The sequence below is a fragment of the Zonotrichia leucophrys genome, chromosome 1 (assembly GCF_028769735.1).
Source record: "Zonotrichia leucophrys gambelii isolate GWCS_2022_RI chromosome 1, RI_Zleu_2.0, whole genome shotgun sequence".
Lineage (NCBI taxonomy): Eukaryota > Metazoa > Chordata > Aves > Passeriformes > Passerellidae > Zonotrichia > Zonotrichia leucophrys.
This window is the reverse complement of record NC_088169.1, coordinates 6,579,827-6,651,915: the sequence shown is the minus strand read 5'-3', so window position 1 is coordinate 6,651,915 and position 72,089 is coordinate 6,579,827. Positions and strand designations below refer to the sequence as shown.

General features: G+C 41.8%; 1 protein-coding gene across 1 annotated transcript; it reads left to right on the top strand.

The window, feature by feature from the left end:
* Nucleotides 1–54,704: 54,704 nt before the first annotated feature.
* ICOSLG (inducible T cell costimulator ligand) lies at nt 54,705–68,953 on the top strand. Its single transcript, XM_064706240.1, is given in 9 exon segments — nt 54,705–54,824; nt 54,826–54,896; nt 54,898–54,978; nt 58,516–58,556; nt 60,450–60,821; nt 61,300–61,584; nt 62,883–63,059; nt 64,480–64,515; nt 66,884–68,953. Coding segments are annotated over 9 exon segments (1,194 nt in total). The 3' UTR covers nt 66,895–68,953.
* Nucleotides 68,954–72,089: the final 3,136 nt, after the last annotated feature.

Below are 72,089 nucleotides of genomic sequence, written 5' to 3'. Positions count from 1 at the left end.
GACCTTTACAAAAGTAAGAGGAACTTTCATTTTTACAAGTCTCCCATTAACATTCAAAATGTCTGTGCCACATTTCCTCCAGCCAGGTAAATGCAGCTGAGAAGATTAAATGGTCTACTTAACTTGCTGATTCCAGCACAATCATTCAGACTCACTTAAGGTACCCACATTTAAACCAAATGATTCATACAGTGACTTTGGAAACCAGAGGAATTCCTAATTATTAGCAAAAGTGTTAGTGGTAATGTAAAAAGACTGTGGATGGTATCTCAAGGAATTTCAGCTGGTTGGGGTCAGCCTTTTTTGGGGGGTTAAAGCATCATAGCAAACCACAGCTAATAACTGTGCTTTATTAGCTACTTCTGGTTTTCAGCAGCGGTAGGTTTCAATTCTCAGCATCCTTCCTTGCCCCACAGATTGAGGCTGACTAGGTTGGATATTCCTGTCAGGAATTTACTTTTCTCTGCAGTTTTAAAATAGCTGCTATATCCTTTCATTTTTGTTTGCTCTATTCTGAAGTCCTTTCCTGGTGGTTCAGTGTTTTTAAATGCTTAAAAGAGGGTGCCTAAGTCTCCTTTTCATTTAATGGGATGTGAAACCTAGAAACAGACAAATTGTTTCTGTATCTCTCGCAGTATCTCTGAGAATATAAAATACTCTTCAATTTCTGTAGCACTTTTTACAGGCATCACAAAAATGAGCACACTTTACTGCAATGTTAAATAAAATTACCATTAAACAGAGAACTGACTTCACCCTCTCCTGAATTTATAAGGAGCAACCACATTTAACTGCTCATTCTTGATGCCACACCAATCTCTGGAGGATCAGAAAACCCTTTGGAGAACTATTTTTCTTTCCTGGAATGCTTTAAGCAAAGTTTCCAGGAGAAGGAGGCAGACCATGGCCCAAGGTGAATTTCAAGCCTCACACCCACATCTCACACAAACAAACATTTCTGAGCTGCAGATTTGGCTGAAGTGACTCACAAAGCCCTGTCAATAACCAAACAAAGATCCCTGGGCCAGTGCAAAGGGCAGCTGGGGCTCTGTTTGTGCCTTGTGTGGAGTCTCAGGTGCTCTGATGGTTCAGATGCTCGTGAGGGGGCTCTTTGTGTCCTCAGAGCCATTTGAAGGCACACAGCAACTTTCTAGTCCTGGCCTGAGCCGCCTTCCAGACAGAGAAACACATTTGTAGCACATTTGTAGGCTGGAGTTCTGCTCAAACAAATAGTGGTGAATGCAGGGACCCAGCAGCAGCCCAATATCCATGAAATCAAACCTATAGGCAGAAAAAAAAATCTCATTAATATGAAATCCTACCAGGAGGATTATGAAGACATCTGCAGCAAGACAGCTGTCACAATATTTACTTTTCATATGACAGGAGAAAAAAAACCCAAAACGTTTTAGACACTCTTAAATTGTAACATCTTAATTTGATAATAGCAATTTGTATTAAACATGCTGATAGAAGTTTGAGAATAGGGGATAATTTAGAAAGGATCAGGTTGCATCCAACATTACAATTTCAATAGAAGCAAAATGTTATTTAACAAATCTAGAGTAAATCAAGTTGATTTATCACTGATGCCACATATTGTGAGTTTCAGCAGAAAAAAATTTCATAACTTCTTGGGAAAAGGGATTTTAGTAGATGCCTAAAGAGAACTCTCACTTCTCCAGCACAGCCATTTCTGGTTTAGTTGTGCTAAACACATGCATATATTTACAAAATAATCCAGTGGCAAATACAGATACATCAAAGAGAAGGCTGGGGTGGGGGAGGTCCTGGAAATAAAGTGCTTTAATTGCAATTACTTTTGGCAGGAGATAAGCAGGAAGCTTAATAGTTTAATATATACTACACAAGTCACATTCAAGAAATTCCCCAAGTCTGGTAGGCAAGTCTCAGTCAGTTGAAAACATCAGCTGAGACAGACTCAGTTTGTTTCCTTCCACTAAGATTTGATGCAAAAACAAAAGGACAAAGCTTTTCCTTACAAAAAAATTATCATATTGGTGTATCTATACAAAGACCAATTACTCTCTGCTGGAAGAGAGTGTTACCACAAAATCAGCCCCTTCTGTTTGGACTCATCAGAAAAACAGGCAGAAATCATAATAAGCATCAGCCAAATAAACCATGTAAAATTACAGTTGCAGAGGAGTTTGTCATGTACGGCTCCACTTTGCCTGAGGCTCAGGAAGTTTCAGGTTTTCTGCTCTGAAGTAACTTCTCAGCCAGGAAATATGAGGGTCTATAAAAAATAACACTTTTGAATATATATCTGTTACATGCATTTTAAAAACCGTGACAGAGAAACAAAGACAAAAGGAAGTGTGAGTTCCAAGTCAGCAGCAAGTATCTCCCATTTATTCATGATTTTTAACTTGTGTTTGGGGAAATGTCCTTCTGAGACAAAACAGCCCCTTCCATCCTTCCCCTGCTTTTCTACTCTCTAGAAGAATCTTCCACTGCATTTTGCCATTACCAGTGTTATTTCCAGGTATCTGAAAGTTCAAATGGTCTCATGCCATGAGAGATATTTTCTTCTTTCATCCCATCCTGAATAAGCATATCCTCTGTCTGGTCTATAATGTTCATTTTGGCTGAAGTTCTTCCTTCCTATCTCCCCCTTAAGCACAGACACAATTTTTCTACATTTCAGGTCTTAAAATCTGTCACTTAACAAAGAGCTGAGAACAGGAGAAAGGAAAGAATAAAAGCTGGTTTGTTCCATTGTGGAAATCCTTCATTCTCTGTCCTAAGAGGGTCTCCCAGCTCAGACATTTACCAGTTCCAGATGTTTCCGTGAGAGGATTAATCCTGGCCCCCCAGCCCCAATGAACCTAATTGTTCTATAGCATCCTGCAGGATATGGAGAGGGGAAAAAGAGGGTATTTTCTTCTTGACCCTTAGCTGCAAAACAATTTGTACCCTGAATTTGGGAACAGACAGTTTCTCCAATGCTCCCACAGTGTAAACACGAGCTGTTCTCTGCCCTCAGACTGTCTCATTTCATTAAAGATACAAAATTGGGTTTTATTCAAAGATATAACAGGAGCAAACTCCTAAACTACCCAGTGGTGTTTGTTTTTATCCTAAATTTTCTCAACAGGCATTTGGGAGGTTTTTGATCTTCAGATATCTGCAATTCACTCTGTAAATAAAGTCCCAAATAAGATAAACAGAGCAGTATATGAACAGCTTAAATCTGGTTGGTAGAGCTGGCTGGTGGCACAGACATCTTTTATGAAAAATCCTTTCCTTAGGATTTTTCTCCTGGGAGGCTTCAAGAACAAAATGTAAACAATGATTATCTGCTGCTGTGGAATGCAACAGGTGCATCTGTGATTGGGCCATGTTGGATGTTTGTAATTAATGGCCAATCACAGTCAGCTGGCTCGGACAGAGAGTCAAGCCACAAACCTTTGTTATCATTCTTTCTTTTTCTATTCTTAGCTAGCCTTCTGATGAAATCCTTTCTTCTATTCTTTTAGTATAGTTTTAATGTTATATATATCATAAAATAATAAATCAGCCTTCTGAAACACGGAGTCAGATCCTCGTCTCTTCCCTCATCCTCAGATCCCTGTGAACACAGTCACAGGCTGGCAGTACACACTGCATTTTTTCAGCAGGTAATCTCCAGAAACTTGCTTCAAGTTTACTTCAAATTCACTTCAAATTTACTTTCAAATTTACTTCAAGAATTCACTGTGAACTTAGAATGCAGCACACCCCTGGAGCCCGAATACACTTCAGGGATGGCTTAATTACCTGTGCTGTTCACACACACAGCACAATTCATCAGAACCTCATGAAAAAACCCAGTAGTGAAATTTAAAACACTAAAGGAAGGTGGAGTGGGCTTGGTGTTGATATTTTTTCTTGTAACACCCAAAGAGCATCGTGTGCTGTGGTGATAGAGCTGCTCAGGACCAGGTTACAGCTGAGGTACTTGGGATACACCCAGGATTTTTAAAAACCTAACATGACTCCTCTGCCTACAATCTATGAAAGTGCTTAGCTGCATACCTACATTTTTGAGCTCTTTTGGGATGCAGCTGCTCTGTATCCCCCCATCAGGAATCACACAGCCCATGGGAAGCACCTGGACTCCACAGGAATCCCCCTAACACCACAAATTATTACCACCCATTTGGAAAACACCTCAGAAAATCAGCCAAACTTTGAAGACTAAAAGGTGGGCTGTCACAAAACAGGGATGTAAGATCAGGCTTCAACCTCTTCAGTACAGACTTTTCCTTTCAAAATTTTCTACTTCCCAAATAAATAACCTGTAAGAAGCATATATGGGGTTATAGGACATGGCTTCTGGGAAAGCAGCTGCCCCACCAGCCCAATTTTCAGTATTTCAGTTCTCTCTCTTTGTCTCTCTCATCTGGCCTCCATTACTTCCAGGACTCTTTCTCAATGAATGCTGAACAGTAAGAGTTATTTGCCATAATTTCTTCTTAATTAAGTGCAGAACTATAATTAAGTTAGAACCAGTAAAGCACAGCATACTTGAGTTATTTTATGTTCTCTTCCAAAAAAAAGGCCAATAAAAATAAAGAAATAAAGAGGCAGGATTGAAGAGTAATTAGGAATTTTGAGTTCCCAAAAGAAAAAAGCTTAAAGTCTGTTGTCAATATATTTTCTCTGTAAATCAGGTTCTTAGAAAAATCCATCCAATTAGAAATATACATCCGGGTATAAACCCTCCTCTCTTCCAGATTTATAAATAAATGTGCAAAGCTAGATTTATATCTCTTTACCTTGCCCTAGTAGAAAAGGCTGTTAGAAACAATTAAATTATTAACTAATTAACATAGCAGCTCACCAATAACAGAAATTTTTGTCTTACATTGAGAAGTAGCAGAGTGGAAAATTATCATTCTGTTGCCAGCAGAGCACCAGGAAGCTCTTCAGAAGCAGTGTAAAAGGAAAAATTCACTTTCTTACCTGAGGGGTGCTTTCTCCCCTCACATTATCACCCAAGTCAGTGCTGCAGAAGAGATAAATGTCTAAGAAACAGAATTGCTTTATGGATTAACTACAAGCAATCAGGCTGCAACTTCCTCAGCGTGTTGCCATTTTACAGCTGGATACTGCTCTGATCTCAGTGGTCAGGAGAAGGAGAAATGCCATAAAAACAAGAGAAATTGTCTCAGCAAAGCAGAGAGAGGAGCATCCCTACCTTGGCACCTAGATCTGTGCTGGGTGATGGAGATCAGCTTGCCCTAAACTGGAGCAAGACATTTTGGTGGAGAGTGTGGGCTGCTTTTATTTGGATCTTTTATTAAATTTGGAGCCATTATTTTAAAGATTTTGTCTTTTTCTTGTGGAAATGCAGGTTAAAATACACAATTGCATGACACCAAGATGCTGACATCATTCTCATCACATGATGTCATGAGTGCTGTCAACACTGTGCCATATTTATAAAGTAAAAAATAGCCTTTTACAGAAGCAGCTCACATTTTCACTGCTGCACAGCTCTTCTCCTTTGCTTTTATGCATATAACATGCATAATTTACTTTCCTATGCAAATAAATCCTAGCCTTTATTCAACCCCTCTGATTGCACCTATTTATAAAGGATTAATTCAAAGGCATACAACTTCCTTTTTCACAATTTCCTGTTCAAGACCTCCCTGTAACACCTTCTAAAGACAGCAAACAAGTTCCCAAATACCTTCTTTTAATCTTACCCAAATTAAGTAGAAACAACACCACCCCACCACAAACTAAACAGAAATTAAACACCACCTCCACATCCCCACATATTTTTATTTTTTCCTCATGTAAGGCAAACCCATTCAGCCTGTGAGCTGTCAAACACACTGTGTTCCTTGGTTAAGGAAGGGAAAAAATAAAGATGCATTGTGTTTGGCCAGGATGGCAAAGCAATGTGCTTCTCACCAGTTGTAAAACTGCACTTCAAAAATCTATGTTACCACTCTTTTTGATAATTTTTTCAGCATTTTATGATCAGCCAGTGATCAAAGGTGGAAATCACCTATTCTTTTGCATAATCATATTCAGCTACATTTTCTCCCTGGGGCTGGACCATCTTTGCAGGAAGTTCAGCAGAAGTTCTACTGGAAGATTCCCTATATTGGCACTTTAAAAGAGCTTTGTTTTCATTATGTTATTTAAATCACCCTTTTATCCCCTACTCAGGCATGTGGCAATAATAATTAGCAGCAAAATAGAGAAATTTGAGTAAAATCAAACAAATACATTCTTTAGCAAAATACCTGACAACTTTCTTCTTCATTACATCTAGAAATTATAAGCATTAAGGCTTGAAGTCAAAAGATGTGGTGAGATGATTTACTTAATTCAGTTGTGACTCCTTGGATTTTGCACCCATAATGACATTCACCCAATTAAAATGGGTCTCATAATGTAGACAATGGGTCTCAGTTGTAGATAAAATGTTGTTAAGTCCATTTTGTACCACTGCAAAAAGACCATTGCTAAGGAACCCTGAACTGCATTTCTCTGAGCCATCCTCTACGTGACACCAAGCACAGGCTTCTTGGTGAAAAATCAGACCATGGGAGTAACACTTGAAAAAATACTGATATTATTATAAAAACTAATATTACAGAGGGTATCACCTTTGCAGCAGGGTGCTCCTCACATAAATGAAATAACCCAAGATCATTACTAACACTTACATTCCTTCTTTCAGAAATTTCTCAAGCTGTATAGATTGTGTGACATTGTTTCTTAAATTTGAAGAAGTTGAAATTCACCTGCCAACACCTCTGAATTCACAAGGATCATGAAGAGCCATTATCTGTGATGTAGAAGATCTTTATAATGTTGTATTTGATTTGGAGCTCCACTTCTGCTTTTGCTTGGTTTGACTCACTACTACTCTAGTGCTCCTCTGCTTTCTAAGTTGATTAAATCACCCTGACTGATGGCAAAGGGGCTGGGACAGCAACACAGACGTTAGTTAGACAGAGTAAAATTCACTAAAAGAATATTTTGTGACACACCAAACACTGCTGACACTGAATGCATATTCTGTTGTGGTGTCAGTTAAAGCTTAAGTTGTAGTTCTCAAAATTACACATAGAACAGCTCTATTTCCTGTTGAAGAAAGAACCTGGGTGTTATACAAATCCATTATAGGAATGATAAGAAGTGCAAGAAAAATATATTACTTAGAAAATAAAGGAACCTACTCAGATCTGAACTTACTTAATAGAAGCACTGGAAGGGCATACTGGGAGGAAGGACAGCACTGCAGGGCCAGAATTTGTAGCATTCCTTTACTGCAGCTGATTTAATGGCAGTCCCTGCTTTGCTATGCTGCAAATATGGATTTTGTGCATCTACTGAAGATCAGGATCACACCCACACTGCACCCAGCACATCCCAGTGGAGCTGGGAAATTCTGCTTCCCAGGCTTTTCAGCCAGGAATACAAGTGTGCATCCCATTGCAAAACAGAAATTCCATTGCAAATGCCAGTTCCAGCTAGCATTTACCTAAATTGCAGGAGATAAAGCATCCAAGCTCCTGTGTAACTCCATTCCCTTTCCAGGAGCTGTGAGCAGTAACCTCCCTCCCAGCACCCCAGGCACACTGACACTTGCAAATGCTGCTGCTCTCCCTGTTTTTCTAACCTGCCCTATGGATTTTACAGCCCACTCACAGCCACCAGCACTTGAGCTGTGCTTGGGCTAACCCACAGGTGATTTTCCTGTGGTTTGTGCTCTAGTCAGCCTCACCCCAGCTCCAGGAGGGAATCTGCTGGAGAACAGAAACCACTGGCAGCGGATGCTGCCACAGAGCAGGTATCCAGGAGAAACCTCTGCATCCAGGGGGAACATCCTGGGGGAGAGGGCAGGAGCAGGCCTGGAGCAATATTCCAGAATAGTGATGAAGGATTGGTATGAAAGGCCATGTTTCCAACAAAAACCTGGCAATACAGCACTGGAAATAACCCACACCCAGCCAAACTCAGCTGCAGGCACCCCAGAATTGTGACAATGTTCACAGGGGTCTCAGGATGAGGGAAGAGACAAGGATCTGACTCCATGTTTCAGAAGGCTTGATTTATTATTTTATTATATATATTATAATAAAACTATACTAAAAGAATAGAAGAAAGGATTTCATCAGAAGGCTAGTTAAGAATAGAAAAAGAAAGAATGATAACAAAAGCTTGTCGCTCGGGCTCTCTCTCTGAGCCAGCTGGGCTGTGATTGGCCATTAATTAGAAACAACCAACATAAGCTAATCAAAGATCTACCTGTTGCATTCCACAGCAGCAGATAATCATTGTTTACATTTTGTTCCTGAGGCCTTTCAGCTTCTCAGGAGGAAAAATCCTAAGGAAAGGATTTTTCATAAAAGATGTCTGTGACACAGAACAACACAGGCGAGATGTCCCAGATCCCCCCTTGCTGTGACACCTGGGATGGGACATAAAAGCAGAATATTCACAGTTCATTTACTGTCCTCTCCCTCCGTCTAGCAGGGATCCCCTGCACTCAGAACACATCTGGCAGATGTTTCTGAAACCTTTCAAGACTGCCATGAAGGAGATGCATGGCAGGAGCAGCTGAGAGGGCCCTAAATCCGCTGGGATTGCAGGATCCCCACACAAACACCCTCTCTCTCAAAGTAGGATTTTGACTTGGGTGTCACAATCTCCCTCTGCCCCAAAGAGACCCCACCAAAAATTCTGGGCTCCAAACACGACCAGGGGGATGAACACTGAGTGATACCTCCAAGGATGTTCCAACTCCCATTGATAGGATTTTCCGTTTTTTTTTCAGCCAGACAAGAATTCTCTTATTAGTGCCCAGAGATTTCAGGACTCAGGTCCCAGGAGTTTCCAGCAGAAAATTCTCCATCAGGGAACTAAACATTTTTGTGACTGCCCTTCAAACTCTGAGCTAAAGTTTCTCAAAATCTAGCATTTATTTTGTATGAAATTCCACCTTTTTCAATGAAGTTTTACTTTCAAAGGAAAAGATGATTTCCAAAGTTTCCCACGGAATAAAACCCCTGAAATTTGTTTCTTTCAAAAAGACTAACTAGGAATTTTCAATTATTTTAAATAAATGGTTTTGCTGCTTAATTTAGATACACTGTTCTTATATTATTTAACAAATTTAACTATAGGAAATTGGTGATTCAGAAATTAAATGTAACTACTCCCATTAATTCATAAAACATTATTTTTTTCTTCCATTTTGAAAATCATTAATGACAGTAGCAATTCAACACACACGGAAGGCTTTGCTCTTCTTTCTGCTTAAAACTTCTTTCTCTATGCTGAAAGTTTTATCATATTTTTACTAACAGAATAGTTATTAAAGATTAAATCAAATTTCAAGCAAAATATGCAGGCTTTTGCACCATCTCATTATTTTGAAACATTTTCCAAAATGGAAACAACTTCTTCTACTACTACTTCTTCTTCTTCTTCTTCTTCTTCTTCTTCTCCTTCATTTTATTTTATTTTATTTTATTTTATTTTATTTTATTTTATTTTATTTTATTTTATTTTATTCTTTGGGAAATTGCTTGGAAATGATACTACATGGGCATATTTCCACATAAAAAATTCATGAGATTTTTCTGACAATCTCTTTTCTGACCAATTGCACCAGGATTTCCATAAGGAGGGCCCCTAAAAACCTCACTCAGTGGAATGCAGAATTTTGTTTCCTCTGTATATTTCCTTTTGGGATCTTGAGTGCACATACTTTCCCAGCATGGACTTTTCCTTTCAAAATTAACCTGTTCTCCATTTCTCAGATAAACAGACCATTAAGAGACATCTATTAGGTTGCAGAAAGTGGTTGCTTTTATTGAAAATACACATCCAGGAAAGTTGGTGCCCCACCACGTCCCTTTATGGCAGTTTCAATTCTGCTCTCATTTGTTACATCCATGCTTTTGCTCCTGTGAATGCTGATAAAACTTGTGCTGAGCCTGGGGAAGGGGCGGGAAGGATTTTTACCGAAGTGTTTGTTTGATTTGTTTTATCCTTCTTTTTTTCAACATCAGAACTGAGATGACCAGAAGTTTGTGTTAATTTGTGTTGTTACTTCACAAATACTTGTGTTATTTGTGTAAAATTGTGTTAAGTTACTCCCAGTGTTAATTGGGAGTAAATTAGATTAAATAAAATTTCCCCAAGTAGTTTTGCCTGACACAACTGCCTCAGTCACTTGTGCTTCTCTGCCTGCACTGGAATTTGTGACAAAATAAAACCAGCCTTATAAGCACAATGACAAAGCAAACAATAATTTCACCAAGGAAACACTCACCACTCTAAAACACTAATGTGCAGGTGTTAAAATGCAGACCCCAGAGCTTTTACAGAAATATATTTCACATCCACCTACTGTAAACAACATCAGGCTCCTCACACTATGACAAACCAAGGGGCACAGGATGCTTATTCTGAGAACAAACAGGTACAGAACATTCCTATCACAGAAGAATACATAAAATAATAGATCTAAACCTGACATATAATCACAATAAACTATTTATAAGATTTAAGCAGTCTTTTCTTACAGAGTTAATTTTCCTACCTTTCTGCTTCCTTGCTTGGTAATAGTTCATATTAATGCAGCAACACAATTTGTCTGATTGCAGGCACATAACACCACTGAAGTCCAAACTTCCTAAATCCTGTCTTTCATTTGAGGGTTCCTGATGGCCTGAAGTGCTCATTTGGAATGTCAGAACATCAGAGAGCCTCACAATGTCATATTTTCTGTTGCCTCAGATTATTTGTCACATAAGGCTGTCAGGGTCATTAGAGCCTCCAGGACTGACCCCCTGCCATTGATTTCTTCTCACAGGGATGGGGAAGACATGAGGGGAGTGAAGGGTCAAAATCTCAACCTATGGGTTAGCAAAACCCCATGCATTTTATGAAGTTACAAAGTAATAATCCAGGAAGGATCCTAATGGATGAGTAGCATTCCCACCTTCCTCCTGGTGCCCAAAGATGTTGTGGATGCCCCATCCATGGAAATGTTCAAGGCCAGGCTGGATGGGGCTCTGAGCAACCTGGGACAGTGGGTGGCAGTTTGAAACCAGATGGATTTTAATGTCCTTTCCACCCCCAAACCATTCTATGACACTTTAAAAAAGCAGAATTTGCATGAGGGAACGCTTTAGTTGAAATTTAAAATCACAGAGGTTCCAGGTCTGGATCAAAACAGGATATCTGTACTGCCTGAGGAGGGGCTGTGCTTCAATCCACCAGCAGCACAAAACCAAACCTCCACCCTGAACGTCCTCCCAACATGAGCTCATCCAAAAGGAAAAAGCTTTAAATTTCAGCTGTCTGTATCTAGGGAGAAAAGAGCAAGTAGCAAAGAAAAGAAAGAAGGTATTATTAATCAGAGAAAACTCTTCTACTTTCATACAAACTCCTTTATACATTTCTTGAAAGAATATTTTGTTAGTTAACTCAGGGGTTTTCCCACCTCTTTTTTCTGTGTTCTCATGTTTGTTTCTTCTTGATGTTTGGACTGTACAAAACAAAACTCTGCCTCCCCACCCATTAAGGAATTACCAGACACTGTAAACTGAATCATGACGTTTGAACTTGCTCATTCTCGTTATCAACTTGATATTCCCTCTTCCTCCTCCCATCCTCCAGGTTTCTGAAGGAGGCCACTGTGTGGCAGCCCAGTACCAAAAACAGATGGCAGACAGGGTCAGCAGTGTCCCAGGGAAAATTTATCATGACAGCAAATAAATAGGGAGCAAAAATTCAACTCTTTGTGCTGCAGTCACAGATGGCAGGTAAGAGAGGGACAGGATTACTTGTTCTGCTGCTGAAGGAGCCCACTCCATGCAGGGTTAGTCAAACACTGTGTTAAGGATCTTCTCCCATTCACCTTTGCAGGGAAATACTTTGTAGAATAACAGATCTGACAAAATTACTTCATGAAGTTTCAATTTAAAATTACCTTTTTCGGTATCATTACATTTAATTAATTTTACAACTTTTATTTTTGAAAGGTGAGTAATATACCAGCTCTTACATAGTCATAAAGTAACTTTTAGCTTCTCTCACTGCTCCCTATGAGAAGCACTGCAGCTGATATAATGATGAGTTAAAAAAATAAACAAGTCCACAAAACTCAAACCCCACCATTGTGAAGGCGACTCATGCAGGGAAAATAGAATCTGCATCACACAAATATTAACATAATATTTCAGTTCAAAGACCCCAAAGAGTACCTGTGTCTTCTCATTTCTGAAGTGTGAATGATGATTTCCCTTTAGAAAATTCTAAAATAAGCATCCAGACAGCTCCAAATCTGGGTGTCCTGCATCACACCTCCTTCTACATCCTGGACAAACAACCAAGTCTGTGAAAATCTCTTTTTTTTTCTCATTACAAATATGTTCTGATGTAACTTCAGCCTCTCGAGCTGTGACCTCATCCCACCCAGCAAGCTGAGCAGATCTGCAGGTCTGATCTCAGTTTGGATGGACAGAGCCAAGGAAAACCTCGCCTTGTCCCTCAGCTCTGTGGCTGATTCAGTGGTAGAACCTTCTCTTCTGAGTCAGCACTGAGTCACAGCTGGGGCTCAGTGCTATGGGACAAGGTATTACCAAATTGAAAAAACACAAACCAAATTCAACAAAGTGAAAAAACCAAACCAAGCACAGCTTTCTTCAGCCAGGACAATGAGGGCAACAGCTTTACACAGGTAAAAATTCACAAAGTCAAGCAGTCTTTTATTTCCTGCATCTAGAAACTGAATGATTTCATCTAATTGTTAAATAGTAAAGCTTTCACATCCGGTAGTGACCCTGCTCTGCCTGAGGGGATCAGACTCCTCATCACTTCAACACACAGGGAATTGGAGCTCGAAGTCCTGCTCCTCCCATCCACATTGCCTTACAAACAGAGCCATGGACAGGCTCCATCCTCCACCACCACAGCTCCTCCTCCCTGTGAAATGGAGCTGCAGCACTGGATGTGCGCTCCATGTAAATCCAGTTTTCCTCTAGGGAAGCCTACAGCCACAGCAACAGGGCAAGATTTTGAGGGTAAGGGTAGGAAATGCTGCAGGATCTCCAGAGCTCGCTTGGGACTTAAACCCTTTCCTTCCTCACCTACAGAGCTTTCTGAGCAAGCACAGGGTAGAAAGGTGTCCATATGCAAACCCTTCCAAGAGTTCATTTCTGTTTAACAGCCTGTGTGAAAAAATTCTGGTTTTGGTGGTGTTTAGATCCTCAGACACTGAGCAGCACATGGGACACAGAGCTTTGTCCATTAAACCTGCCAGGACAGGAGAAATTGCTTCAGCTCTTGTCTGGTGCCTGGAGCCAGACACTTTGTTCCTGTCCTGATTTCACTGAAGCCCTTCCATGTGCCATCCTCTGGAATACCCAGTGGGAATTCCTGAGGGGCTGAACATGGGCCACACTACCCCACTCAGCCCCAAACCCTCCTTCTTTTCAGCCCCACTCTGTCCCTCCTGTGATGGCACCACAGCAGCTTGGCCACTGCTCTCCAAACCATTGTCAGCAGTCTGGGGACAGCACAGCCCTTAGGCTGCTGGAAAAGCAGCCAGTGCTCAGGGCTCTGTCAGCTGGTACCAAAAACTGATGCTTAAATCCAGAGTAGACACCCAGGTCCTCAAGTCTTCCAACTGTTGGCACCATGGGATCAAACCCACAATAAGAAAGTTGGTTAAAAAGAATAAATTCTACAGGGAAATGCACAGGGCTCTCATACACTGAATATGCAAAGTTGAAGAGAGTACACATGTTCTCACCATAACTGCCTTGGGCTTCTTCTTTTGCTTTCTCTGGGGTCTCATTTCCACACAGCCTCTCCCTGCAAGGTAGAAAAATATCCCAATAGCTGTATCAGGATCTCTCGCTGCTCAGAGTGACCCCAAGATACATTAGAGAGTCTCTTTTCCCAGCCCAGCACTCGAAGGAGTCAGATCTCTTCAGTTCTTGGTCTCAAGGTTGTTTATTGTTCCTTATCTATAAAATTCTTTCTCCTGACCTGCTGAGGTCCATCCAGCAGGACAGTTCCAGGCACTCTATCTGCCCCTGGGGCAGTGTTATGTCTTTTTACTAAAAACTACGTGTACAACGTTTACAATTACTTTCCAATACCTATCACCTATGTTAGACAGTGAGCTTCTACTCTAAACCAATCTAAAAGTGCCAACATCACAGCAGAAGATGGAGGCCAAGAAGAAGAAGGAGGAGAAAGGCTGGACATGCCCAGATTCCTCCATCTTGCCTCCTGAATCTCCATTCTAAAAACCCCAAAATCTACTTTTTCACCCCATGATAAATTCGCTATCATTCTACTTAAACTGTCATGGCCTGCAGACCTTCATCTAAGGTTGGTAACTTGCTCCATGGGTCATAATCAAACCCACAGGTGTTTTGGGCTCTGTGCCAGGGTCTCTGAGCCCCCTGGCAGGGGTCTTGGCCATCCTGGACAGTCAGAGGGATGTCCTGGATTCTGACAAATAGTCTGCTCACTCCAGCGCTAGCTTTAGGTGGACAGATAAGAGTAAAAAATCCTTAAAGATAATTTTAGGTCATCCATAGGCTGCATTTTAGAGGTCTGGTACAGCTGCCTAACTGTACGTTAGATTGTCATATATTCACATACATTTACAAAGTACACATGGCTTTATCACCAATGCAGCTAGAAAAGCATGCTCACTAATCTCCAATTTTAACTCAGCAAGACTTTTTTCTTTTTTTCCATAGGAAAATGCCAGTTCCTGGAAAATATGCATATATATTCTGCAGGAACAGATTGATTGAATCAAATCTTCTAACAGTGAGCAAACACACTTCCTAGGGAAACCTGGCTAGTTTCCTGCTAGCTCCTGGCCTCCCTGGGAGCTTCCCTGGTGAGCAGCATGTCTGGGCTCACAGGCTCCCTGCTGCAACCATCACAGGCAGCCCTGTCCTCTTCTGCTTAAAATTGCAAAATAAAAATCTTTCTTTTATTAATTAAATGAAACTTCATGTTCCTGCTCTGTGGGAAGTGAAAATCTCCAAGATACTTAATTTTAATACAGAAAGAACGCAAGAATGGTGATAAACTTGCCCACTTCTCCCTCTACAGAAATTTGATGTTCTGATGATCCCTTTCTACACATCATTGCTTATTCCATTGCCCACCTCTGGCTGGGTAAAGACAACTGGTGGAAACCCAAACCTGACAAACTAACATTTGAAAAAAGCTAAACTAACCAACTGTTATGAGTTTAACAACAAACAGGAGCCTACATTCCCCAGAGACCAACCATGGAGAGCAGCTGGCAATAAAACCTGATTGCATGTGGAAGTGGTTAGGAAAACAAAACAAAACAAATAATACAACTTCTGCATGCAAACTCAAGCTTCTAATCTCACCCAGGCCTTGGGAAAAACAATAATCAAGTAGCAGAAAGAACAACTCAATTTTTAAGCAACACTTTCCAACCACGTATCTCAGAAAGTTTAACAAAGTTTTATAAATGGAAAAATACACATAAAAAATTAAAAATAGTAAGGAAGATGAGCAGGCCAGTGGTAGGTGAGCAGAGCACGTTTCACAGCCCAGCACCCAACCTCCAAGAATTTATCAAGGTGAGTGAAACACTCAGATTCTTAGGGCAAAACCTTTGTGCTCTTCAGTTGTTGCCTGTGAGCCCTGGGCTGTCCTGCTCCCACTGCCAACAGGCAGAGCAGCCCCAAAGGCGGCAGGATTTCCAAACAGCTGCACTGATAGCAACATGATCATCTTCTCCCTCCTGTAAGCCACTTAAATGAAGTCTTCCTCTTCAGGGACATCTTTTGTGGCTGATATCTGTATTCCTCTGAGTGAAGGTGCAACCAAGAAATGCATTGCTGTTCTTACAGTAGCCTCCATTCCCACAACACATTTCCTACATGGGGAAATGGCTGAGGCTTGACTTTGCCCATCCCAGAGAAGAGTCAGAAAGCCCAGAGACATCTGCCCAGGATCCTGAGGGAGCATTTCAGCACTGTAGCATCCAGGCCAGCATGAGATAATGTTTTGGCTATCTGCTTGGGGTAATTTGCATGACGAGGACACGATCCATTTGTGGCCGGTGTTAAAAACATTTCGAATTAGGGCTGTAAAGGGTGTGAGAGAAACCAAGCAGACATCTGGTCATACTCTTGGAATTTATGTGGGAAGCAAGAGATGTATCTGCAAACCACCAAAAAACAAGATTTAAACATAGAAATGGGGTAAAAAATCATATTTCATCAGGCCAGGATGGCAGGTATGAGGAGCTGCTCCTCCTGCTGAGTTTTCCACCATGCACTGCTAGGCAGTGTGAGTGCAAGGAGAATTTCCATGGTGAAAGATACAGAGGATTCTCTAAACCACTTGTGCAGAGAACAGTGTGATTAGATTTTCTGTGGAAAGAAACAGGCTTCCAGAACAGATTAAAACAGCTCTTAAAAAATCCCCACAAGCTTTGCCTTGACATAGCCTTGCAACAAGCACGACACATCCACCCCTCCTTGCAGCAAAGGCATCTAGGGTGGGTGTTGAGGAAAAGCTTGGTATCAAAGATGGGCAAATTAATTTTTATACTGATTTTTTCAGCAGTGAGAGCCATCCCTTTTTGGTTTTATTGCTGTCATGTCTTCAATGCAATAGCTGGGAAACCTGTGGGGAGAGAACCCAGGTTTTGGTTCCAAGACAACACCTGAGCCACCAGATCATGGCATCTTTCTGCACAGAAAGGGCAGTTACAGGCACAAGAGAAATATCCCACATGAAAAACAAATCAGAGAAGAAACTTACCATTTATTACTTTTTTCACAGGATTTTTTTGTTTATTTGTTCATAACAAATAGATTTTTGAATTTAGCTGATTACAATGAAAGCATCCTTTTTTAAAAATAATTTTTAGCTTACTTAAAACCTCAGAATTCACGGAGCTCAGAAAAGTGGCAGGTCCAGCAACCAAGGTATTCTCCAAACCTAGAAATTTATTATAAATATTATTTGCTGTTTAAAAGAAAAATGTCTTCCACCAGAGGACATGTTGCCTCTTGAAGGGAAGGAGGAGTTTCTCCACAGTCCTAAAAGAAAATCTTTTTAAATTTGAATAGTCCTACACATATTTCAGGCAGAACAAATAAACTCAGTCATTAAAACTTGTGTTTTGAACAATGCATTATTTTTCATCTGCAAGGAAACATCTCCAAACTTTGGAAGTTACAGGCCCAAATTTTTCTTTTTAAAGTTAATATTCAATATGGCCAGCTTTGGCACAAAATGGACTTGCAGTTTAGATAGGCACCACTGATAATTCTAAGATAGAGAAAAGAACTGAACCTAAAATTTCTAGAACTTGGAGAGCTCTTAGAGTGCTTTGAGAACTGAATGATCAGCTTGAGCAAAAATAGCAGCACCATGAACTTAGCAGTACCCATGAACTTATAATGCCCAGTCAAACTGAAGACAAAAAAAAAGCTTTAAAAGTTGGTTTGTCTTGCACTTCCAAGTGAAATTCCAATGTCCCCAAGGCTGAAAGCAAGTGCTTGCAAAACTTAATATAGGAATCCTTTGCACCTTCCTATTTTATGTGAGCTCCTGAGCTAGGAGCAGATGGGCTTTGCAGATTTAAATCTTTGGGGTTTGACTGCTTGAGGTGCACTTAAATACTTCTCATTGCTGCTATTATAATGAACATATTTCACCAGTTAATAAGGTAGCAAACTTTGAAATGCAGGCAGATGGGCAGCGTGGGAATTCAAGTGAACTTGTGTTTCTGTGGGATGGAACAGCCTTGTGCCATCAAAGGTGAAAATTGTTCATGGCTGGAAGTCCAACATCTGCTGCACCACCTTCACAAGGTTCATGTGAAAACAAAATCCATATGAATCCCTGGTTGGAAGCAGGACCTTGTGAGCCCCTTCAGGCTCACAGGATGCCCTGAGCATCCCTGCCTGGCTCCTGCCCAGCCTCCAATTTCACCTGTCACATGTGAAATTGCTGCAGGGCTGAGCAGCACTTCAGTAAAATACCAACCTTATACTTTTCCTGCTTTAAAACTATATCCTTATTTAATATTTTAAGGAGAGAATATTTTTAATTAATATTGATTTCTATTTTACATTTTTTTCGTGTAGCAGCAGAAAGCTTCAAAAATGAGACTGTTGCTGAGACTGATTTTGCCTGACCAACATTTTCCATATCACCATTCTGTTTAATAAAAGATATTTGTTAAGAAAAAAAATTGGCTGTTTTTAATTTTATCAGTGTTCACCCTGAAAACAGTATTCAAAAACTTCAGCAACAAGCAGAAAATGAAGAACCCTTTCACCCTGAAAAATTTGTATATGATTTGCAATAATTTTTATTTCAAGACTTCTAAACCTCTTAATATACACAGCAAATATTACAAACACATTCTCCTCATTAGAAAGGATCCTGCCTCACATCTCTTCATAGTTTAAGAATAGAAATTGTTGAAACTTGCACATTCTGGTGCCCTAATGAGTCTTAAGGCAGAGGTCACTCCTCCAGCTAAGGCAATTCTATTGATTAGGGTGTGTAGGTACTTGCACAGAGGAGTTGTTTGAAAACCTTCTACAGTTTTTAAACAGCTATAATTGGAAACACTGGCACAGTTGAGTGAATCAGTGCAGCCACATCATTGCTGGACAGAGGTACAAATGTGCCTCCCTCCCTCAAGGAAGAAGAAACCACACATACATAACTCTGCTGGCTAAAAAATCCTAAATCACCATACCCCTAATTAGTTTTAAAAATATGCAAAGTCCAAGCCCTGGGAGAGAGTTGTGGTAACAGAGTTAATTGGCATTTCCATGGATAAATATCATTTGAGAGCCTATTTATTGAGTAAATGTGGGTGTTGGTCACCTGACTCAGTACAGATTCTTCCAAGAGCTATTTTACAAATTACTGAGAGAAACAGGTAGGACATAACTGCTCCATCCTGCTTCCCAGGACATAGCTGCTTTATCCTAAGGAAGATAAAGCATGTCAGGTAAACCACACCCAGCAATGCCTGTTCTCTCCACTGTAACTGGAGCCAGGGAGATAAGCTCTTATAAAGACACCTTCAAAAATCTGTAGACATGAAGGGCAAAAAAGATCATTCCTTCTTCTAGCTAAAGCTCCAAGAGACCACAACCAACACCAAGTGTTGGTTTAGAAAAGAAATTTCCCACTTTAGGGCAAGAGCTGCACCAATAATTAGCTGAAGCAGAGTTACTTACCACTTACTACATTCACAGGGCAGAGCTCCTCTGCTCCACCAGCAATCCCAAAGGCTTTTGGCCAGACTGCCTGTGTGGCAAAAGGTTGGATGACTCCTAGGGGATAAACCACATCCTGTCACTGGTCAGGAAGAAACCTGAGGGCTTCCAAGTCCCTTGAGGACAAATTACTCAGAGAAAAATCTATAAGGGTTTTATTAGTAGAAGTAGTAGTATTTAAACTACAAGTGCCTTAAAATAGCATGACCAGGAAGGGTGGATTCAGGGAGTCGACATCTGACAGATGTTGGTAGTTAAGAAAAACTCTGGAATCCAGCCCAAAGACTCACTGACTGAAATAGGCTTGACACCCAGATCTAACCAGGAAAACAAATGCCCAGATCCCTCCATCCTCTGGTGCCTGGGTGCCAGATGTGTCAATGCCTAGTCAACAGCAGAGAGGCCACAAAGTACTTCCTCACTGTTACAAACAAAACCCAGTCCTGGCATGTGTCATTTAATAAATGTGCCTTTCAGTCCTTAATGTTGTGGTTCCCAAAGCAGCCCAAGCAGCAGGAAAGGAGGATTAGTGTCTTTCCAGAGAGGATGCAGCAGTGAGTCACAATCTCAGCCCTGCTGTGAGTCACTTCAGCAGTGCTGCTGAGCGCCTCAGCCATGAACATAGAGCTACAAAACATTCCCTTTGCATTAGAGATCACAGGCAAACCCCCAGATCCAGACTGGGAGATGTCTGTGGTCTAACCCTCTACCCAGATAAGAACTTCCCCTCTGCTTCTGCTCACTTTTGTGATGACAGGAGGCAGAGAAGAGCTGGAACAGGAGACAGCTGGACTGTAGCTGTGCTTGCAGCTCTGCCCCATCACCCACTGGAGCAATGAGCTGCACCAAAGGCCTGACTTTTCACTTGTGACCGCGTTCACAGGGGTCTTAGGATGGGGGAAGAGACAAGGATCTGACTCCATGTTTCAGAAGGCTGATTTATTTTTTTATGATATATATTATATTAAAACTATACTAAAAGAATAGAAGAATGGATTTCATTAGAAGGCTAGCTAAGAATAGAAAAAGAAAGAATGATAACAAAGGTTTGTGGCTCAGACTCTCTGTCCAAGCCAGCTGGGCTGTGATTGGCCATTAATTAGAAACAACCACACAAGACCAATCACAGATCCACCTGTTGCATTCCACAGCAGCAGATAATCATTGTTTACATTTTGTTCCTGAGGCCTCCCAGCTTCTCAGGAGGACAAATCCTAAGGAAAGGATTTTTCATAAAATGTGTCTGTGACATGCACTCACTGTGGGAGGTGCTGCTTCTCAAAATCCAGTCTGTGCCAGTCCTTGGCAGTCATCCCTGCACCTCTCTGGGTGAAGTGTCCTGGGGCAGCACAACCCTCCCCAGGCACAGGGGAGGTCACAGGGAACAGACAGGAGCTTTTCCTTGCCTTCCAGTGGGCAGAAAAAGCCATCCTCATTGGGACAAATCTCTAATAAATATCTCTTTTCCTGATCTAGGTCCAAGAGAACCTATGTCACCCTGTTTTTTTAAGATTTTCTAAGCCTTCTGATGTTGACATTCTTGTAGCGAACTTTCTCACACACTTTCTGTAAATAACTCATTGTTTTGCATTCTTTTAGAGAAGAGGAGAAAGTTGATGGATTGTTGGTTTGTCCAGTGTCATTGGAGAGGTGGCTCTGTCACCCTCCAATCCACTGCCACTCTTGGAAAACTATAAATGTTGGAGTCAGAAAATAAACTTCCCTTTTCTTTCACCTTGAGAACAGCGGTGTGTGCTTGTGGTTTTTTTTTGTGTCCAAGTGTCATGGTTTGAGCCTGGCACAGAGCCAGTGCTCCCCATGAAAATTCCTCACCCTGGTGTCTGCTGTGAGATGTGACCAGGAATAAGCAAAACAGGCTCTAACTTAAACATAAAGACCACTTTATTACTTAAACTACAGGAAAATAGGGAGAGACTATAAAGAAAAGAAAAAAAATTGAAAACCTTACAAAAACCACTTTTCCTCCTCCCCACTCCCTGACTTTCCCAATCCAATACATTCTCTCAAAAAACACCAACTGCCCAGCCTTGGCCCCACACATTAGTATACTCAAACTGCAGTTCATGAAGAGGAAAGGGAGTCCTTCTTGTTCCATAGGCTTCTGGAAGCACACTGAAATCCCGGATGCTTCCTTGTCACTTCGGCACCGCCCGGAAAGTCCATTTTGCCGCTTGTGACACGTTCCTTCCATGCTCAGTGCTCTCACCACCGAGACATGGATCAGAGCTGCTTTTAGGGTGGTCTTTCAAGGATGCCTTGTCTCACTCCAAAAAGGCACAGTCTCTGCTTTTGGGACAACTGTCCCCCCCATATATTTCCAACCCCCTGGGGCCGGGGGGTCCTCACAAATGAACCCTCCTGGTTTTGAGGCACTGCCTCCCCCTAAATGCAGTCTGTGTCACAGGAACAACTGAGTCCATGGCTACAAGAAAAGGTCCAGCCGAAAGGCCACTCCAAATCATCTCTCCCCATCCAATCATCTCCACAATCTCCGGGCCAAAGTCATCTTATCTCTCATCTCCCTTCTTATTCAGCTTCGAGGAGGATTAGCATTTTTGCAAGGCCCCAATCATGCAAGAAAGGGTTAAAAGTTTTCAGTCTCTGTCTGTCCTGGGAGGAGATGATACTCCCACACGTGCTGCTGCTGCGGCCGGCCGGGCTCTCTCTCCCTCCCCCCTTCTCCTCCTGGCTGGCTGCCATCACATTCGGTGCCGCCGGCTCTCTCTCTCCGGGGGGGGGGGGGGGGCGGGGGCTGGCTGCTCGAGGGCTCGATGTCTCTTGGGGCTCCCCCACCCTTCCATCCTCGAAGCCCCCTCAACACCATCTCTGTCCAGGCCCCAGGCCTTACCGCATGGCTGGCCCCTCCCCCGCCCAGCAGCAGCGGGCCGGGCGGGGGAGAGAGATCTGACCTCCTCGCCCGCCGAAGTCCAAAGAGGAAATGCCAGGGCAGTGCCCTGCTTTTAACCCCTGTGTATTCTCGGAGGTGTGTCCAAACCCCACTGGCTACACCAGGTGTCAGTATGAAACCCAAAACCTTCATTGGTTTGACCACAGCTTCCCAGAATTCCCACTCCTTCCGGGTCAAACCATGACACCAAGCTAGGGTTGGAGTCAACATCTTTCCTGTAGACAAGTGACTTCCCTGTTTAGAGGTTGGACTTTCCCTGGAAAGCCTTTGTGTTTTCTGCTAGCAATGTCACATAACTCAAGTCCTCAGCTTAAGCTCAACTCAAATGGTAAAATGGTCCCAGAAAAAGGTGATTCTTAACACTCCACCTGCTGAGTCTGACCTTTCCTCTCATGTGCATCAGAGTGAAGGGAAACTAGGTAGATAGACCTGGAGGCTTCCAGCAAATGAGTCCTGTAGGCAAATCTAAGCCCTTGAACAAGACACCTCTGCTGTTTCTGGGAGGATTGTGCTTGCAGATAAAGCAGCAGCTCACAGCTTAAAGAAATCACAGCAGCTCATGGCAGAACATAACAGAATCCCTAGCATTTAGATGGAGATGAAAAATATCTTTCATTATACAAAAACTCCAAATCACAAATGCTACCACACAATTTTAGATTACGTATTTTAGTGAGTAAGTAAAGCTGAGCAGGGAACAAACCCTTCTCATTAGTGAGAGACTTACCTGGATGCATTATCCAGTTGCTTTTGGATGACTGCAATTTGAGAATTGCTTCATTGCATCTCAAGTTCAAATTCTCTTGGAAAAGGAAGGAAAAGCTTGCATGCAAGAGAAAAAAATAACAGCATATCTAGAAAACAAAGGTTTGAATTCAGATTGTACGTGAGTTGCATTTTCCAGCTCTTTCTGTCAGTACTCTGCTGCCAGAAAGCCCCAACCCTTTGTCTCCACTTCTGAAAGTATTTTATAATACAGAGTTTAAGGAAAAGACAAAGGGAAGAGCTGCTAAAACCTTTTCTTTATTTTTTAATTTTCAGCAAGGTACATAATAGTTCAAAGAAAGTGGTATCCAAGCAACAGGTTTGAAAGGGGCAAAGTATTATAAGATTGTTCAGTCAATTATCATAGCCTGAGCATGCTGTTAACTGGCATGATTGCCTTTGATACAAAACACACTTTTTATAGTTATAAATAACCACAGAATATCCAAAAACTATATTAATAATGAAGAAAACCATCTCTTGAAGTATTCTTCTCACACCCAGCTCACACTTATATACATTTCCTCCTCTAGCCAGAACAACATATCTCACTGGAACTAAAAGCTGACACCTTGAAGCAATATATTATTTTGATTTTCAGTTAACTATAGCTGGGAAAGTGATATTTCTTAAAAAAATATATATAGATATTTAGATATAAAGATATATATAGATTTATATATATATAGATATATAGATGATATATAGAGGACATATAGATGATATATCGATATATAGATTAGACAGATAGATAGATAGATAGATAGATAGATAGATAGATATCTGCATTCAAAATATATTTAATGTCAGATCTTCCTCTCTGAATAGACTAAAAATAATTTTCCACTGTTTTATTCCCTTAACTCCATGGAACTAAAGATTATGGGTAGGATTCTACATAAGCATTAATAAAGAAATAATAAATGACACAGCACCACAGAGAATCTTTTAGATGAGACAAACACACATTAACCACGGCCTAAGCGCTCCCCTGTGACTGCTGAGTCAAGGTTACAGGTGATGATTCACAAGCAGAAAGGACACAGCCTGACTTTCAGAGTTTTCCATGGCTGGCAGATAGATAATCTCCATTCCTGCAATGAGCACAGCTGATGGAAAGACAGCAAATGGATAATCTTAGAATGCTGTATCTGCAGAACTGGGCAGCAGTCGTGGAAACATTCATATTTAACAAGCACAGTGCTGTACAGACACGTAAAATGGTGTGTATGTGCTTGGAGCATTAGGCTTTGGTTCAAAAGCCAGAACTGCACCTTATGATGTGACAACACCTCCTCAAAACTGCCACAGACGGGGCTGTTTCCCACACAGGTTCAGAAATGAAAAGACTTCTCCCAGAACAAGGTATCTGGCAGTGCAGAAATGAGCAGGCAGGTTACCAGGCAGCAAGAGAGCATCAGTGAGGAGCTGCAGCCATCAACCCTCCCTGCCTGATCCAGAGCTGCTCTGGCAGAACCTCCTGAGCCTTCCCTGTGGCCAACCAAGCCCTTGGGCACAGCTTATGGAAGCACACAGAGGAAGGAAGGCATATGGCATCTGCCTGGCTCCCAGCACAACTTCTTGTCCCAGATCTATTCCTGTCTGCCTTCCCCTGTGCCAGAGAGATCCTGGGTACAAGGATGGGGAGGTTCTTCCTTGCTGCCAGCCTGCAGCTCAGGACAGGGGCACTGCAGGGTCCTGGCAGCTCCTCCCTCTCAAATCCTCCTCTGCTTGGCACCCAGGGATCCCACACACCTCCACGGTGCTTTCACCAATCCCTTAGGAAGGGGGCAGTTGAAAAATCGCCTTTTGTCTCAAATAGGAGACAAATTTTTTTCTTTTCTGTCATAGATCAATATGCAAAGTATAAGGAACAAACTACACTTGGAGATGAATACAGAGAAATTAACTTACCATGGGCAAGACTCACAGCTACCTGCTTTGGCTCCAAGGTGATTTCTGCTTTCCACTCAACTGGTTCAAGTCAACCTAAGCCTCAGGATAATTCATGGTAGATAATCAAATTGTGTGGCAAGCCACATCTTTTTGGAAGAAGCTTTCCAAAAAAAGGCTCTTTAATGTGGCATAAGATCTTTCCAATAACTGTCAAATCTCATACCACTTGACTGAAGGAAGAAAACACCTTAAAACATTCCCCATGTAAAAACTCTGTGACAGTTTTGATCATTGTTGAGTAAAGAAATTTTCAAAATGCAAATTCACAAATGGAAGATTCAGCAAATCTGGCATCACCTTGACTGCAAGCAAACAAAGCAGACTTCTTTTCTGGCAGGGAAGGGAGGTAAGGAAATGTTGCATTATTTCTGTAATTAATGTACATTAACACCAACCACGCAGGGCATACCAAATACCCTTTAGACAGATACACCAACAAGAGGAGGGAAGATGAATCTTGATAGGGATTTTCAAAAGAAAGCTGGGGACAACAGTGACTGTGCAGAAGGTGACTGCAAACTGCACATCAGCAACAGAATCTGAAGAGAGGGACCCATTGGTCACAACACACCTAAATAAAACTATAAAGGAATCAGATGCTAATTTTGCATGTGATACCAAAAGTGGCAAGAACGAGGAAAGTGTTATCAGCTAACAGATTCATTTTTGCAACTATCACCTAAGACACTCTCTCTGAACACAGCACAGAAAACAGATTATTATTATTATTATTATTATTATTATTATTATTATTATTATTATTATTATTATTATTATTATTATTATTATTATTATTATTATCCCTTGTGTGCTCACCCCCTTTGAAGCATAAGGGACTCTATTTTCTGATGAGAGTTCAGGTCTCAACAATTACCTTGGGGGCACAACCCAAGCTGTTAAACCCTCATTCTAAAAGCCAGTCTGGAAAATGTTAATATAATTTTTTAGTATCTCCTGTGCACTCAGTGGCTGATACACTGCGTATCTTAAATATAGTCCTGCCACCAAGCTGTGCATTGGTAACTGATTTCAGACCAATTTTCCTTTGTTGATTACAAAGTGGTTTTAAATTAGAGCTCCTGCTTTGAGACTGTGTACTTGGTTGAACCTGAAATTTCATGATTGTCAGTACAATTCTGAAAGCAGCACAAAGTAGTGCACAAATGGATGCCTCAGAACTAAATGTAAACAGCTCTGTCCCAAGCCAATAACCAGTGAGTAGTTGGCAGGTGCTGCTTGAGCTTGCCACCTACACACACAAAATTTGACAGAGGATGAAAGACAAGTACTGTACTTGTGTTCCACCTCAAGCCCTCGAAATTCACTGTTGGGACTGACATTTGGGAACAGATTTCTGCAAAAGCACAGTGAAGTATTTGAGAAGCTCAGCTGTACTTCACTCACCAAACTCACTGTACTAAGAAGGAAGTTGTAGGAAAGGATTTATTGTGTAAAGGGGATGTAGATGATAGCAATTCCATTCTCTTCTATATTTTAGATATCCTACCTGATTGCACAAGCACCTCTATCCCTGAAACAAAGAGATCCTACCCTTAAAATGATAACTCCACCTCACAGCAGTGCTGTAAAATAAATATATAGAATCTAAGTGGCAAAACTGTGGCACCTGGGTCAATAACAATTTATGTGGATTCACAAGCTGACCTTCCATAGTCATCCTCCCAACAGATTCTCCATTTAAGCCTCCAGTTTTTTCTTCTTCTTCTTCTTCTTCTTCTTCTTCTTCTTCTTCTTCTTCTTTCTTCTTTTTCTTCTTTCTTTTTCTTCTTTCTTTTTTCTTCTTTCTTCCTTCTTCTTTCTTGCCTTGGATGCCTGCAGGTGGTAAAGCTTCCTGGAGGTGCAAGATCCCACACCTTGCTGTTCAGGCTTAATTCTCTTAGGACAGAGAACAATCTCTGATCCCACATCTTGTTGTTCAGGGTTAATTCTGTTAGTTCCCTGGAATGTGAGGACAATCCAGTCCCAGAGGACACCCCTGGAAGTCCAGGCACAAAGCTCTGTGCAGAGATGATGAGCTGAAGTCCATTCTTGCAGCTCAGGGCAGCAACAGCTGCAAGGCTGAGTTAGGGAAGGAGTGCCATGGGAAATGGGACTTTTAGGATTTCCCAGTCTCTTTTGGGGCTGTTCAGGCAGCGAGTCAAATGGCAAAGTGATTTAGGGCTCCAATGCACCACTGGCTTAGAGACTCTGCTGGTTCAGACATCATTCACACCATCTTCTTCCAGAAAGAATTCACACTTTGCTTACAAAATGGTTATTTCAGAAGCCTCTTTTACTTCCTATCTCCACATAATCCTACACTCTAATTGTACTTCATTTCTTTAATGCAGTGTTAAGTCTTCAGGTACATTTAAAGCCTAGAGAGAACATTAACTGCTTTGTAGGTATTTTTAGGAGACATTTTGATGACTTTGTACCATAGAGTTCAGTTAGAGTTTTCTTTCTAAAAACAACTAAGTCATCAACATGATTAAAATATGGGTATTAAATCCTTCAAAGCATTTAGATAAGTTTGTGCCTAGAAATAGAAGAGTTCTTCAGTTTTTTTGGAGACACAGGACATCCTGTGCTATGGTTTAAAAGATAACTTTGACTGAGGAAAGGTCACTAGATCTTCATAACCCATCTACAGGTCCAAGGCTAGAACCCACATAAATATTCTTTCACAACCTCAATACAATTCAGACCTATAATTATCTCATACACATAAATTTGATCAGTCATCACTGATTTCCCTCAAATGTGGCAAGTTCATTTGTGCTTATGAAAGAAATAAATTATATTTGAGCAGAAATGAGAGGCAATAAAGCATTAAACAAAAGATGTAATTGAAAAATCTGACAAGTTCAACACAAAGTCTGTTAAACACATTTGCTCACACTTGGTAAAGCACAGCCTCTTTCTCTGCAGAGCCACAGAGCTGTGGATGAGCTTACACAAAACTTAAGGGGCCAAGCCCACAAATCACCACTGAAGAATTATCCCCAAAAAGCAAACATTCCTGCTCCCTTTAAAGGTTTTCATAACTTGGGTAAGAATCACCTTCAGAAAACAGACTCTGGCAGGATGAATGGATACTGAACAGAAATTTAACTAAAGAAATGTTCTGGTTCTCTCATGTGAGGACAATCCAGTCCCACAGGACACCCCTGCAAGTCCAGACCAACCAGACCCAAATCTCTGTGCAGAGATGGTGAGCTGGAGTCCATTCTTGCAGCTCAGGGCAGGAACAGCTGCAAGGCTGAGTTAGGGAAGGAGTGCCATCAGAAATGGGACATTTAGGATTTCCCAGCCCCTTTTGGAGCTGTTCAGGCAGGGAGTCAAATGGCAAAGTGATTTAGGGATCCAGTGCACCACTGGCTTAGAGACTCTGCTGGTTCAGACACCACTCACACCATCTTCTTCCAAAAAGAATTCACACTTTGCTTACAAAATGGTTATTTCAGAAGCCTCTTTTACTTCTGTTCCAGCCTTCAAATTTCTTCTTCTTCTTCTGTCTTGCTTTGGATGCCTGCAGGTGGTAAAGCCTCCTGGAGGTGCAAGATCCCACATCTTGCTGTTCAGGCTTAATTCTCTTAGGACACCTGGAATGCAGAGGAACAGAGCTCTCCAGCAGGAACAGAGCTCTGAGAGCTCTTCCACGGGGCCCAGGAAGCACCAGCAGATGGTGCTCTGAAAGCAGGCATGTTCCTAAGAAAAATCAGCTTTTATGAATTGAAATTTGACAAGCACCGATGAGAAAATGTCTTCAGTAAAGACATCACAGTAATATAATAAATTATTCCTTTCTTCAGAGAAAAACACAGCACTGTAAAAGGGCAGTTTCCCCCCTAACTCATCTGCTTTCAGGTGATGCTGCTTTAATTATAATGGCACTGCTTTGTTTGCAGAGCACCAGTGCCAGTGCAGCAATCTCCTCCTTACCCATCTGAGTGTCTTCAAGACATCATTCCTTCTTGATACCTCACAGATTTGCCTTGGAGGCAAGAACAGTTCAAGTCATTCATTTATGAAACCAAAGACATTCTCAGAGTTGTCAGAAATTGTGAAAATTTGGGTACATGATTCCAGTGCCTTCTCTTTTCCTATTGCTTGGCAGCATAAAACAGCACTGCTTGAATGGATCTCACACTTGAATTTTTTTCATATATTCTCTATTTAACAGCTTCCAGAGCAGGACTGGCTTTCAGCACATACAGATGCAGTCACACAGCTGCAGAAGGATGGAGCAGCACCTTAAATGGTCTTCAATATTGGAGAGCCAGAGTGGGATCACTAGAGGAACAAATCAGTGGTTGAGGTATTTATTCTCTCAATTTAATCAAATCAAGATATTTAACTTCACTTATAAAAAAATATCATAGACTCAATCCTGACAGAGATCAAGAAGTATTTGGCCAACACTCTCAGGCCTGTGATGGGATTCTTGGGGTGTCCTCATTGATCCTGAAGGGTCCCACACAGTTCAGGATGCCCTGTGATTCTATGAAAAATGAACACACAAAATGTGACCCAAAGTCCCCAGACAGGCAAATCTCCTCACTGGGAGCAGGGAAGAGATCCTCACCACATGAGCTGCATCTTGCAGAACAACAGGAACATGCCATGGCCAACCAAGGTGTTCCAGTCAGCTTGGGCAAGACTTACTGATCCAATGGATGAAAAAAGCAAAAAAAAACCACCCCCAAACCAGTATATATGTTTCTACATTTATTTGATATATTAATAATATACTAATACATTAATAATATATTATATTAATAGATGGCTAATTTGATATATTGATAATATAACAATGTTAATATTGCATAATTTGAGATTTTATATATATATAATTATATCATAAATGTAAATTTATTGATATACATTTCTACATTTATTTGTTTACAGAAATTTATTTTATGTTTGCTAAACCAGGGGGCAAATCTTTCTAACAACCTCAAATAAGGTATGAGATATGTGGTTCTCTCTTTGGCTTGGGAATCATGTCATCTTTAATTAAATATTTAATCATTAGGTGCCTCTCTGGGGGCTTGGAAGACCTGAGTTGCCTGGCCCAGCTCAGGTTTTGTCTGTGATGAGCCACCCCAGCTGCCAGCAGGAGATAAATCAGCAGCAGAGGGGAAGGAAGGGCAGCAGCAGGTCCTGAGAGGAGCAGAGGCAGCTTTGCTGGGCTGGAGCAGCAGGACAAACAGGGGTGAGGGGAAAGAGGAGTAGGACAGGTCTGAGGTGCTGAAACCCAAGGCAGAGCTGCTGGGAAGAGGTGTGGAGGAAGGGGAGAAGAGGAATGCACTATCCTGCATGGAAACAACTGGAGACAGATAACTCATTACACCACACCACTAATCCTAATTACCAACCTTGGATATCAAAGGTTTAGTTTGTGTTGAGTGTGAGCTTGGCACCTCTGGCTGGTTTGGGTAAGCTCAGGCCACCCCTGCCTGCACACAGGAGGGGGATTTCAGCCTCAAGGGCTTCCAACCCACAGATTTCATCAGAACCAGGTTTAAGGTGAGCTGTGTCCCTATGGAGGGAGTGGGAAATACTTTTCCTCTCTAATTGAAGAGTCCATCCTTTTCCTGTCCATTTTGAAACACAGGTTAGACCAGCTTTGAGGACATCCCTTACAAAGCTGCTCACCTGCAAGGACGGATTTCCCCCTGCTCATTTCCGTGTCAGTTGCTAACCAGCTATTTTACATCAAGGTTTGTCTTTGGCAACCAGTTTCACAATGAGAATATTCACACCTAACTTCTCTCACAACATCATTGAGCTCCAGGCAGGGAAAAACCTGCAAAGTGGGCGCTGTTCAGTGGGGATGCACCACTTGCCTCCCACTCTGGGTCACAGTAAAGATTTGAAAATTCTCTTTTTATTCACTTGTGATCAATACAAGAGAAGCAGAGAACACACCTCACTCACTGCCCCAGAACATACATCAATTTGCTGTATCAGTAGAACAATTCTTGTGTTGATTTAGAACTCATTAGCTCCTATGATCTCTCCCTTATCATCAAACTTCTCTCTGATGCTCTGCCTGATTTTAATAGGACCTTAAATTACTGAAGGATTGTACATTCTGAGCCACATCTGTTTCCTCTAAGGTCTTTTATGCTATTGCCTGTAAAATATTTCTATATGTTTCAAAGTGAAAGGTCAAAAATAATCATGAGCTTGTTTCCTCCTACTGAAGCATTGTTTTCCCACCAAGACATTGATTTGCATGCAATCGGAAAGTTCCCCTTGCTTAATATCTTTGTCCATTCTAAATCTTTCATTAGCTTGATGAAGAAAGCAGATGATTTATCATTTGACACTGTTCCTGGATTAATATTTCCATCATCTCCACTACAGTTAAGTGTCTACATTTTTTTCTCTTGGAACAGTGGTAGAGACAACAGGTCCTGTGGCAGTGTTGCATATATTTGATTTTATGCCAGCTTTAACTGATGCAAGGAACTCACATTTGCTGTCTGCCTCAGTTTCTTGGATGAAGGCTTGCATTTGGATCACAGATCAGCCTTAGGGTCCCTATATGGGCCTTTTTCCCTCATGAACAATATTTCAGCTCTTCATCTACAGCAGAAAAGTATTCTTTCATCCCACTGGATGGAACATTCTACCTTTAGCCTTATTTTACTTTCAGTCCTTCCTGACACCATTGCTATCAACTTCTGCTGGTACTACAGATCCCTCCAGCACAAAACCCAGCACTTTTCCTCAGGACATCACACTGAATATGATGGGTTTAATTTCACTTTCTACCACATCAGGAAAAAAACCCTCAAGTGTGAGAAGCAGGCAGTGGATACAGAGTTTGTTCAATAGACAAGAGGAGCATTTTGCAGCTGCAGAGCACATTTCAGCTAAGGGCCTCAAAACATAAAATAAATTTCACAAGAGCCTTGCTGAGATAGGGTTTTGTGAAGTTCATTTAATTAAAGTTTAGTTGATGAATGAGGGTAATGTTTGAGTTTTTGCAGAGGAAATCATAACAGTGACAAACAACTATATTTCTCATTTATTATGTGAAATTTGTGATGTTTCTGGAGAATTTTATAATAAGTCGTAAAGACAGTCCTGGATAATCTTTCTCACATCAGAAAAGTTTTAAAAATCTGAAACTCTACTGTGTAAAACCATAATTGATGTCACATTGATCAGCAGAGTCACAAATTTATAACAAGGCAAAGACGAGCAAAACACACCACAAAAGCAGAAGAGAACAATTGTGTGGAAAATAAGTGACAGGATTATTGAACCAATTTTATCTGATATTGCATGGGAAGATAATTTGCCATTCAGGCAGAAATTATACACAAAAAAATCCTTAAACTAGAAAAACAGTTAATTAATACACTCAGCTTCACAGATGTTTTAATCAAGTGTAGTCTAGATGATTGAAACTATAACTGTTTGCTATCCTGAGTAAAAGACATAAAAATAAATCTTCAGCATTGAATCCTGACATGAATATGGACCTTCTAATAAGGCAAAAATTTACAATAAAATTAGCATAGTCATTTCTTGACATTTCAATTAGCTTAAAGAAATGTATAGTTTTACACAAATCACCAAATCTATCACTTTAAGGAGCTAAAAACCCTTTTCCATTTACCACTAAAAAACCCAATAGTATATACCTCAGGCAATACAGAAATTCCAAGAATATTTGCCACATTCTTATGGTTGTATTATCTTATGAAATAACAATTTCAAATATTTTTGTGGAGTGGAAGGAGGAGAGCCTTTGGGAGAGTGAAAATAGAGGGATGGGTCAGGTCCTGCTGCATGGTGCGGCAGAGCTGGTCTGCCTTGGGTCTGTCTTGGTGGCCTGAATAGCGCTGGGAGATTCATGTCACCACCCCTTGAAATGGAAGCACAGGTCGAGTGAGATGTGCAAATGGATCAAAACTGCTAGACTGGAGTGGCGGGAATACAGAGTTTCCTGTTTGCTGTGTAGAAAAACACCCACAAATCTCAGCTGACTGCAGCAGGGGTTAAAAAATGGGGTATGAAAATAGGGAAAGTTAAATCATAGAATCATAGAATGCCTTGGGGCATTGGAAGGGAAAATAAAGATCCTCCAGTTGCTCAGAGCTCCATCCAGCCCGGCCTTGGACACTTCCAGGGATGGAGCAGTCACAGCTTCTGTGGGCACCCTGTGCCAGGGCCTCACCACCCTCACAGTAAAGAATTTCTTCCCAATATCTGATTTAAACCTCCTCTCTTTCAGTGTGAGGCCGTTCCCCCTCGTCCTGTCCCTGGGCTGTGTCAGTGCTGTCCAGCCAGCCAAGGGCTCCCACTAGTGTTGCTCTTTATTTCAGTTCCAATGCTTGAATAAGGAGCTAAAACCAGGGGATTATTGAAGAGAGGGAAAAGCACAGTAAGAGAAAGGAGCTGTCATATGGGTTAGGCTCACAGATACTTTCATACTCAATTCATCAGCTGTAAACCTCATCCATACTGTTAATTCCTTATAAAATCTGGAAATTATACCATCTGGAAACAATATTTCAACAAGATTTTCTTGTTGAAAATATTCAGATGCCATTGTCAGCACCTAATGAAGAATTGCAACACTTTGTGAAGATCACAGCTTTAGCTGGAGCTCTGGAGAAGGATGGAAGTCTCAGGGTGATCTGTCACTGCTGCCTGTGGCTCCTTTTAGGGGCATCCATGGGCATTTTACACCTGGTCCTCCAAATTCATGGTGTTGGGACACAGAAGGTATCTAAGGCCAAGGAGAAACCAGTCTAGTTAAAATATTTAAGGGGGAGGTTTGTTTGGTTTGTTCCTTTTCCTTAAATCAAAGCTGCAAGCTGAATATCCTGCTCTTAAAAATAAATCATGGAGGACTGACTGTTGGATTGGGCAATAGCAGGTAGCACTGGAAAATAAAAGTCTTTGGTACAGAGTTAAAGCTGGCACACCTGGAAGCAAATATTTCCATATCTGGCTACTTAAGCTGGTTTGTATGAGATAGGAATTTGCACACTTAATAACAACTGGTTTTCACCAGATGATCTTTGTGTAGAACTCAGAATTTCTAATGTTGGAACCTTTGTAATATTCCAGCCAAATTCATGTCTTTTGAAATATATCTTTAACACACTAAAGTACACCCCTGACTTGGATTTTCTTTTCTAGCAAACATGATGAATATGCATTAATAAGAACTACTTATTGGGGAACTATGAGCTTTTTGGTCTGTGTGTAAAAGAATTGGATATCTAAATAGGAAGGGGCCACAGGAAAAAATATTTACTTTTGGATTAGATAAAGACATAGGACACAAATAGTATCTTTGTATTTTCATTGAAATTTGCATCTAATCTGACAATTTCCAGGCTCATATCCTGAATTCATTATTAAATAAACACCTTATATTTGTTTCCTGTGTATCATGATTTCTCTGGCATGATGACTTGGGGAAACAACCAGACTGTCTGCTGGTACTCAGGAGTCTACTGAGAAAACTCTAAAATACCAAGTAGTTTACATTTTTAAGTCTGGAAAAATAAATATTAGGTAATTCCACTGAAGCATTTGATAGAGATATTTCTAACTCTTCATATCTCTTGGCACAAGAACACAACAAAATGTCGAGCTCAGAATGAGAAAGCCACACACAAATCCAGATGAGAGACAAACTTTTGATGTGGAAACATGCAGCAATGACCTACTTAAGACATGGTCCATTTTCTGTTTTTTTTTTGTTTTTTTGTTTTTTTTTTTTAATTTTATTAAGCCTTTAATTCAGGTTTGTGCAAATATAGGTTTTTAAGTATTTGCTATTCACCAAATATATTCAGACTAATTACCTGTGAGACAGCAGCTATGTAAGAAATAGGGAAGAAGTTATGACTTTAAAACCCTAATTCTCTTTCTCAGTAAAAAATGGAATTCCCCAAATAAGTGTCACAAATTACACAATAATACCTTGCTTTTCTGGGAGTTGTCTTAGAAAATAAAATAAAACATATAAGAAGATTTATGGATATATGTAAAATTGCTGCCACTAATGAAATTAAAACTCCCATGTGCCTCCATGACTATCATACACCAAGTTTTGCATAAACAAATAGTAGTTTCTTTTTTAATCTTCCAAACTTGTGTCCATTTAAATATGTCCACTTTGCAAAGGTGGGATATCTGCTGGCTTCTTTTGAAAAAATTAACAACTGAGATAAAACGGTCATACCTTTGGGTCTGATTTTAAAAGGAGGAGGAGTAAAAAATTAAGTTGAGCCTTCACAAAAATGAACCTGTACATCTTCAAAACCTGAAACTTTGCTCTTTCATATGAACAGGTGCTCCTGCTTTAAGAGATTGAATGCCCTTGACATTTCCATGAGTGTTAAAGCCACGAGTAACCAGCTGTGTTTTTTGTATCTATGCTTGAGTACTCACAGGTTACTAAAAAGAAATCAGAAATAATCTGCAGAACTGATGGGCTGTTATCTTAGGTATAAATCTTCATTGTCTTTTGATTGATTAACTGAAAGGGCTGAGGTTATTACTGAACCTGATCAATCCTACACTGTTTTCCTTTGTCCATGTCATTATGATAATGCATGCCTTTGTTGTCAAAACAGATACTGAGCTCTTTCTTCTTAAAAGGGAATCATAATAAATTACCCTTGAACTTTAAAATCACTGTTTTGAAAAGTTTAAATGGATTTTTCAAGTTAATGAAGGCAAGGGTATTTTCCTGTGACTCAGAATTGAACTTCTCTATTAGGTGCACACAGGGTTTCTATTTCCAGCACCAAAACAATGCAGATTATCACCAATGAACATTTCAAAACAGCAGCTGTGGGTTTTGATGACTAGACACCAAATATTTTTCTAGCAGAGATAAAAACATTGCCATAGCAGATTTCATCCTGCTTCAACAGGCTCGATTTCCAAATCACCTTGCTCTTCACAAGCCCTTTAGGTAAAGCTGAGGTATCCAGAGTCAAGAGTTAAAAAACAGTTCCATGCTGGAGCACCGAGAGAAGGAAAATCCTCTGCCTGCTCCTGCCCATCCATCCTTTCCCCAGGAGGGGGAAGCCGAGCTCTGCCAGTTGCAGAATAAAGTTGCAGTGGATTAAAGGGAAGTGTGGGAAGGATCTTTTATTCCTTAACGTCAATTATTCTTACGCTTGTTCCCACGAATGAAGTTAATACTCTCCAAGTGTGTCCTCCCACGGCTCCCTACTGTGGACAAGAATCTTTCTATCCTCACTGAGAATGCTGTAAATTTTGGGTCAAAGAGGATTTTTTTTTAATTTTTTTTCCTAGGCAATTCTGTTCTTGAGCAATAGGAGGATGAAGCTGACATGAACCACACGGCCTTTCTGGCTCTCCTCTCACCCACACAAATGTACTTTAACAAGGAGTCTCGAGCCCAAGCATCTGTTTCAATTAATACAAAATAATACAAAATGCAACTTTTCTATAATTCAGGGCCAGCAGCCTGTCTGGAGAGTTCCTCTCCATAATGAGGAGAGGTGCTACTTTCACAGAAGGCCATTTTCAGTGCTGGAAATGAGGAGAGTGAGTCAATTGCCTGAACACTTTCTTGCCATTGATGCCTTGTGAAGGCTGACATAGAACAGAGACCAGACAGAGCTAAAGAATAAAGTAGGGATTTATGAGAAGGCCTCCATGGATGCACCTTGGGCAGCACAAGAGCCCAGCCAGGGCTACACCCAAGATGAACCAAAATGGTCACAGAAATGCACGACTGGTCATGGGGTCTCTCACTTTTATAAGTTCTGGTCCATTTGCATATTGGAGTTATTGTCCAATTACAGCTTTAGCCCAGGCAGTCCCATCCTGCTTGTTTTTCTCTCTCCAGCCCACGGTGTTTGTGCTCCTGGGCTGAGATTTGGATCATTTGTCCTTGGTGCCCAGCTGGAGCAGGAATTGTTTTGTCTCCCTACTGTGTGAAGAGAGCTCACCATCCCCTAATATGAAACCCAGAACTACACACACTAAAGCAGTACAGAAAAAATAGAAAAACAGTACTGAAAAATAGAAAAGCTTAAACTGAGGCATCACCCTTGGGGACACCTTCGTCCCCAGGTGGTTCCAAGCTTCCTGTAGGTCCACTTTGCACCCCCAGGTGCTCAGGGTCATCTGTCCTGGCACACTGCCCACCTTTGGACACCAAATCCCCCACTTGGGTGTGCTGGCTGCCCACCTGCAGGGCAGGGTTTGGTCTGTGAGCAGGTATGAGATGGGAGCATCTGGATGAACTGTGAGACTCAGAAAACAAAACCTTCCCATGAAGCACCGTGACCACAGTGAAGTGATAGCTGGGTGCGTGTCTGCAGCACATAAAACCATTAATTCTGCAGTCTTTACCTACAGTTTCAGCTGCTCCAAGGATACAAAGCCCACAGGACTGTTTTGTGAGCTTCCCAGCCATGAAGAGCTGGGGTTACAAAGGAACACGTGTTGGGTGGATCATTTCTTTAGGAAGGGCAGGCTGCAGGCAGGCAGTGATTTCCACACCAGAGCAGCAGCTCTGCTGCCAAGCAGTGATGCAACATCCACAGCAAGCATCACTCCAGACCCCTGGGAAATCAAAGCTAAAAACTCACCACAAAAAATGTACAGTTTATCATCCTCAGTGGATAACCTCAAAGACTTGGACAATTATGTGAAGCAATCTTTTGATTCAGACACAGTCATCCTGCGAGGTTTCTACCTGCCTGAGGGCCCAAACCAGTGTCCTTTCCCTTTTGAAAGGTGAGCACACCTGACAAGCTTTGGGGTCAGCAAACACAGTATGAATTCAGGGATTAACCAAGCACACTCTGCCCCACTGGTTTTATTGAGAAAACAGCTCATGCATTAGAAGTAGATCTTGCTCCTGCTACCCTGTGGTAAGCACACAGTGCTGTTCTCCTTCTGATGCCTTACAGTTTGCCTGAAAAACTTGACAAGAAATCAAAAAGATTTTTTTTTATTACAGAATTTTTAGCAAAAGATATTCAGGTTCTCCTGCAATATAGTATTTATAATAGGGTGTGTTAGCCCTGAACTTTTAAATCATTTTACTTTCCAGCCTTCCTCAAAATGACCAAAACCAAGCAAATCAAAAAATATAATTGTTTTTAAATTGAGAAAAGTGGAGAATATTTTTTTCATCCTAGTTCTCTGCTGTGCCTTTCTGTGCATTTGTATAATGCACAGACTTTTTGTTCTTATGGGAAAAGCAAGTACACAATCAATATATAGCATTGTTGGCCCAGAATTTTTGGAGTTTCCTCTTAGAAAAAAAAAAAAGCCTCCTTATTGACTATGCATCCTCAGGGAGCAGAAAACTGATTCTGTGCATGCCATTTTTTGTACAGAAATAAATAAAATTTGGCACTATAATTTATATCTCTCATATAGAAGAATAAAAGAGTTTGAATGTTTGAATAAAATAGTTTCTAAGAGTATATATGATTTAATTATATACAAGACTGATTGCCACTTTCTCCATTCCAGGAGCTTATATTTCCCATCAAGAACTGCTGAATATTTTCTTCCACATTAATGCAAATCAATACAACATAAATTATTCTGTTAGACTATTTTTTAATTATGCCTGCTGGAAAAATCCTTATCTGTATGAAAGCTGTGTTAAGACTGTGTAATTCAGTGTCTGACTGTATCCATGCTCATTTCCCTGCCAGTGCCAAGGCCAGCTCTGTGGTATAAACCCTGTGCATTTCTGGGCACAGCAATTCCAAATCTGGGGCTCTAGGTAATGGAATTTTTTCTGATGGTCCTTCTACCCGTCCTCTTTTTTTTTTTTTTTTAATTAGAAGAAGGGCAATTTATATTGAAATACAAGGAATAAGTGCTTTACAAGTGGTTTACAAGTGGTTTTGTGTTCAAGAAATGACTGAACATGGCACTCGGCCACAGACAACTTGGTTTGGGGTTGGCAGCTGTGGGAACAAATCCAGAGCCACAGCACACAGTGCCCTCTCTCCCTTCCTTTATTTTCAGGGTGACTATGGAATCACTTCTGTACAGACTTGATTAACCCCACACAAATTTTAGCTGGTGTATTCTTTTTGCATTCGGATTTGTACAAATTTTTGGTGTGCCTGCAGACACCCCCAGAGATCAAGACAGAGTGTGCTCTCTGCCACAGTGCCTCATCTCAGGGACCCTGTGCCACTTGCAAGTATGGAGCACATCCCAAAATTCCTCTCAGTATGTTCCTGGACCTCATCCAGCCCAGGGTTTGAAATAAACCTGGTGGAAGTGGCTGCTCCATGTGGCCTGGGGCCTTGTGCTGACCCTGAGCATCCCCCAGCATTCTCTCTCCAATACACTTCATTGAGCTGAACCTTCAAAAATCTTCATGCATGTGAGAAGCAGCATATTCCCCCTCAAACAACTTCTACTGCCATGTCTTTCTTGCTTAAAAGAGAGAATTTGAGAGCCTGTTTTCATGAGCTTGGGCCAGTGGGGCCTTGTGTGCCTGTTGCCCTTCCTGCCTCTCCCTCCTCCTTCCCATGGCCTGGAGTATCCCCCAGCTCCTGGCAGTGATGGGGGGGTCACTCCTGTGGTTATATGTGGATAATCTTGATTTAATGGGAAACAACAAGCATTTTCTTGCCTCTTTAAAGTGCTTGAAAGTTCTCAGAAAAGCCACTGCTTCCCCTTATTACTCACACTCATACTTTGGAATCTAGGTCTATCCTGACTGAAGCACATTTTGTCCTTCAGAATGACAATGCTTTTGTTTTCTAAAAGCTGCCCCAGTTTCTTTTCCTGCTCTTTAAGGCTCTCAGCTCCTGGTCTGGGTGGGTGCAGCCGCCTCTGTGGTGTCTCTTCAGCCAAAACAACAACCACTCATCAGATTAAGAATGAAGGAAGGGTCTCAGCTTGAGCCTACCCAGAGTTTGAAGCAGAGGTCCTACAAGGATTAGAGAAAAAATAAATGGCTGATGTTGAAAGTCTGGAATCCATCTTCCACAAATTGATCTCATATTACACTGGGATTCATATCTGAACATCCTCAGCTGTGGGAAGTCCTAGACAAAGTTTTTTGGCCTAAGTCTGTTATGGATTAATGCTAAGTGACTTTAAAACAGTGCAAAAGCAACCACAGAGTCCGTGCATGCCACAGGCATCTGTGTTTCTAGTTTAGATTTTAATATTAACTAATTAAGTGAATACACTCAGATTTATTCTGCTGTGTGTTTATTACTTTCCAGCACCTATTTCTTCAAGAATTTCACTGCTTTTATGAGAAATAGGTGCTCCTAATGATAGCTCTTCAATACCAGAAATAGATCTGTATCTGATATTAAAAGAGCTATAAATCATCCACACAATTTAAAGCACTACAGATTTATCACTGGTATTACAGTATTATTTGTTGGAGAAGCCCATTCCCACAGAGTTGGGATCCTGATTCTTAGAAAGCATGAGAGCCACATGCTTGTGGTGGCCTCAGCAGAAATCTGTTCACCAGAGAAGGGAAGTGCCCTATCCAGTCCACAATACAAAGATTATGTCTAATGCCCCTCAAAATATTAAAACCTGCCTGACACTGTAGCCTAAGAGTTGCACACAACTGTGTATTTTTCTCTTTTAAAAGACAAAAGCTTTGATCATACAGAGATACCACACAGAGAACATCCAGAAATGGATAATCACAGGAAACAACACTGCTCATCATCTGCTCGAAGGTGACCAGCCAGGGAGTTTATGCAGGTTCAAGAGTTCTCACTTCTGGCCCTAAATTTTCTGGTGAAACAGCCAGCCATTCCCATCATCTCTTAGGTTACTGCTGAATAATAAAGCCTACCCTTTAGCACCATACTAGGATCTGATCCCCTGGTTAACCAGTGGACTTGGCTTTGAACTTTTAAATAAATTTTTTCCTCACCTTGTCTGCAACTTCATATTATTGTCCTCATGCTAAAGAACTGAAGATATTTCTTGAGATGGCAGATAGACTACTTATATTCTAGAAAAGACTGCCTTACATTTCCTGCATTCCCAAAATTTATGGGGGCTTTTTTTGAGAGCAAGTCTCTTCCTCCAACTACATCTCATAATGAATGAAATTATCACATAAACGGTGAAGCAGTTCCTCTTTACTGCCCTAAACTTGGTGTACAATGAAAATCTTATTAAAATATTTGAACTCTTCCTTTGATAAATAAAATGTTTATTTTAACTCTTCAAAGCTGACCTAAGACAATAAGGTCACATTTTTATTTAGCTAAATCTCAAGCAGATAGTGCTTGTTTGGGTACAATTATGACTAAGTTTCAGTGTCTACATCTACCACAGTCACTAGGAAAACATTCTTTTAAAAGGCTTTTAAATTGATAGTAAACATTCTTAATACAATGGAGTTTTGATAACACTATTTGCTGGCATGCCTAAAATATGGACCTAAGAAATTCTTCCCTGGCTTGGACTAACACTCCCTCTAGTGCTACAAGAACTGCTCAATTAACTTTTCCAAATATATAAGTAAATATGTAAACTGACTAAAACAGGCTGTCTCCCAGGTCAGGGGTTACCCAAAATTTATGAGATTTCTGTGTTATTTTTCTATTAGGTCCTGGTTTAAATTTCACTTATGTAAATAAGATCTTGTTGACTCTTAGTGATCTTGATTCAGATCTAGACTGCAACTTTCCTTCTTCATATTTCTTCCACGGTACATAAAAAAAAAAAAAAACACACTTTTTTTTTTCCTTCCACAACCACATTATTGTGTTTATTTTTTATGAGGATGAGATTGGTTTTATGTTATTTCATTAGCTACTCAGAGACTGTTTATGCTGACCCTTGTGGTGACTTTGTAGAACACTGAGGTCTTGATTCTGTAAAGTCTTGAGGTCTTGATTCCCTTGTTGAGGCAGCCCCACTGACACCTGTGTAACCTCAGTTACAAAGCCTAACTTGCCTGGAGGGTGGAAATCTCCATCAGTATCCACCAGGTCTTTTACATAAACACTAACATATAAAAATATTCTTTCTCTTTAACCTCTTCAAATGCTTACCAAAGCAATGATTATTTATAGGTTAGAATAGTAAAATGTGTCTCATTTTGAGAAAACCGTACAGGATGGTGAATCTGAGAAAAGAACAGGATTTCTTAGTCCACAAGTTTAAAAATCATCCTGTAAACATACTTGAAAATGTTTTATCTTGCTTCTAATGATGTAATTGAAAGGTTTTTCACATCTGAATAGAAACAGGATAATAATCAGAGAATATAAACTCCTGAGAGCTGACAGGAAAACAGAAAATAAAGTCAGTGTAAGTGGCACAATTCCATCTGTATGTTATTGTTTTGTTCTGGGCAATCTCAACTCACATCCAGTCTGGCAACAGATGAGAAGCAGACACAGAACCAAAGCAATCACATTAAATTACAGCTCCACTATTATTTTACTGAGTAATTATTAGAGATAATTGCTTTCAGCACTTGAGGAAAGGCCATATTAAACACTCTCAAAGCAAGCACCGCTGCCAGCTGGGAGGAGACTGAGCTCTGCCGCTGCTTCTTGAGGTTTGCCTCAGACTAACTCACCTCATGGCCCTGTCCCTGCTCAATGTCCGTCACCTTTTGGCAAGGCTGCTGCTGAGGTGTGAGTGCAGGCAGTGACAGCCTCACAAACCTCTCTCTGCTCAGCTACACCCCCTCAGCAGAGTAAAAACTGTAAGAGCCGAAATGAGGGACAGAGGGCTCCAGGCAGCTCTCCAAAATGCAGTTTATTCCATCCAAGAGGTTACAGCAGCCCAGGGTGGTGGGTGACAGAGCTGTGCCCACAGCTGTCAGCTCCAGCTGCAGGCAGGCCTGGAGACCCTTTGGGTTTGGTTACAATGCATTATTTACTTTTCTTTGCTGAGCATCTTAATACAGTAGAACCAATCTAGACCTTAACTTTTATCTATAGCTATCATAACTACTATAATTACCATATTCATGTTACTGTTCTCCAATCACTAAAAGTTACATCACAGTTTAAGCTAGAAGTTGTTTTTCAGTTTTCTTGCAGTGGAAAATTCTGAGACCTTTTTTCAACTTGCAACTTTACTGACTTGTTTGCCTGTGCTCTCTTTCTGCTTGGTAAAAACATCTTCTTGTTTGAGATGGATTCATCCTTTGCTCTAAACCCCTTCTAACTAACACACCCTTTGCCTCCTTGGTTATCCAGTAAGACTGGCCCAGCAATTCTTTTCTTCTATACCAAAACTTGCTTCCATCTCTATTCCTTCATCAGACTCTACATTTAAAAATCTTTCTGCTAAGCACCCATATCTGTGAGACTTTCTTGTCAAACTTTCATCCTTCCCAACAAAAAACCCTGCCTGTCTCTGAACACAGGGCCAAAGGCAGCCCAGCCATGCAGCTGTGCTCAACAGCTGGACCTCAGCACAGCCCCAGTGAAACCCCACCAATCACTATAACAACCTTAGGACACCCTTTTTAGACATTTTTTCAGGCTGCCAGTGGTCAGCAGAAAGTTAATACTTTCTACAAAATATGACCCAGAAAATGCTCAGGGCTGTGGTACTAGAGCAGGGGATGTTGTCCCCTGCAGGATTTCCTTTCCTTTTAATGGCTTTCCAAATATTTTTATCCTTCCAGTGGGAATTAGAAGAACGCCAAATGGATGCCTTCTGCTTGGGCAAGACCATACTGGACTGGCTTCACACAAAGGCATAGTCATGAACAAAAAGATAAGATTCTCAGAAACAATTAAAACACATTGTTAGGGGGTAATACAGGAACAAATACATTTAGGAGCCATGAGGACACAAGCAGTCCAGATAACTTACTGGAGTCTGGTATTGGCTGGGGAAAAAATAAAAGTTACTGGCAAGGAATCTTAGGACTTGATTAATCCCAAGGAGCTAATAAAGCTGACAACATTTCTAATATATATCAGAGATATATCTGGTATTTGGGTCCAAATTGCAAATTTAAATTAAATCCCCCCAAATTTCAGGAACAGAATTATCCCAAATATTCATAAATGATTTCCACTGCTAGCAACATTCCCATCAGGAAGAGATGCCCTGCACCAGTGTCACCATGGATGATTTAGGCACTTGCACACTTTCCCACACTTGTGCTTATTTGGAAGTGCTCCATACCCCGTAGAACATTTTCCATTGTGTCACTGAGTCACTGCCTCACCATCTCTGCCTGCTTTCACAGCTTGTTCTGCTTTTGTGGCTGTGTGGGTGGACAGGCCTGGGCAGCCCATGCAAGGAGCTCACAGGCAAAGGAAGCACCTCTGCGTGCATGCTCCACTGAGACCCTTCCAGCTGTGATTCCAGGAAAACACCCACGAGGAAAAACAGGTGTGTGGGTGGGGGAATCAGCACAAATGGGGGAACTGAGCGCTCTTACCTCACATGTGCTCACATTTTTTATTCCAGCATTCCAGCAGATTGGAATCTGGGTGAAAATCCCTGTATGGAGTGCAGAGAACAAAGTAAAAGATAAATGTCTGCTGGATTTTGAGTTGGTGATGTGTGTTGTGTTGCCAAGGTATTAATTCAATGTGGTTCTCATTCCCAGTGCTTTCTCTTCTAACCTCCTGTGCTCATGGGTGGAAGTTCTCAAAAGTGAAATGGTGAAGGGAAAGATACAGCTTTTTAGCAATGTCATCTTACATTTCTTGTGGATCCATGGATATGGAATACATACATGCATTTCAATTGCCATGGTTCTGATATTCTGAAAGCAGAGCACTGTATGGATTGCATCTGCTGTGTAGATATGCAAGATGACTGGGATTTCTTCCCTTCCCCAAAATTAAATGAATGCCAAATCTGGTCCATTTAAAAAGAAAAAAAAAAAAGCACCAAAACAAAACCACAAAACCCACAAAACTTTAAAACCCCAATACTTTCTCTAGAGCAGTATTATGAGCTGTAAGGGCAATGCTTCTTTCTATCAAGGCTGATGAATTATACACTGAGTGGGAGTGAAAACCACTAGGGCAACAAAAATAATCCCAAACTTTCTTTTAGTTCATAGACAAGCTGTCTTGCAAATTCCTCCCTGAATGTCTGTAATCATCTGTTGTGTTCTCTCCCACAGACAAACTACACTAAACCTTAACAACAGACATAAACAAAGACAACTTTTCAGAGAGATGCCTGACAGCACAAACTCTGAGGTGACCAACTTTGGGAAATAAAATAAAACTGATTGGAACAAGGAAAACAACCATGGCTGGGATGACTCAGTCCCTAAAACAGCCACTCAGAGAAGGCCTAAACATTGCTCAGCAGCTTTTTTGCTCCTGAGAAATCTCCTGAGGATTTGAGAGGGAGGACAGAGGAGGGACACAGCTACACATCCATCAGCAGCCCTTCATTCCTGGTCTTGCTGTGTGCCAATCACACACAAACGTGCTCATGAGGGGAAGAGAAATGTACATTTCTGCACCCCAGCTGAGGTACAGCAGGAGCAGACAGCCTGTTAATCCTATTTGTTGCAGAATTACAGACTTAGACAGATCCTGCTAATACAAACACACTCAAAGAGGAGAATGGAAGGGATTACAACTCCTCATTCACACTCCAGAGAAACTTAATACGTGCTCTAGAAAACTAAGCCTGTAATCTCTTAAACATTCAGAATACAATCTTCAAACATCTCCCAGCAATCTCAGACCTCAAAGGCTGAATGGCCGCCCTGTGCTTTCAGTAATAAAATAAACATTTGTCTTTACAAGGGCAATATTTCCTTGTTTCCATTTAGAGCACGAATTAGCGCACTTAAAAAAAAAAAAAAATTAAAGCTTCCTGTACAACCAAGAACATTTCAAATGTATGTACTTAAGACTCTTTAAAAAAATTGTCTGCTGGTCACAAGAGCAGATTAGTTGCATTTTTAAAATAACAAAACTGGGAAACTGTTTTTCCTGAGGTACAGTGAAATTATAAAGATGAGGGAGGAAAAGCTGAACTCGGGCCTGTCCTTCTCCCAAAATCAGTTTCTATAACATTTAACCTAATTAAGGCTTTTTTATCTGGTCTTAGAGGTGGGTTTACCAGGATTTTGTATGTCTGCTTGCCTTTCTGTTCCTCTTTTTCCATTTGTCACTTAACCTTTTGGAAAGACCCAGTCTGTTAACAGTGCAATGAAGACAGCACTTGCAATGCCCTGCTAAGAATAGACACAAGTGTTTATAGACTTTAAATTTGTCTGATATGTCACTGCTCTGATGGATTAGAGGCAAAGGACCTGATTCTGCATGTTTAAAGCACACCAGTCCTGTTGTGCTGCCTCATTCATTGAATTTGGGTTCTATTCCACCCTCAGCTGCACTGCTGTATAGGTGAAGAACAGTAGGCCATATCAATAATTCCTCAAGCTGCAGAAAAGCAAGAAATGCAATGAAAGGTCAACATTCACAAAAAGCAGAAATGTATTTCAGTGCAATGCTGTGACACAAAGCCCATCAAATGGCTGGCTGAGGGAGAGGAGGGAGGAGGCAGTCACTCTAGCAGGGCTCTTCACTCCAGCACAGAAATGAGAAGGGAAACCAAAGACTGGAAGCAAATCCAGGCCACTGCCATGGGAGAGTGGAGAAGTTGTTAAGAGTAAGAGCAATGAGCTCTGGAAATGAGCCACTGACTGGCATAACAGATCCATGTGGATGTGTTTGTCTTGGGCTTGTAGGTTAAACCTGGAGGTCCTTCTGGAGGTGATGCTCAAACCAAGCACTTGCTGAAGATCTCAGGGCCCTTTGACTCTGGTGGCTCAGAGGAGTCAAAATAGCAAATTTAATGGTCCTTCAGCCTCTGCAAAGTCACCAGAACAAACACAGATCCCAAACAAGAGATGAGTGAGGCGCCTGTAGGAGCAAACAGGCCAGAGTCTCCAGCTGCTCTTTCCTCTGCTACTGTCTTTGGAATGAAGGATGAAGTCTGAAGGGAGCCTGAGTGGAGGTGGCTGGGATGTCTATCAGCCTTGGGGGCTAGCCAGCTTTCTTATTATTCTGGTACAGCATGTTCAGAAAGCAAATTGGGGTTTTTTTCTTTGCTCTTTGTGCCAAAGGGAGTGCTGTGGCTGAAGCCAGCTGCCCCAGGAGCAGGTCCCAGAAGTGCTGAGGCCTGGGAAGCTGAAGGGCTGGAGCCAGAGGGCAGAGCAGGAGTGTTCTCCATTCTCTGGAGCAGGGTCCCCTGAGCTGTCACAAAGGCAGGGGTCAATGTCTGCTCCACAGTGCTGGTTGTGCAGCATGGCCACCCATGTGTGTGCAGATGAATGGCAACATCCATCTCCTTTTCACTGCTCTCTGGAGTATTTCAGGGAAGTAACATCAGAGTGGGCAGTGTTCACTGAGCAGCTGACACCCTGCCAGATCACATCCATTTTTACCCCAGGAAAAATGCTTTCTGCATCATTTAAGGCAAAAACTCATCCTAAATATCATCAAGTTATGGCAGATCGTGACTTCTTTTCATACAAAAGAGCAGAGTCTTTGAATTTTCCCCTTCAGAAATGAAAATCAGAGTGAATCACCTCCAGAATGTGTCTAGACAAAGATCACATTATTGCCTTCACCTCTCACAAGAGCACCTACAGCTCTGAGGTACAGTCTTCCTTCCTTCCTTCCTTCCTTCCTTCCTTCCTTCCTTCCTTCCTTCCTTCCTTCCTTCCTTCCTTCCTTCCTTCCTTCCTTCCTTCCTTCCTTCCTTCCTTCCCTCCTTCCTTCCTTCCTTCCTTCCTTCCTTCCTTCTTCCTTCTTCCTTCCTTCCTTCCTTCCTTCCTTCCTTCCTTCCTTCCTTCCTTCCTTCCTTCCTTCCTTCCTTCCTTCCTTCCTTCCTTCCTTCCTCTCCTTCCTTCCTTCCTTCCTTCCCTTCCTTCCTTCCTTCCTTCCTTCCTTCCTTCCTTCCTTCCTTTCCTTCCTTCCTTCCTTCCTCTTCCTTTCCTTCCTTCCTTCCTTCCTCTCCTCTTCCTTCCTTCTCCTTCCTTCCTTCCTTCCTTCCTTCCTTCCTTCCTTCCTTCCTTCCTTCCCTTCCTTCCTTCCTTCCTTCCTTCCTTCCTTCCTTCCTTCCTTTCCTTCCTTTCCCTTCCTTCCTTCCTTCCTCCTTCCCTTCCTTCCTCTTCCTCCTTTCCCCTCCTTCCCTCCTTCCCCTCCTTCCTCCTTCCCTCCTTCCCTCCTTCCCTCCTTCCCTCCTTCCCTCCTTCCCTCCCTCCTTTTCTTTCCTTGAAATTTCTTTGAAAATTCCTTTCCTTGAAATTTCCTTTCCTTCCTTCTCTCTCTACAAAATAAAGTCATAATCAATAATCTCACAAACAAAACTGAGAAATAAAACCCACTTCTCTCTCCCTGAGCTGTAACTAGTACAGCAGTGTATGCTGCTCCACCAAATCTTGCCTGCATCACATCACACCAGCATCAGTGATGGGAAAAGGACAAAGAGGTCAAATTGCAATATTAGCTGGAGACAAGTGCCAGGAAAAAAAAGGAAGTAATGAGGTTGGAAATGTCAGAATTAAAACATTACAAAATATTATATGTATGCAATCAATGGTGCAAGAAGTTGAGCACCAGGGGCTGGAGGAAGATGTTGGACAGCTGATCACCAGCTGCTAAGCCATGCAATATTGCTCCTTTTTTACTTTCTGGGGTGAGCCCTGTCCTGCTGTGAATAGAAGAGGCAGCACATCCATGGCTGCCTTTCATGGCACGGCAGCACACACAGAAATCCAGGAGCATCCACAGGTAGATCCCCACCTGTACTCACTGTGCTGACAGCTCCTGACCTGCCTCTAACCATCATGGAATCAGTTAATGTTGACCTCTACACCTCCTGAAAGACAGGGCTTTTAGGGGAATTCAGCCCAACCACTCATCTGTCCTGCAACCACATTTTCAAAAACCCAAATGCCAAACTACACTTTATCTACACTTTACACTTGTATTGCAAGTGGTATCAAAGGGAATTTTTTGAGTTATTTAAGGGCCAAACCAGCTTTTTACAATAAAATGAAACTACAGTTCTTATCAAATCCCAGTAGTAGTGCCATGTTTTATCAAATAATTCAATAAACAGCATTAAGTCACACAGATTTCAGTTCCCATTTCTCACTAATTGGCACCCATATCATATCCTGTTGCATTACATGGTTTCCTATTCAACTGTGCTGTGAGGAGAAAAAACACTTTTCTATTTTTTTTTTTCATTTCTAAAGACAATATTAGAACATTCTTTTTGGTAGTGATGGGCACTGTTTTGCTCTGACACTAATGTATCCAGGAATACAGCTGTTTATCTCCAAGAGGGAATATTTTAATATCAGAGATTGATTTCCAAAATTTGCTAGATTCTTTACATGATGGCAATGGCTTAGAGCAGATACATATTTGCTTTCTAACACAATGTTGAGATTTTTTTTTACAACACCTGTTCTTAAACAGCTTTCTATAAGGTCCATTTAGACTTGGAACACAATATCAGTTTTCAAACCCATGCTTAATAATTTCAAATCAGAGCTCATTTATTTTAACAGTTATGTTGACATAAAGATAATCAGGTTACAATTATATATATAAAATTATGGATAATATTCTTTCTTTTAATTTGCTCCTTAAAAATTGTTGATGTAATCTTTAATTTGTACAGCAAATACCTGTGCTGAATTTTATTTCCTTAGGTAAGTATTAGTCTTGACACTTTACATAATTTTGTTTGAATCTGAAAAATGTTTTACCTGTTTAGATGTTTTACCAGTTTTGTTTGTCAGATTATTGCCACAATGGCTCCTAAGTATTTTCTCTGAACATTTCCTTAGTTCTCCTCACAGAAGATTGTCATGATCACAAACAAAAAGACACCTTAATTGTAGGGCATTTTATGGACTTCATCTTATCATAGTTTGGGAAGGCTGAGGTTTGAAATCAGTTTTGGTAGGTTCTAAACACCTTTATGTTTCAGTTTTAGATAGCAGCCAGTGTATGCAGCATGGATTCCCTCTCCACGCTCTCTGTGAGAGTTTGCAGTCACTGGGATCCAGCCTTAGCTGTTACAGTTTTTTTTTAATTGCTCAGAGGATTTCCAGTGCTCTGTGTGTTATGTGGGATCAGAAATGCCAGGCTGAAGTTGTCCTAAAAACCAACAACTTGCTGTTGGAGAAGGAAAAGGAAAACCTTGGCTGGATGGTTTCAGACAATCTGGTCCTTCTCTTCCTCAGCTAAAGGCATCTCCACCTGGCTTGAGGCTGAGTTTATTCAGCTGTGCTCCTTCTCTTGTCATTCTTATAGTCAGTGGAGTGAACCTGGGCAAAAGAAAGTAACCTTTCTCCAGAAGGCATTTCACACTCTAAAACCTGTGAACTCAAAAACCTGTGAATTTTATTCCCAAACAGATTCTTTGATGCATAATCTCATGTCCTGAGCAAATGATCAGAGCAAAGGCTCTCTGGCAGAAATGAAACTGAGCAAAGGAGCAGAGAGGAACTCAGACAGCAAGAGCATTCTTCTCTTTGGAAACATTGCACACAGGATAATATGGCCTGAAAACAAGAGGCTCCAGAGACATTTTCAGCAATGACATACCATGGTGGATTTTTTTTATTTTAACATGCCCACACACAGTGAGATGGCAAAAGTATTGCTGAGGTAGTTATTCCCTTGCAATTCCTAAAACAACAGAAAATCAGCTATCTAAACATGCACAATTAATAAAGAATTGTGAATATCAGTGCTCCTTTCTAACAACATGACTAAATATAACAGAGTACTTTCCTTCTCTGGGTATAAATAAATGGGTTGTCATTGCTGCCACACACACAAAGTACATTTTGCACAAAACGTGTTTTACACGGCTACAGGTTTCCTCTTTTGCATGGAACAATCCTGGAATTTGGGTGTTTAAAGTAATATTTTTGGCCAATTCCCTGAGTGCCTGGTGTCACAACAAAATGTGAGCAGGAGAGCAAACAGACAGACTATTGCTTCCTCTTTTTCATTGACTTCTCACAAATGGTTTTCTCAGAATCACAAGATACTTTAACTGCAATTGCATCTTTTCCCTCATCACCAGACTGTTCTTAGCAGTCAGCTTTGCTGTCTTACTCCACTGACTCCACTAGTTAAGGGGAAAAAAATATGTTTGTGCTCCCCTCATCCTCTATTGTGTCCCTCCTCCAATTAGTATTTGTATTAGCAATTTAATTAGTAATAATTAATTACTAATACTAATAATTTAATTACTGATTCAATTAGTAAGAATTTAATTAGTATTAGCAAATAGAATTTGCTAATTCTATTAGCTTCTCTGTAAAAAGTGTTGGGAAAATGTTGCAAAATCATTCACACTTTGTACCTTCTTTTGTTTTTACCCCTACTTAAAATCACACAAGTGGCCAAAGCTACTGTGATTTTTCTCTTGACTTTTTTCTCAATTGTTAGTCATAGTTTACTTTAGTAAAGCTTGAGTGCCATGCACTGAAACCTCCACCGTGCAAAACCCAGAGATTTGTCACACCATTCCATAAGGATGTGATATATTTCAAGTGTCACAGCACTTCTTTCATGGCTGACTCCAAACACAGTTAAGTCCTACACACCACACACAACAATCTCACCTCTTTTTCCTGTCCCCAGAGGTGTTCAATCCATCTGAGATCTTTTCTTCTATAAATTTAGGGAATATATATCTTCTATATATGTATCTTTTCTTCTACATATGTCTCTGTTTTACTCTGGATTCTCAATAACTGTATTAATGAGTGTTCTGCAGATCCACCAATTCTCTTTGCATGACACACACCTGTAGCAAACAGCTCTTTCACTTCTATAAGTGCCCAGAAAAACTGGGATATTGTTTTCCTCTCTTTTTTTCCCCTAAATCTTCCCAGTGTTTCTACTTTCAAAGTCTACAGGCAACATATTTGCCACACACAAGCTGTAGGAGTTACTTTATTTTCCTGACAGCCCTAGATGCTTTGTGTCCACACCAGAGGACAAATTACCTGTCAACAATTAGGGTGTTTTTAAAATCACCCTAGCAACTCAGCTGTCTCTGCCTGAATTTTTCTGTAAGTGCATGGTAATAGGAATGAGGAGCCACATCTTTGATGAAAACTTTTCACACAGGCTGTCAAACAGCTCTGTTATTTTTCATCTTATTTTTGATGGGATACTTGTAGGGCAAAGATCACATCACTGAGGTCTCTCTTTTGACCCTGAGTCAAATACCTCAACTTATTGCTAGCAAATGCCATATTAACAAATCTGTGTTTAGAAGAATAAAAACACATTTTTATTGTATGCTATTCAGTGTAAATACAAGGAAGCATATCAGCTGCAGCTGCTTCTCTTTTTTTTTTTTTTTCTACTTGTGTGGTAAGAAATATACGTCGTGGCAATGATTTGGCAGTGAGAACCTGCTTTTATTAACCACAGGGGTGTTTAGTGTGTGCCACAGGAACGGAGTCAGTGGCAGAAGAACATCCATGTATTTCATGTCCCCTGAGGAATTCTGCAGATAGGGGCAAGTTACCTGCATAAGGCTGAGTATTCATGAACACCATTTAGAAGGGAAAACAGAAGACAAGGGACAAGGTTGCCTTATAGATTAAGATTTCATTAGTAATCCATATTCAAAAGTCTGATGCAGACTGCAACGTGGTTTGCAACCTGACCTTTCCAAATCCTAAAGAGATTCCTGGCTGTGGAGACACATTTGCCTTTCTTGCTTATTGGGACATTCCTTTCCACCAACACTGATACATAGGTATGAAAAAAGCAGGATAGAAGCCATTGCAAAGAACAGCAGAAGAGTTCTTTCAAATTATGTATTTAGAAAGAAAAAAAATATATCCAGAATTGTAAAAAGTCACATAAACTCCCAAGATTTTAAAGTAAGGAAGTTCTCACCCACAAAGAACTGATTCCACATGCATCCCCATTCACCAAATGCCTGGTATTAAAAACAGCACCTAAAATCTGACTCCATGATTCAGAAGGCTGATTAATAATTTTATGATCTATATTATATTAAAAGAAAATTATATACTAAAACTATACTAATAGAATAGAAGAAAGAATTTCATCAGAAGGCTTGCAAGGAATAGAAAGGAATGGAATGAAAATAAAATCTTGTGACTGACCAGACAGTCTGAGACAGCTGGACTGTGACTGGCCATTAATTAAAAACAACCACATGAGACCAATCACAGATGCACCTGTTGCATTGCACAGCAGCAGATAATCATTGTGTTTCTTTTCTTCTGAGGCTTCTCAGCTTCTCAGGAGAAAAATCCGGGCAAAGGGATTTTTCAGAAAATATCATGGCTACAACTGATTTGCAGGTGTTAGTGATACAGAGAGGCTGAAGTAGTGTCAGCTTTAAGACCCAAAACTGAAATCCCCTTCTTGCTGCTGGCTGGCAGCGGAAATGGCCTTGAGATGGCGGGTCTTGCACAACCCCAGTTTCATATTCATTGTGCACAACGTCATTGCATTCCCAGGGTGACTAAAACCCAGAAAAAATAAAACATGAATGTGGTAGACTTTAACCATTGCTGTGAAAGTTTTGTGCCTTATGTCACTAATGCTCACATTGGCAAAGAGGTCCCAGCTGGGTTTGAGCTCCTGACAACAAACAAGGCAAACACAGCCACTGATGTGAAGCCGAAAATGAAACTGTAGAGACTGAGAACCGCAGCTTTCAAACACCCGGGGGGTGCTAAAACACCCCCTCATCAACACACCTACGACAGCTCCAGGTGCGGTTCTATTCTCTATCAAACCACACTTAGCTATTTACAAAATATAAATACAGAATAAATATGCTATTTATGTAAACATACACTTTATGTACTTTGAAAAACAACTTTCCTGCTTCCCAGGCAGGATTCTTCGAGATCTCCGAGATCACCGGGTGCAGTCCTTGCCCTACCCCGGGGCTGCGGCACCGATCTCCAGCGCCTCGCAGAGACAAGAGGACGCCTGTGAAAAACGCCAATCGTTTGTTTTTAAAATTTTAAATGTTTAATAGTAATAAACTGGTTCTAAAAATAGTAATACAATTAGAATTTTATAATAAGAGTAATATAATAGTAATAAAAATTTGGACAATTTGGATTAGGACAATATGAGACAATAAAAACAAAGAGTTACAGACAGTCCGGGTACCTCTTTCTGGGCAAAATAAGCCTGAAAAAGGGCACATTAACAGAGGATTAACCCTGAAAAGCAATAGCTTGTTGCATATTCATACACCTCATACATGATGCATAAATTCCATTCAAACAAAGGATTTTGTCTGGTCAGTGTCAGCTTCTTCCTCTGAATCCTGACGGTGTATTCAGGGCTGAGCGAGGCGGGAAGAAGTTCGTTTCATCTGATAAGAGAGCAATAAATCCTTTTTCTCTGAAAGATTTGGGTGTCCTGTGGCTGCTATCTCGCTGCGAGTCCCTTTTTTTAAAAAAGTACCTTACATAGCGTATTTTCTATTTTAACCTTTTGCTATAGCCTAAAACAATATTTAACACTCTACTTAAGAAAATCAATACAGCACAACTTTCTAAAACAACACATATAATATTCATTTTAATATTTGCGAGAAGCCTGTCATAAAATACGCATTTTTCACAACTCCGGTGGGTCTTTCACAACGCGCTATGGCCAAAGCCGCCCAACCCCGGCTCCTCAGCAGCGTGAGGGGCGTCCCGCCTGACGGGGACCGGCGTCCTTCCCTCAGGGCACATGGATTTGCAGGAGCCGGGATCCCTCATCCAGCGGCCCCGACGAGGGTCTGGAAAGGGCTCATTGGGAACAGGCGGGTCCCTGAGACCCCTCACGGCCAGGACGGGCGTGCTAAATCTGAGCCCCCGCGCTCCGAACGCGGAAGTCCCCGCGGAGGAGGCGTGGGCGGGAAAGGGGACGGGCTGAGGCGGGCAGCCGCTGCTGCTGCTCAGCTTCGCTCGGCACGGATCGCTTTAGCTCAGCACGGCCGGTCCGGCACGATGGAGCCGCGAGGGTGAGTGAGTGCGTGGTGGCCGCGGGGAAGGGTCGCTGCTGCCGCGCCCAGGGATGTGCATCGCCTTTGGGAAACGCAAGTTTTGCTGCTGCGGCGGGCAGGGAAAGCGCTGGCGGGGGCTGGGCTGCTGAAATGCTCTCAGGGAAACCCAGGGAGCCGGGACAGGCTGCGGCGCTGCCGGAGCTGGGGATTGCCAGAGCTCCCGGTCAGCCCGGGCAGGGGTCCCCTGTCACAGCGGCCATGGAGGGCTCCAGGGAATTAACGCCTTTTATGGATATTTTCAGCTGAAGGGTTGCGATGGGCCGTGACTCACTGGGGTTCATTGCCCCGGGTAGCGCTGCCTTCCAGCAGGTGTTAGCAAAGCTCCGCAGGTGACACGCTTAGGGCACCTGCTGATCGGGAAAAGCCGTGTCCCCACAAGGTTAGGGGACAAAGTTAGGGGTCTCAGCAGTGGAGCAAAGCCCCCAAAGTTGTTACTTCAAGCATCAGGATATCTCTTGCCTGGCTGGAGCCTGCCATGGCAGCAACATCCCATGGCTTTAAGGAAAGTAGCGATGGAGAAGTTGAGGTGCTGGTAGGAAGAATCATCTCACCCGTGAAAGGAGAAGTGCAACTTTCTCCTGCTTCACACGGCATTTTAAAACACTTGCAGATGAGGAAGGTGTGGGAAAGAAAAAGAAGCTTAAATATTTTTTTTAAATTAAGAGAGCAAGACCCCAGCTATGCCAGCACTTCACTGAGCTCACTGCTAGTGATGGATACAGGAGCTGAGTGAATGTAGAGGTTTCTCTGCAGGCAGAGCACTTCTCACTTTTTCCAATTGAAGCTTGGAACTGAAGCCATTCCAGGGGAACATCGTGGGTGGAACCACCCCCACAAAACCACAGCTGCAACTTCCTTCAAGAAAGAGGAGGAGGAGGCATCTCTGGATCTGTCTAACCTTGACTGTGGCATCATTTATTAAAATGAGAAATCAAGATCTGCTTTGTATACATACATATGAGAATCAGTTCTGACTGATGCATCTAAATGTCTGTTGGTATTAGCAAATGCCTACCATGGGAAATTCCCTCGAGAGTCTCTTAAGTATTAATCAGTTATTGTTTTCATTCTATTCAAATGAGTTGCTATATCCATAGCTTCTAACTTGGGTTGGGAATAATGAAACAAACACAGGCATGGGATTAAGAAAGATTGATGACTACATGAGCTGAGCTTGTCAAGACAAACATCTACAAGCCTGGCACAAAAGCGATGACTCCTGAACAGTGTAAAAATACAACAGCAATAAAATACAAATCCACGTGTAAAGGCCACTGTAAAAATCTTTACACTTATGTTTATACATTAGTAAAAGAAAATCTATTGCTGTTCTGTTTTGTAGAGTTGTATGTTTTACATCTTTGATATTGGTTAATAAACTGCTTAATGTAAGAGAAATAATAAGAGGATAAATAATAGTACAGAATGTTTAGATGTGCTTCCTGGGAGACTTTCTTTGAGACTGATTGCAGATTTACTGAAGTAAAGAGCAGAAATTTTCCACACTGGGCATATACTTAAACTTTTCAAATCTCATCTATCAAATCATTTCAAAGGACACAGAGAAAGAAAATAAAATGTTTTCTTTATACAAAAAAATAATGCAATTCAGATTGGTTCTCCCCTAAAATTTCTCCACCTCAGTCTCTGGAAATGGGGCTTCAAGTAGATGTAGATTTTGTGTCAGGAATGTTCTCTGCTTTCTGCATGGGAAGCTGAATATGTTTGGGAAGATGATAATTTTACAAAATACAAATAGATGTGATGTGTGAATTCCTGTGCTTGGCTGGACAAGGGAGCTGTGGGGAAAGGGCAGGAAGCCTGGAAGAGAGGGGATTTTGTAAAGCACAGCAAAGTGAGGAATGGCTGTGGGGGGTGAGCTTAGGTCAGCGCTTGGAGGGAGGAGGGCCAGGCAGGGCAGCGTTGGTTTGGAGGGAAGGCAGTGACCAGCCTGGGTGGGAGAATCTGGAGCTCAGTCCTGGGCAGAAATGGCCTGTTGGGAGCAGGAATCCCTTTATCCCTTTATATCCCTTTGTCCCAGCCCAGGGCTCAGTGCTGGGCCTGTGAGGGCTGAGTGATGCCTTGAGAGGCTGCCTGGAACAGAAGCTGGACAGTGTTAAAGGAATAGAACAGGGATTTATTGAAAAGACCTTCAAAGGATGCACCTTGGGCAGTACAAGAGCCTGGCTGAGGCTACACCCAAGATGGACTCCTGGGTCACACCTTTTCCCACTTTTATAAGTTTTGGTCCATTTATGTATTAGGGTTCATTGTCCAATTACAGCTCAGGTTATGCAGTCCCATCCTCCCTGATTGCTCTCCTCAATTCCTCTGTTACACTTTTTGGGCCTGAAGCTGCAACAGTGTCCTTGGTTCTGGGGCTGGAAAAGGATTGTTTTATCTAATTAAGCTGTGAGGAGAACTTGCTAACACTTTTTATGTTCAGAGTTCTGTATTAATGCAGTGCAGAATCTGGAAAATATGAAAGCTAAATTTAAGGCATCATGAGAACTCTGGGGAATGGGAGCCAGCTGAACCTGGACAGTGTGGCCTCTCAGTCCTGCCTGCACAGGTGAGCTGGGTACATGGTGACAGGCCAGAGCTCCTGTCACTCTGCCCCTCAGCTCAGCAGTGCAACCTTATTGCACCTGGCCAATATCAAGGTGGCCAGCTCAGCCACACAGTTCTCATTCCAAAACCTTTCCAGCATCTTTCTTTCCCTTCCTACAGCAGTCTGGAAGAAGGAGAGCACAATGTTTAACTAGGTGTGGTGGTGAAAGGCTATTTTAAAGAAACTCACAGGGAAGTGCTGACCATTTAGCTTAAACCCCTGTGGGATGAGAGTTAAATCACTTGGACTTTATAGATGGGTTAAACTGGGTTTCCTATGGGCTCCTTTCCTTTGGAGAAACTCCTGCACAGATGTGCCCCTCCTGAATAATCAAACACACCAAATTCCTCCCAGCAAAAACCTTTGCACAGCTCTCCACTATCAGCAGGTTTCCTGTTTACACATTTTTACTCCGTGCACAACCTGGTGGGCAGCATGGTCAGCTGCTGTTTCCCTTTAACCAGACAAAATTACTCCTGGAGTTCCAGCAAAAAATTGGAAAACTTTTTTAGGGTTTTGACCTGTGCAGCTGCTGTCCCTTCCAGTGACCCAGATAGTCCCCAGAGCCTGTTTGTCCAGCAAGCCAATCAATTCTTTCAGAAGAGAACACAGGCCCAACACCAGCTTCATGCCCTCTGCCCTGATTCCAATATTAGTGCATTTTGCTGCTATTCATGGCCTTGGCCACCAAACCACTGCTGAGTTGTATAAACAGAAGTTTTGCAGCTGTCAAAAATGCAAATACTTAATGGGGCATTGCATGGGAGCATACCTAATTTACCTACTTCTGCCACTATATTAAAACAATCAAATTTGGGGTTATTGCTTATTTAAACAACAGAGATGCAAAGTCAGTTGTAACACTTGTTTGTTTTTTGTTTTAGGTATGGATTTCTGTTACTGCTCCTTCTTATCCTGAAAGCTGGTAAGTGCATAAAAACTCAGTGAAAATTAAACTGCCCTCCCTTTAATGTGTTTGGCCAAATGCACAAAGTAGATGTAAAATGTACAATATGAACATCTCTGTGTTTTCTACAAGATACTGAAGAATTCCTCAGAGTGAAATGTTTCTCTGACATGCATCAGGGAAAGAAGATAAAATCAATTTCTGTTTCATTGCAGAGAGCAGCAAGGGACCCTATGGATGCTCTTGCTCAGATTGCTTTGCTTGCTTCAGAGACTTCCCTGTGTACTTATCTCTGTCAACAAAAGGCCTTAGAAGTGGAGTAATAGGAGCTGCTGACAAGCAGATCTAACATTCAAGAGTAGAATTATATGTCACGGTTACTACTGCTTATTAGTAGTAAATTTACTCCTACTATTAGTCATTTTACTTTTACTATGGTTCTAAAATATCCCTTGCAAAACAAAGGTAGAATTAAATCACACCACCTGGTGATGAAAGTGTTTTTAGAGTTCTCTCCTCTGTTCTTGCTTAATCACTGAGAAGGACCTCAACAAAGCCACCAAGGAAACTCCCTGGCCCCAATATCAGGACAAACTGTCCCAGATTCAGTCCCAATAGATGCTGGCTGGCCAGTTTCTGTCCAGTCATGGACTTGCACCCATCATTGCCAGGGCATTGCTTTTCCTGCTATTCCAATGGGTTTCCCAAAATCTGAGCCAAGCAATTGTGTTGCATTTCAAGCCTGTTCTATCAGTACCTGGTAAACATCCTGCCTTTCTCTCTGCAAGCACTGTGTCTGCCTCAGTGGTAGTTTTAGACCAGGGTGCCCAGCTCACATGTGTAGGTGAGCTGTTTCTGAGTCCAGTGCACCCTCACAAAGACAGGTTCCCTTTTAGCATTGCCACCTCCCTCCCACCTCACCATGCACTGTTTCTGCATTTCCCAACCTCCACTCCTGTCATCATCCTTCCCCTGAGCCATCCACCCACGTAATCCCTTCCCCCAGCTGGAATCTCTCCCATCCAGCCCCATGCCTGACCCCTCTTGCCTGGCACCCACAACAAAAACACTGCTCTGGTGCCACCAACCATCACACCAGTGAGGTTTTGGCTGCTGGTCTGGGGTGAAGGATCCAGCAGGGAGGTGTGGGCAGAGCTGCCCAGCCCTGTGGGACTCACTGAGCTGAGCTTTCTGCATCAGCTGTCCTCACCTCGTGCCTTTGCCTTGCTCACATGGAGCAGAGGCTGCCTTTCTCATGTCCAAAAGGCAGGAAAAGTGCTCTGAAAGCCAGATACAGTCCTGACTTTACCTCAAGTGACCCTGAAGATGTAAATGTCTAATAAATGTGCCACTGGAGGGATCTGGGTGTGCTGGTTTGCCAGCTGAGTGTGTTTGTTCAGAGGGTGTCACTGACAGTAGCAGTAAAATGTGGTTGCTTTGTCATGCCGGCTTTGAGAAATCCTGCTTTTACTCCCCTTCTTAATTTTTTGGGTCTTAAAATAATGGTAGTACTCTTTCTTATCAATGTTTCCACTTCATGTGATCTAAGTGGAGTTATTTGGCATTTTTCTTAATTAAAAAAACAAGAAGTGATTATTGAAGCATTAGGACCTGAATATGTGTCTGCAGTCAGTGCAAAGTGAAATGTGGATATCCATGGGGCTAGGAATGATTCACACTGCTTGGCTCTCAGAGAAAAGGTCCCTTTGGACAATGGACAGACAAATAGACATGGAGAGAATTAGCCACTGGAAATTTGGGGGATAGGAATGACTATGAAGAAAGCGTACTCACCTACCTGCTATAAAATTAATACCAGAGTCTATATATGGTATAATGTACTCAAAAATAATTATTTTTTTCCCCACATAACCTCCCTTTTTTTTCTCTCTCTCTCTTTTAATCTCGTAGTTGCTGTACTAGAGAAGAAGAACATCATCAGTAAACTTGGAGACAACGTCACACTAAGTTGCATTTATAACGAAAAGAAACCCTTGCAATTAAAAAATCTACGGGTCTATTGGCAAATAGCTGATGATTCCTATCAAGAAAAGTGTTCAGTTGTACATGCACTGATCTCTGGCCAAGATGATAACAGTAATCAGTGTATTCACTTTAAAGACAGGACTCAGTTATTCTGGGATAGGTTGGAAAATGGTGATTTTTCTCTGCTATTGCTAAATGTCAGCCAGAGTGATGAACATACATACAAATGCATAGTGCTGGAGAAAACTGAACATCCCAAAGTGATTCACCAGGCAGAAGTGGTTCTCAGCTTAGCAGGTAAGAGCTTGTGTCACTTTGCCCAAATTCTCATTTCCACTTTTCAAATTTGTCCTATTTCAATACTATATTTCTAGCACAACTTTAATTTTGAAACAGACTTCTGCTCTTTGCTGAAATGAAGTCTTCTCTGCTTAATGTAAGACAGGGAACATAAACCTTGAAGAATACATGTAAAAACTGTTTATCCAGTGTCTGTTTCTGTTCTTGTTTTTCATGGGTATGAGAGCTCTTGCATGTGACTGTGTGACAGCACCTGACGTTGGTCCTTTCTTCCTTTGGGTTTGGCTTTAGCTTTCAGCCTTCTCAGAGATTCTCTTAGCTCTGTGGTTTACAGACCAAACCTGCAGGCATTTCTCTTTCAAGTCTTGAGGGTGGTGTCAAATCCAGCAGTTTGTTCAGAATCCATCCCAAAATTTTGCCTTTCCAGTACGTTTCAAAACGTCGACAGCTATTTCTTTTTCTCCTTGCTCTCCAGCGAGTTACAGCCAACCAATACTCAGTGGACCAATAATAAACAGTGACAGCCCTGGAGAGGAGGTGACCTTTCACTGCAGGTCTGGCAATGGATACCCAAGGCCCAACGTTTACTGGATCAATAAAGCGAACAACAGTCGCCTGCATCCCTCACAAACAGACATCATACCCCACGACGACGGCACCTTCAGTGTTGTCAGCACACTGAAGGTGACAGCCACTTCTAACATGCAAATAGAGTGCTCCATAGAAAATGAGATGCTGCAGGAAAATCTGTCAGCCAACTGTAAGTTCCCTCATGCTTTCTAGGTAGCAGGAATGTCAACCAGTGTGTCTCTGTCTGTAGGTGCACACTAACGAGGGCTGTGCATTAATTCAGTGGTTCCAAAGTGTTCTGAGAAGATCTTGGGCTTTGTTTCAAGCTCCAGTTATGTTTAGACATGGATCTGATGTTTAATTCTTCCACACTGAAGTGAATAACCCACCAAATGTGTTGTGACAACAGCACTGAGAAGCTCTTGCACTGAGGCAGTTGCTGAGCTTAACCTTTTAGTTCCTCAGGAACATGATGGTCAGGTTGTTTTTCAGGTGCCACCATCCAGCAGATCCATGATTTCTGACCCCCTACACAATGGCCTTGCAACACTAACATTTGCTTTTTACTCTGCCGAGTTCCAAAGTTCAATTTCCAGCTTCTCCAAAACTCAATTTAATACAGTCTACAACTTAAACCAGGTCTGCAGCAAATGAGCAATATGAGCTCAATGGAACAATGTACCTTGTAACACAAATAAATTGTGCTAATTATTGCTGATGTGATGATTAATAGTAAAAGCAAGTATTTAGTCACTCAACTCTTCACAAAACCAGAAAGCTATTAAAAGAAAAAGGTATTAAGAAGAACACCCCAAACACTGATCTCATGAATGTAGGCAAACAATATAAACTATTTCCAGGAGCAAAAATTGAACACATGAACAGAAGTTGCACAATAGAGTGTTTATGTGATAATACACCACGCTGTCATCCCAAATTAAAGGAAAACTAAGTAACCTCATCATTAGTTTCCTAATGGCATTGTCATGTTGTCTTCTGAGGGAAAAGACCTTCATATTACTATTTTTGTGGGGTTTTGTAGTCTCTCAATTTCACTTGAAAGAGTAAGAGATGTGATTTGAAACCTTCAGTTTGCAGCAATGAGTGAAGATTCTTCACTAACTTCAGGGAAACAGGTTTTCACCCATTTTTCTGAGTACTTTCAGATTTACATTGTAGATTCTATACAGATTTATTTTCAGCTGAGTCTAGATACAAGCCCAAACATACAGTCTCTCAAGGAGGGAAAGAAGAAAAAGGAAAAAAGAAGAATGGATGCATTATGATGACAGGGAAGAGTAAACTGGTAGACATAGTTAGTTGGAGATGTGTCTCACTCAGAAGGAATCACCAAAATCACAGTGATATAAATAGCACAAATCTTGACTCCTTCAGAATTTTTTATGCCTCTAAAACATGGTGAAATATTTGCCTGGTATGAAATGTGAAAATTTACACCTTATGACATCCTTTTCTATTTTATTCTAGACACGCAGCAGAAGAAAATCAGTGGTCCTGGCACAGAAAGTGACAAAAAAACAGAGAAAAAAGGACGAGGTGCTCAAGCAGCTGGCATCATTGGCATTGTCTTTGTGATAGCTCTTCTAACTGGTTTAATCTGCTGGCTGTGGAGAAGGAGGTCCTCTAATCTAGTGTCCTATAAAGGTAATGAGACACTTTGCATGACCAAATGATAAGAATCCTTTCTCACTTGCCAAAATGCTTACTGTTATCCAACAGGAAGAGATGAATTATGAGTAAGCTAGATGAAGTATAAGCTACATTATCTAATAGGAAGAAATGAAGTATGACAAGCAGTAGGAAATCCTGCCATTAACAAAAACTTGGGATGCTCTGGGGAGGAAATGTAGTGCCCCAGGACGTGTTATTCTTTATGATTTTCTCTTCCTGTGTCTGAGCCTTTCTTACTGTGTCTGTGTCTTTCTCCAAGCTGGGGGTGTTTAGCCTGGAGAAAAGGAGATTCAGGGGTGACCTCATCACTCTCTACAACTTCCTGCAAGGTGTTTGTGCTCACCTGGGGCTGGGCTCTTTCTCCAGGCAGCACTGACACAACCAGAGGACACAGTCTTAAGCTGCATCAAGGGAAATACAGGTTGGATATTAGGAAAAAGATTTTATGGAAAGAGTGAGAAAGTTCTGGAATGGCTGCCCAGGGAGGTGCTGGAGTCCCCATCCCTGGGTGTGTTTAACAAAGCCTGGATGTGGCACTGGGGGCCAGGGTTCACTTGAGCTGTTGGGGCTGGGTTGGACTCAATGATCTTGAAGGTCTCTTCCAACCCTGTGATTCTGTGAATCCTGAGCCTCACAGGAAGTAATTTCTGGATGTGAGAGTAACTCAGCTTTGTATCTGTTGGGCTGTGGTTTGTCAGCTGTGATCCCTGCAGGCTCCTTCTGGACAGATGGCACAAAACAGGACTGGGGTCCAAACTCAGCACAGTTTGAAGGAGAAATCAGAGCATAATTCAGTCCTGAGAGCTCTAGAGTCACTGGCTGGATGAGTAAGGGTGAGGTTCCTGCTGGGGTCAAGCAGAAATGTAGCTGGTCACATGGGTACCCTTGTGTAGCTGGATTTGCCCATGTGTGTGCCTGTAAAAAAGCTCTAAAAGACATCTTGTGGGCCAGACTGAGTCTGCCAATGTAGCTGAGCACTTGCTCTAAGCCCCTATCCAGGAACTAACAATCTAAGGGACAGAGCAGGGACACCCACACTTTTCATGGACAAGGACAATCCATGTTAGCAACCCTCAGAAAAGATCAGGGGAAAGCAGGGTCATGATTGTCCAGGATCTGCAGCAGCTCTTGTAGAAGTCGTGTCCTTCCTACAAAAACAACCCAAGAGTGAGGCAGGACTCTATCCAAAGATGGGGAGCAGGGCTATCACTTCAATCCCAAAATCTCTCCTTTCTGAAATGGTAGCCTGGGTTGTAAGCAAATAGAATATTGGATTGCATTTTACAGAACATTTAGCACATTGAACCCTCAGCTTTGGTGGATGTTGTTTCATATCAATCTCATTTTTCTGAAGTCCTCCTACATGCTGAAACCCATGCATTTGTTTCAACAGATGTCCAACAAAGAGAAGACCAAGGAGGACACAGCTGTAAGTATTAAAAAAAGATTATTTTGTTTATTTTGGGTGATTTAACTTCACAGCTTCAGTACACAAGTTCAGCACAAGCCTTTAGATTAGACTTGCTGGATGATACAAACTGAAGCATTTTTTATGCACTGCATCCTAGGTGATCTTTAACTGGGATACAGGGACATCATTTGCATCATGTCTGTGAACCTGAGCCTATACACACCCAATTTTTTAAAAAACCTCTCCTTTTCTAGAAGAAACATGCTCTTCAGACCTGCACCATGTTCATATTTTTATTTTGATTGCCACGTAATATTGCAGGCCAGCTGATTTACAAATTCATTTGTTATTTATAGTGGGGGAAAATGAAAATTAGGTTAAAAAATGAAGACAGATTTGGGAAAAAAACTGGGCAGAGGACTTGCAAGAGTACAGGGTGAAATGTCTGCCTATTTGATATCTCACTTGGTAGTTTCTACTGAATCTAACGACTGTTGCCTGTGTGTCTGCAGAACAGGCAGAAAATACTGTGGTTCCACTAAAACTGTACTAGTTAGAGCATAGTTTGCTGTAGCAGATGCTGTGAATGTACACAATGCATAGTATCAAGCAGAAAAAAATAACCCTTAAACAAATAAACCCATAAAAAAAGCTTTTACTTTTTCTGGAATTTCTTTGACAGCCATGGGAGCTGGGTTAATGGTCAGTTATTTTTCAGACCACAGCCTGATCCCCAACATTTGTGGTTGCTAAACATCAAAGCCATTGCACTCCCTCCTGCAGAGCATAATCTATGGAGAAGGATGGATTTTCTCCTTAAAATAAAGAGACATTTTCTTCTTTTTGTTCCTAGGAACTGCATTGACGTAGCACAAACAGCTCATTTAAGGTCAACTTTTTCTTCTCCAGACTGAGTTATTGCAGGCCCTTCTTGGTTTGATCCCTGGCCTTAGCCCATTTGTAAAAAAACCTCTGTGGCATAAATAAGAGTAAATATTTATCCTGTTTGTATTGAAGGCTGCTGTAGCATGATTTGTTCATTGAGGACAAAGCAAGGGCACCTTCCAGATGTTGTCTTTTCATTGTCATTTCTCCACTCCACTTGTGGAAGAGGAGGTGGGACAGCAGCTTTGGTGGCTCACTGATGGCAGAAGCTGTCCCACCTCTGAGGCTCCTGTTTTGGGCATCCCAGTTTAAGGACAACTTGGATCAATACCAGAGAGATGAAAATGCTCCAGGGAATGTGATCTCTGGTGAGAGATGGATTATGTCTGTTTAGGCTGGAGAAGGCCAGGCTGATTAAGGACACAATAACAACCTTCAGAGTGTCTTTTGAGAGGATGGGACAAGTTATTTATTGTGCTAACCCAGCTGACTCTGCAATTAAGGCACAGCAGACTTAAACAAAGGAGATTTAAGCCAGATGTTAGAAGAAATTGTCTAAGGGTAATAGTAGTTGAGCACTGAGGCAGAGTTTGTCCAGGCTATCAAGCCTCCATCAGTCCAGGTTTGCTGCTTTGTGATTTCTTAACAAAAGAGAAAACCAGTATCTGGCAGGAATTATTTAGAAATAAAGCTGGTACTACCTTAGTACAAAAGATGAGCTCTAGGAGAAGTTCTAGCCTAGTTCAATCATTACTTGGTATTTTCAATCCTGTTGTGTGTGGTAGGTAGGGAGTAAGACCCTGGGGAGGAGCATCCAGGGGGATGCTCTGCCACAGCATTTTGTTTTCAATACTGCTGTAAATGCTCTTCTGCCTCTGGCACTTTATGAAGAAGGTCAGGTTGTTTCATGGCAGTGAGAATCTGAATACTGCAAACCAAACTGAGATTACTGAAACTAACTTTGCTGATACAAAGGCAAAACAAAGAGTTTGGAAACTGAAAGGAAGGCAGATTGCAAAGAAGAGTAACTCCATGCTGGTGGGATTAGTCTCTCCAGCCACCCACTCCAGTGAGGGTGAGGAAGCTCTGGCGAGGAGAAATTCAGAGCTGGAGCAATTATGCATTATTACATGAAGGAATCCCTTCATTTCCTGAGAGGACCCAGAGGAAGCTGTTTTCTCTTGGCCACAGAGAGGATTTGTACAACTCATTCTCTGAAATAGTTTTAAATGAGCCCAAGGTGACACTGATAACCCTTCACAAGGGAGGTCACTATTTCCATTTGCACAGAGAGGCCCTTCCAGGCTGTGGCAGGAGCACAGAAACCCCCCCAGTGTCCTGGTATCAGGCAGGACTTCTCCCCACTCAGCTCTCTCTCAGCAGCATGAATATGTCTTTTCCATAGCTTTGCAGCTTGTTCCACTGGTTACATAGGAATGATTATTTCTGGGGAAGTTTTTTGTCTATTTTTGAATAAAAATAAATTATTTTGTTCTTACAGCACCTGTCTAAATGGAAGGTGTGCCAACAATTTGGGCAGCTGGAGATGTGTCAAGAGAAGCATCACTCCCTCTGTGGCAGCATTGTTTGTAATACAAGTGACAGACTTCTGCCAAGAGAGATGGCAAAGGAAAAAAATGAAAAGCTTCTAGAACACAATAGAGAGGAAAATCTGCAGAATTTTCCTTCCAGTCACTGACTGTGTCCACAGAACAGTTGTGTCACCACTCCAGCTCAGCACTTTGGACAGTCCCCTGTGATTGTCAGTGACTTGGGCACTTGCACTGGAGAAAGCAGAAATCCTGGGACTCAGCTGCTCTGTGCCAACCACTGGAAGCTGGAGACTGTCCAGTCTCTCATCAGGATCTTTGAGGACTCTCAGGAGTAGAAGCAGCACCTTCAGGAGCATGGAATGTGCTTGCTGTCACCTTACCCTGACGATGGCTACATGTGAAGAAAGGCAGCTAAAACAAGGAAAGAAAACTGAAGGGCTCTGCAGAGTGAAATTAGTGACTTCTTCCATGTTTCTCTCTCTCTAGAGTACAATCCTTTCATTGTCTCTTTTCACCAGCTGCTGCTGTGTACAGAACCCGGCAGAGCACCCAGTCCTCCAAAAACAGGAGTTGCTCTAATGGGGTCAAATTCTGAATTTGTTATCATAAGGGAAGGTGCCTTCTTTAAGCCTTGATAGCAATATTTTGGTTTTTACCAAATATTCCACCAAAAAGGGGACTTCCACTTTGAACAGGAGCCAGCTGTGAGAAAAAACAAGCTGTAGAAATCTGAATTAAAAATAGTGCTCTCTGCTATGTGAATGTCATGTTACCTGGACTTACCCTTCTCAGGATGGAACAAAACCTGTGGTTGAGCTCTGCCTGATTCAACTGAATCTTTATTTAAGCACCTTCCTGTGGCTTCCAGGGAGGATTTTAAACTGAAGGTTTTAAACTAAACTTGTGCTTTTGTCTCATCCTTGCGCACACCCAACAAAACCAAAAGAACAAAAACCAAATTCTATCAGTGTGTTGTCCATGAATGTCCAGAAAGCCAAGAGCTGCATTTTCCTTGTGCCAGTGCATGTGCTTTGCTGTTTCAGCCCCAAGTCAGCCAAACTGGCTGCCTGAAAATAGCAAAAGAGTAAACTTTGCTGATGATATGAAATTTTGGAGGAGGAGGAATTTTTACTAGCTCTCTTTCCCAGATGGGACAGTTTCCCCATCTTGTCATGAGGGGACAGAGATTGTTATTTTAAACTGAGCTCTGGAAACACTTGACCTCTCCTGCACCAGTTGCTAGACTAAATTTTTATGATTTTTGTGAATAAGTCTTGTTTGTTTTTGCTTTGTGTGTAAGAGGCACTCCAGTATCAACTCTGAGCTCAGACACTGATTTTTCATGTCAAGATCAGCTTTCAAGTCCCAGCTGAGTGAAAATTCTGTTTTACTCACATCACGGGAGGCTCCCAGCTGAGAAGCTGTGCTTCTCTCATGTCCATAAATCCAGATATCAGGTATTTTCTGAGTCCAAATCTCATCTTCAGTGTGCCCTAAAGGGAACTTGCTTGAGGAAAGCTTGCAGACACCTCAAAAATGTGAACAACATCTGTGCAGATGTGCAGGGCAACCATTTCCTAGTGGTTCAGTAGAAAGTCCTGCAGACATTTCTTTCTTATCTGTCACATGAAGATGTTTTGTGCAGCCTGTGGTGCTGCTGTACCTGACAGAAGCCTTTCCTACAAGTAGTTTCCACTTTTATATTCTACAGCTGTCATGGTTCAAAGATATAAGAAGCGACCTAGCAGTCACTCTGCAATATGGCATTAAAACAAATTTAGACTGGTTGGATTTTCTTATTTCTGGGCTACTTCATGGATACACCTAAATACAAAAGCCTTTTCTTGCAAAATCTGTGCTTTAATTTAGCTTAGAGTTCCAGCTTTTCTTAGAGGTCAGTAAATCCTAGATGACAGTTGGTTGCTACCATTCAAAAGGACTTGGGAATTTAGTAATAGCAGTTTTTGTCTTCACTTACCATATTTATCTTTTAAATAAAGTCTATTCATTCTTCTGGATGTTTGACTAAATCTATCAACACACACAGAGCCAAGTCAATCCGAGCCATTGCCTCCACCCAAGGTGAGTTTTACTTTTAGCCACATCCCTCAGTGCTCCTTTTCAAAGGCCTCAGATTAGGGGAGGCAAACACAACACAGAGCTGACCACCCTGGCTTTATTTTGGCTCACACAACAAAATCCCTCGAACAACCCAACAAACTCCAGGAAAGCCAGGCAGTGGCCTGAGGGCAGCACTAAGCCTGGGCTGATTCATCCCTTTCTCACCCAACTTCTCAACCCCAAGCAGAGCAAAGGCACAGCACACACTCCTGCTTCCAGAACTGAACCAGCTCATTGCACTCCCCCAGAGCAGCCTTGCACAGGAGCACCAGCATCCCTCTGTTTGCCTTCATTAAACACATGCACAGGAAAGCAACAGTTGATGCAGCTTTGGAGCAAGACTAATAAAGGGACTCACTTTCACAGCAAAGTGAAAGATTTTTTGTTGTGGCATGGCTGGTAAACCACAAGTGGAAAGCCCCAAGGGAAAACATGTGTTGCTACTTAGTGATTTGGATCCATCTGTCCTGTTGTCAGATTCACTATTTAAATCTTTTTACCTGTGAGAGCTGAAGTGTCTCTTTTGCTCAAAAAAGCATTTCCTTTTTCCAGCTCCCCTGACTCCAATGTCTGTTCTCAGTAGCTGTTGGGCTACGTCAAAGAAAACTTATTTGTTGCTTTCCAAACTTGCAAAGTGAATCTTTATTATATTTGTAGCAAACATGCACAAGAGGTAATATTACCAAGTGTAATTTCTCTAACCTCTCTCATTTCCAGAGGAGCAGAAACTTCTCTAAAGAACAATTGAGTACAGCCTAACTGCAGGGAGAAAACAGCCCCATGTCTGTTAGGCTTTTGGGATTTTTCCTCTCAATATGTGAATTAGGGCTTTCACCTCCTCCATGATATGACATGGGATGGAATCACTATAATCTGGTCTCCCCTTGAGGATTATTGTGGAGCTCCTGGAGCAAGTCTGGAGCAAGGGTACAAAGGTGATGGGGGGACTGGAGCACCTCAGTGATGAGGGAACACTGAGGGAGGTGGCTCTGTTCAGCCCCAAGAAGAGACAACTGAGAGGGGAAGTGTCATGGTTTGAGCTTGGCACAGAGCCAGTGCTGCTATGAAAACACCCTCTCCCTGGGGTCTGCTGTGAGATGTGACCAGGAATAAGCAAAACAGGTTCTAGCTTAAACATAAAGAACACTTTATTACTTAAACTACAGGAAAATAGGAAAAAACTATAAGGAAAAGAAAAAAGAGCATTTTTGCAAGGCTCTAATCATGAAAGAAAGGGGTTAAAACTTCAGTCTCTGTCTGTCCCGGAGCACTCCAGCACTCCCACACACGCTGCTGCTGCTGCTGCTGCTGCGGCCGGCCGGGCTGCACCCTTCTTCCCCCTTCTCCTCCTGGGCCGGCTGCTATCACATTCAGACGCCGACTCTCCCCCTCTCTCCCTCCTGGGGGGGGAATGGCTGCTCGATGTCTCTTGGGGTTCTTCCACCCTTCCATCCTCGAGGGCCTTCTCACCCCCATCTCTGTCCAGGCCCAGGCCTACCGCATGGCTGCCCCTCCCCCGCCCAGCAGCAGCGGCTGGACAGGGGAGGGAGATCTGACCTCTTCGCCTCGACCTCCCAAGAGGCCTCTCAGGCCCCAAACTCTGCTTTTTAACCCCTGTGTATTCTCAGAGCTGTGTCCAAACCACACTGGTCACACCAGGTGCCAATATCAAACTCTGAGTATCCATTGGTTTGACCACAGCCTCCCAGAATTCCCACTTTTTCCTGGTCAAACCACCACAAGCCGTGTCTGTCATTGCCTGCAGGGAGGGGACAGAGCAGGGAGCAGATGACATGGGACAAGAGGAATGGGCTGAAACTGATGGACAGAAAATTCCACCTGAAAATGAGGAAGAACTTTTTTTTGAGGGTGGCTGAGCACCAGGAGGCCCAGAGAGAGTGTGGAGATCTCCCCTGGAGATGCTCAAAAGCTGCCTGGACACAAACCTGAGAAACACATTCCAGGGGACTCTGCATGAGCAGAGAGTTTGGACTGCATAACTGTGGTCCCTTCCCAGCTTACCCATTCTGTGTTTTTAAAAGGCACCCCACATGTCCTTGGAGGTGATCTCTGCATCTGGCACCCCAGGGAATTTCAGAGCAGTGATTTCTATGTCATTCATCTCTCAGGATGCACTTAGGTGACAACAGGTCATTTTACAATTACCTTCCAACAAATGAAAAATGCTTCCAACATTTCCTGTGTTATCAGCACCGCTTAGCATAATTACTGCATCTGAACCATGCTCCCTTGATGTCAAATGCAAGCCCTTGGCAGCTGCTTGTGACACTGCTGTTAATCACAAACTCTTTGTTTGCATATTGTTAGGAAAGAGCCTGTCTCTCATTTCAGTCTGGCACAGAAACTGCTATGTAAGGATAGATGCTCATATATCAAGGATGCTTAGGCAGACCTTTGAACTTGCCCAAAATAGGTCCCAACAATTTACTAATAAATTACTTATTTGTTTTTCTGTAATTCCAAGAAATGCAGCTAAGGACAATTGGATGCAGAGTCATGCTCAGAGTCACACGAGGCTGCCTGGAGCTGACTTGGTGCTTACACTCCCATCTCCAGCTTGCAGAGACCTTTTTCCACTTGCTGGACTGGAAAGTCTACTTTTGTGCAGCTTCCACCCCAGCAGACATCATAAGTCAACAGAAGCTGTTTGCTAAGTTTGAATGGGATTACACAGCCCGAAAAAGAAAACCACCTCTAAAAAAATTTAGAAGGAAGAAAAAGATATCTCTCATTCAAACTGGAAGTCTTTAAAGAATCTGTCAGTAAGAAGCAACAGTAACACAGCCATAATGGGGACAGGGAGTGACTGAAAATGTTTTCTTAATTTCTTCTGCCAGATCTGTGCTGTCACATGTCATCCCTCTTACAGGGCTGAGACTGCTGTTTTGAAACAAGATCAGATTTGCCTGCAAAAAGAAATTTTCCACAGCATCATGCTGGACTAGAAGCAACTCTACACCTCTCAATTCATCTCTCTGTCAATCAGCCTTACAATTATTGTGCTACCTAGCT